This window comes from Rhinatrema bivittatum, chromosome 3 (assembly GCF_901001135.1).
Source record: "Rhinatrema bivittatum chromosome 3, aRhiBiv1.1, whole genome shotgun sequence".
NCBI lineage: Eukaryota > Metazoa > Chordata > Amphibia > Gymnophiona > Rhinatrematidae > Rhinatrema > Rhinatrema bivittatum.
In genome coordinates, this window is record NC_042617.1 from 532,466,332 (window position 1) to 532,538,420 (window position 72,089).

Here is a 72,089-nt window from a genome sequence, read left to right on the forward strand (position 1 = left end):
ACACTGATGAAGTTGTTAAAGAGGGATGGATTGCGGATATACTCGTCTCACCGCTGCCTTTTACTTGAAGCAGAATGTCTGCATGCTGTTTTATCTTTACCTTACAGTTTACAGAGAAGTGGGCCATCAAATTGAGTGTCTCTCGTGCCCCCAAATCCCCTGTTATGGCCCTGACAGCACGCATAGCAGTGACACAAGAGTTCAGCGCTGTGAACGCAGGAGCAGCAGGGATGTCCCTGCAAGGTTTCTTTCAGCTAATAGTTTGCAGGTTTGTTTCTTCATTTAAAACTCCGTTGGTTTTGTGTGGAGGAGCGGGTATCCAGCAAACAGCAGCGATTGATTAGCTTAGCACAGCAAGCAAGAGGTAAGGAAACTGGAAGGTGGTTGGCGAGGCGCTGGAAGGGGTGGGGTCCGAGATGGGGCAATGGGTGGTGCAGCAGTGTCAGGGGGCGTGATTTAAAAAAAAGCAACTCGCAGAACGTTTGCATTCGGGCTGGATAAGGGTGGACCCCACGGAAGGTCCGCTTTAAGAGATGGAGGCAAGATACTGCTGGCCAGCTGGGGAATAAGTGATGCAGCGGAGAGAGAGAAATGCTAAAAAAAAAAAAAAGGGAAGGCTTTATAGAGGGAGCCTTTCATAGATCACAAGCTGCAACAGCAGAGGCCTAACTCGAGCTGCAAGGCACGGAAGCCAGCTAGAAGGAAGCAACAGTAGGGAGGCGGAGCCATCGGCGGGCAGGGAGTGGAATGTAGTTTGGTTGATCATTACCACCTCTCTGTTAACTTGTGTAGCGCTCTTCTTCGTGGGTCCTGTAGCATGAACTTTCACCCTGCTTTGCGATATTTTATTTGTTATAGGCGTGGCTTGTGTGTGTGTGAAGCAAATCCAGGAATGCCCCGAGTTGGAAGTCCGCAGGGCTGTTCTCCTTCGTGGCTCTCCTTGTATAGGAAATGATGCATCAGCCTGTAAATCGGCGTTATCTCGGGGTCCTGTGAACGTACGGGATTTTGTTTTAAACATATATAGTTTAGATGTGAAGAGCAACCTAACAGAAATATATGAGAAAGTATAGAGACCGCCAGGCATCGAGAGGATTCCAAAGAAATGCTGAGGGGGCGCGCAGAGCCATCAGACTGACAGGCTTACTGCTGCTGTACCGAGGGCCGGTCGTGCAGAAACCAGAAACACCGCCGCTTCTGTCTGTGTTTATATGCAGTATATTTGCATATAAATAGAGAGACAGACCGGCTGTTAAGAGGCTGTCATACACTGTCATACATTCCCACTGGAAAGTTGACCTCCGGAAGGGGAAGCGTGATGGGGAAAAAGATCCTGTGTGTTGGACTTGTGTGCCTGGACATCATCAGCGTGGTGGATAAGTACCCAGAGGAGGACACGGACACCAGGTGCGTTTAGGAATCGTTTAGCAAATGCACTCCTGCTCAGTCTGCCATCATATAGTCTTAAAGCCACAAGTTCCAGCTGAATGGTGCCTTTTTTTTTTTTTTTTTTACCATATTAAGTTGTAAGGGTTCTCTTATGGCATCCCAAACTTTAAAGTCCAATCAAAGAAAATCAGGGAGAGAGCTTGTAATATTGGAATAGAGTAGTTCCCTTCCCCCCTTACCTATGTCTGACAGCGATATATTAATCTGATCCATGATGTATTCCGTAAAGTATCCACAATTGCCTTCATATCGTCTCTATCCTAGTATTTAGGAATAGACTAATGAGCTTTATTCTGTACACATTTATAAATAAAGGAGAAGCTTCAGTTTTTTGTTTTCATGAAAGAAAATTAGGCTGGCTGTTACTTGTTCATGATTATTAGAGTTGACCACTGGAATAGATTTTGTGTTAAAATCTGGGTGAGAGAAAGCTTTCGCTATATTGGGGGATTTGCCATAACAGAATATGCTATAAGAGGGGCTTCCAGCACTACCACCTTAATAGCATTTCATGAGACTTTCAGGTCCTGATTAGATTTGACCTCTTACTTGCTTGCTGCCCCATAACTGCAAAAGTGAGAAGTTGTGAGGTAAAAATAAAATAAAGTGAAGGAGAGTGCATGTATTAGGATAAAGAGACATCCCAGGCCTGTGTCATGTGCTCTGGGATTATAAGGGGTGTAAATAACAATTTCCTAAAATGTTTGCTATATCTACTTCTTTTCTGTAATTGTGACAAGTCAGTAATTTGTATGTATATCTATAGGGCTGGGGCTCCCTTCCGGGGCGATAAATGTCTTCCTGGGATTACTAGCTTTGTCATCTTCCTCACATTTCCGCTGTGTGTTTTTTGGTTTGAGCTGAATACTGAAATGATATGCGGAATGACTGCTCTTCTTCCAGATGCTTGTCTCAGCGCTGGCAACGTGGGGGCAATGCCTCCAACTCGTGCACCATCTTAGCACAGCTGGGAGCACCCTGTGCCTTCATGGGATCCCTCGCAACAGGACATATGGCAAAGTGAGTAAAAGACATTTCTGCTAAAGTTGGGAAGGCAAAGCCGAGCTCTCACCAAGGGGATCAGCTTTTCAGATACAAAGGAACTGCAGGGCCAAAGTAGAGCTCGGCTGGCTCCTCGTTTTCTGATTCCTCACGTGTTGTGTCTGGGAACGGGTATAGTTAGTGGACGAAGGTCACAGCAGGAGGGATACTGCCTAGACTAGAGAGACAAGATGACCTCGTGAACATTGAGATGATCCATGCCTTCTGTCTGACTTCCATTTCATTATTTTATTTATTTATTTTTTAGAATTCTAGGGCCTATTTTTTGATAGATTTATAAAAGCTTTGGAATTTAGAAAGTTAAAAAAAGGGCCTGGACTGTACTACTCCCACGAAAACATTTATGCAAAGAACTGTGCCCCCACCTGGCCAATCAGTAAGTGCTCGGTACTGAGTAACATCAGTAACTGACAGGAAAGCTGGTAAACTTGTAACAGTAGCTGACTGATGCTACAGTTTCCACCAATTCTGCTTGCTGTTTCCAAATGCCAGCTAAACAAATAGCGCCCCCGTCCCCCTTTCAGATTTGTGTGGAAGAACTACTGCAATCTCACCCAGTTAATTTATTTCCTTGGGGCTCTGACTTCGTCTCAGAAGGATATTGGTCACTTGCAGAGCTACACCAGACCTCTTCTGAATCTCCTGGAATCTGAATTGAAGCAGCGTAATTGTTTTGGTTTGTCCTTCTTGCTCTCCGAGGCTGATCTGCCTTTGTATGGGTGACTTGGGCACTGCATTCCTATTACACACTACTGCAATTCTTACAGTGCATTAAGGCAAGTTAGAAAAAGGAGCTGGCCTTAAGTCCGATTGCTTTCCTTAGCTTCAGTTGGGCTCAAAGTTTGCATGCCCCTGGCAGAATTTGTAAGATGTGTAGCGTTTTAAGAAAACATGAGTGATCCGACAAAACACATCTGTTATTTTTAATGTTTCAAATTAAATTATTAAGCATCACAGATTAGCACAATCATTAAACAAACCATAACAATAAGGGAAATAATAAAATGCTCCTGTTCAGAAGTTTGCATACCCTTAGTACTTAATATCATGTATTGCCCCTTTTTGCATCAGTGACAGCTTGAGTTTTTTGTGATTTGCGAATGAGGCCCTTTATTTTCTCATGTGGTAAAGCTGCCCATTCCTCTTGGCAAAAAGCCTCCAGATCCTGTAAATTCTTTGGCTGTCTCGCATGGACTGCAGGTTTGAGTTCTCAAAGTGGCTCAAAAATGTTGAGGTCAGGAGACTGTGATGGCCACTCCAGAACCTTCACTTTCTTCTGCTGCAGCCGCTGAAGGGTCAACTTGGCCTTATGCTTCTGATCATTATTATGTTGGAAAGTCCAAGTGTGCCCCATGCGCAGCTTCCCGGCTGATGAATGCAAATTCTCCTCCAATATTTTCTGATAAGGTGCATTTATCCTGCCATCAATTTTCACTAAATTCCCTGTCACTGGAGCTCACCCTTCCCCCCCCCCCCCCCCCCCTCCCCAAACAGCAGAGATCCACTTCCATGGTGTGCTTCTCTTCATAGGCCTTGTTGACTCCTATCCAAACATAGTGTTTATGGTTCTGACCATAAAGTTCAATTTTGGTCTCTTCGTTCCAGAAGTTTTGAGGCTTCTCTATGTGCTGTTTGGCATATTGTAAGTGGACTGTTTTCTGGTGTTGGTGCAGCAAAGGCTTTTTCCGGGCAACTCTTATCATGCAGCCTATTTTTGTTCAAGTATCTCCTTATTGTGCTTGCTAAAACATCCACGTCACTTTGTTTCAGAGAAGCCTGTATTTCAGTAGAAGTTGCTTGTGGGTTTTTCTTTGCATCCTGACAAATTTTCCTGGCAGTTGTGTCTGAAATCTTTCATGGTCTTCCTGACTGTAGCGTGATATTAACAGAACCTATAATTTTCCACTTCTTGATCAGCGTTTGCACAGTACTGATGGGCATTTTCAAATCTTTGGATATCATTTTTTTTTTTTTTTTTTTAATATATAATTTTCCTGGTTTATAAAGTTGAACTTCTTTTGCCTGCAGATCTTTTAACAGTTCTTTTGCTTTCCCCATTCAGTAACCACCAAAGACAGTGCAGCCCTGGATGAAATGCACAAGGGGTTCTCAAGAGCTAAGAAACTCATTGACTATTTATACACAGACACAAATTACAATCAAACACGGCACAGGTGTGGATACCTACCCTTCACTGCCATCTCAACCTATGTGTGTCAACCTGAGTGTATATTATCAGCCCAGACATTCAAGGGTATGCAAACTTTTGAGCAAGACTATTTTATTATTTCCTTTATTGCTGTGGTTTGTTTAATAATTGTGCTATTTTGTGATGCATAATAGTTTAATTTGAAACACATTAAAAATAAGACTTACTTTGATCGTTTTCTTAACATGTTACACATCTTACAAATTCTGCCAGGGGTATGTAAACTAATGAGCACAACTGTATATACTATTTTGTTAACAGAATGTAAATTTATAGTATACTTGATAAAAACAAATGTTGCGATTAGGCAGCATCATGTGACCATGCATCCAAATCCTTTGACACATAATGGAATAGCCATAAGCTGCTAACCATTGACAGGGCCTCTCTAACACTGCCTTATGATATCACAATGAACTGCAGTCTAACTGATATCTCACTGGAGACAGTTGAAAAAAGGGTTACAAGTTAATTTTAAACGCAGAAGTATGTTTGGTTTCAGAACATTTTATAACTGCAACAGTACATTCCAAGGTGTGAATTACATGATTCTGACATTAGTCCTTGTGCTGGTGCTTTTGCTGGGGTGTGTATTACAGTTTTTATTTATTTGAATTTTTATGTTCCACTTTTTGGCACTTCAAAGCAGATTACATTGAGGTACTGTAGTTTATTTAATACATCCTTCTGCTTATTCTCCATTGACAAGCAGAGCTGAATTGATCATGACACATAAGAAATGTAATCTAACTGTAGTGAATGGACCACATAAAGTGCTTGCTGTACTGAGCATGCTTGGAAATTCGCATGCTGTCTTTTGAGTTCCTCTGTCTTTTTTTTTTGTCCAAGCTTCTACCAGGGATGTGTGCCTTCTCTCTCTAATTTGTTTGGTACTTTATAACCCTTTTTTTTTTTTTTCACTCTCTAACTCACTTTGAGTTTCTTTGCTGTCTCGGCAGCCCCTCAACAGCACTCTTTAGTGCTATCACAAATAAAAAAAGAAACTATAGGAGGGAAATGTCTAGATCCTAGAAGGCCACTTCTGGTAGCTTCAAAGCTTTGTTTTTTGTGTGTGACCAAAAGACGTCTACCACCAATGGCAACAATATTTGCTACAAATGTCTGGGGCCAGACCACAACACAGCTAACTGCTATGACTGTGACTGGATGTTACTGAGGTCCCAGAGGAATAGGACCTGAAAGATGGAAGAACTCCTCAAGTTAGTGAAAAGTCAGTCATTCCCCCTCCTCTCAGAGCATCCTCACGTTCCCTCTCTGCTGAGTTGAGCAGGAGCTACTTGAGCTTCTGTGGTGCCAGTTTCTGGTTCTGCCAAAGTTGAGCAAGGCATGAAAGTTTTCCCTTTTCAGGCTGTCTGTGGCCCCAAGAGTCTTCACAAATTGCCTACCAGTAGTGACAGTGCACCTCTAACATCAGGAGATTTTGTTTCTTTCCTTACCTGGATGACTGGTTAGTGATAGGGTCTTCCAAACAGGGTGTTGGACTCTCTGCAGAAGACTTTCCAGCTTCTTCTATGGTTCTTTGCCAAGTCGAACCTTGTTCCCACCCAAAGAATTAAGTTCATTGGGGGTAGACTCCTAAAGAAAAGAGCTTTCCTCCCATCAGTGCAAACATTTTGCTTTCAAACTTGATCCAGACCCTACTACACGGAATCAAGTCCTGGCTCCAAGTTCTGGTTGTCCTGATATACATAGCAGTAGAGGTGAATGTGGTTCCCATGATCTGTCTTAATATGCGGATTCTCCACTCAGTTGGGTCAGTTGCTTCAACCCTTGCTGTTCCCAGTGAGGATCACCACAGATATGAAGAGTCCCTCCAGTGGGACATCTTGAAGATGGTAGCTCTCCTTTACCTTCCACCACATCAAATAATGCTGGGATGAGGAGCACACAGGTTCCTGAACCTAAGGGGAGTGATCATCAACAAAGTCTGTTTCAGATCAGTCTTCTGGAGTTATGAGTAACTGGACATGCATTAAAGGGTTTTTTTCACATCTCTCTGGGGAAAGAGAATTCTGATCCAAACCAACAACCAGATAACAATGTTCTACAATCTATAGGAAGAAGCAGGGTTGTGTATCCTCTGCCAGGAATTTGGAAGCGGGCTTGCAGCAATGAAGCCTTTCTAAGCAACCTACCTTCCTGGGATCTCCAACATGTTGGTAGATCACCTGTTACGACTGGGCTCCGGTTAGGAGTCGTGAACACCACCCAGAAGGGTGGCTCCAGGTTGAGAGAGACAAGAATGGCAAGTAGCAGTGTCTGGGTCCAGGCTGGGTCAGGGCAGGCGGCAGTTAGCAGTGTCTAGGTTCAGGCTGGGTCAGGGCAGGCGGCAAGTAGCCGTGTCTGGGTCCAGGCTGGGTCAGGGCAGGCGGCAAGTAGCAGGGTCTGGGTCCAGGCTGGGTCAGGGCAGGCGGCAAGTAGCAGGGTCTGGGTCCAGGCTGGGTCAGGGCAGGTGGCAAGTAGCAGGGTCTGGGTCCAGGATGGGTCAGGGCAGGTGGCAAGTAGCAGGGTCTGGGTCCAGGCTGGGTCAGGGCAGGTGGCAAGTAGCAGGGTCTGGGTCCAGGCTGGGTCAGGGCACAGTAAGCAGGACAAGACAGGTCAGAAGGCCCGTAGGCCACACACACACAGAAGGCCCGTAGGCCACACACCGTAAGTAGAGCAAGGCAGGTCAGAAGGCCCGTAGGCCACACACACACAGAGGGCCTGTAGGCCACACACCGTAAGCAGAGCAAGGCAGGTCAGAAGGCCCGTAGGCCACACATACACAGAAGGCCCGTAGGCCACGCACCGTAAGCAGGGCAAGGCAGGTCAGAAGGCCCGTAGGCCACACACCGTAAGCAGAGCAAGGCAGGTCAGAAGGCCCGTAGGCCACACACCGTAAGCGGGGCAAGGCAGGTCAGAAGGCCCGTAGGCCACACACACACAGAAGGCCCGTAGGCCAGGTATGAAAAGCAAGGAAGAAGGCCCGAAGGCCGCGCAAGGCTAGAGCAGGGAGCCCAGGTGAGCTCGATGCCGAAGCACTGAGGGAACTGTCAGGCAGGGTTATAAGGGACAGCCCAGAGCATAGAGTGGACAGGGGAGATGGACTGGGCCTGTGAGGAGAGCCAGCACTAGAGGGACCCCTGGTGGTGAGGTGGTTGCACTGCAGCCGAAACTGTAACATCACCTCAGCAGAGTATTTCATCGTGACGAGTGATCTCTGGAGTCGCCCATCATTTGATTTGTTCACATCAGAGGACAAAAGGAAAGAAGAGAAATTCTGTTTCATTTTTCAAAGCAAGTTCAGATTCCCTCCAGATGGTTTTTCTGCAGTTTGCTTTTCCACCACATCCGTTCGGGTGAGAACAGTGTAGAAGGCATTCACGGTTCGTGTGCATCTGATAACCAGACAAGTATGGTTCTCTTACCTCATTAGATTGTCAGTCAGCCCTCCGATCCCTCTGGGATCCAGTCTGACTTTGGTAACTCAGGAGGAGGAGGGCCATCTTTGTGATCAGAACCTTATCTCTCTCATCTTGATGGCATGGATTTTGAGAACTCGCTGTGCTGTCACTTTCCAAGGAGGTTGAGGATATTATGATTTCCATCAGGAAGTCTTCAACTAGAAGAGCTTATGGGTTTAAATGGAAGAGATTTTCATTTTGATGTCAGGCAAACTTCCTGGACACACTTGCCTGAAAGCCAAAGGAGTTGCTCCAGTACTCATTCTCACTCTCCTCATTGGGTCTCAGTATCTCTTTGATCAACGTGCATCTCAGTGCTATTGCAGCTTACCATGTTCAAGTGGATGGTAAACAATCATACTTCCTTTAGTGTGGAAGTATATGAAAGACTTGTGCTATATAATTAGCGGATGAAATAAACCCCACAAAAAATATTTTCGTTAAAGATCCAAAACAAATAAATCCCTGGCATAATGAACAAATAAAAAGTCAAGCGAAATCTTAGGGAAAAAGAATGGAAAAGAAACAAAACAAACGAAAACCTAACAAAATACCGAAAACTTCTGGCTCACTACAAAAAAGTAATCCTTGATGCTAAAAAAAAAAAAAAAAATTTTCAGCTCTAAAATAGAAAAATTTACAAATAACGCCAGAACCTTGTTCAATATAGTTAAAGACCTAACCAGTGATAAAACAAACACCCCTCAGAACCTACCTGAAACTCGATGCAACGAAGTAGCACAGTTCTTCAGAGAAAATAGAGGGGCGGATTTTAAAAGGCCTGCGCGCGCCGGCGCACCTATTTTGCATAGGCCGCTGACGCGCGTAAAGCCCTGGGACGCGCGTAAGTCCTGGGGTTTTTTAAAAGGGGCGGGAGGGGGCGTGTTGGAGGTGGCGTTTCGGGGGCGTGACGCGGCGTTTTGTGGGTGGTGACGTGGGCGTGGTTTCGACCCGGGGGCGTGGCCGACACCTCTGGACCAGCCCCCAGGACCGGAACACGGAGCGGGGCAGCCGGCCGACGCGCGCAGATTTACGCCTGCTTTTCGCAGGCGTAAATCGTGGAATAAAGGTAAGGGGGGGGGGGTTTAGATAGGTAGGGGGAGGGCGAAGGAAAGTTCCCTCCGAGGCTGCTCCGAAATCGGAGCGGCCTCAGAGGGCGCTCGCAGGTTGCACAAAACCTCTTTAAACAGGCTTTCTACAAAGAGAATGAAGAGACCAAATAAGAGAATAACCCGGCACCGAATACATAGTTTTTAATTTCCTGTTCTTTCCCGACCTCTAAATACACTTAAGATTATTTTATTTATATATGAACTGCAATAGTAAAATCAATACTTAACAAACAGTTTTATATTGAGAGAATCCTATTACCGCTCATATTGGCATGGTCATAATGTTTTAGCTATCCTAACTAATTTCTATTACTATATGTGCCTTTTTGTAAACCGTTGTGTTGGTTAATTTACTGAATGACGGTATAGAAAAGTTTTTAAATAAATACAAGACTTCTGCTTTTGCCAGGGAATCTCAGTGTGGTATTGCCACAACTAATGAAACCACTTGCCCCAAATTTTCTGCCAAAAGTACAGTAGTTTCAGCTTTTCATTTGAATCAAGCCATTTGTTGCTAATGTTCTTTCCAAGACTTCTTGCACGTGAAGGCGATAAGATCTTCCATTTACTGGATTGCGAAAGGACTTCAACTTTATCTGATGAGAACGCGATAATATCGTTAGGGCTCTCAACTTTTTGTCTCTTGTGATCCTAACAGATTTATTATTTATCTTATTTTAAAGCATTTGTTTTCAGCACAAATACTATAATAATAATAATAATAATAAATACTACTAATAAAATGTATCAAGGTAGATTACAGTTTACGAAGTACATAATTTTATACAAAAAAGTAGAATCAAATATAATAATACAAGGACAATATCTGTCTGTAAGCATGCTGGCAAGGAGTAGCGGTTGCCAAGCATGCATTTTCTAATTGGTTGACAGACTGTATCGCACATTTCTATGCTCTGACTAGCCTTCTGATCATAGACTCTTCCAAGGCTCATCAAGGAGGAACTATGATTACATTTACAAAGGTAAAATGTGGTTGTCTGTTCACACCTTCATGTCCGATTATTGTCTGGTTAGTTTCTCAAGAAGTGACAGTAATTTTGGGCAAGCAGTTTTGCACAGCCTGTTCACCCAGTAGTCCACTCTTCACAAAGAAGCCGGGTTGCTTTTCAGTAAGTGTTCTACTGCAACCCTCATCTTGGGACTCGCCACATGTCCTGGCCAATTCAGCCCTGTTTTGTTGACGGAGACAGCAAGTTTGCTTACTGTAAACTGGTGCTCCATAGACATTAGGATGAATTAGCTATGCTTAATACCTGCTGGCCTCCCTGGAGATTGACTGTCTAAAGCTAAGCTGTACAGTCTACTGAGAATCTCACTAAGCAGCATGCATGGGAACTCTTTTATACATGCTCAGAGCAAAAGCTCTATGATTTAGAAGAGAAGGATGTGTTCAGCACCATCAGATGATGACACCCATGTGAGAACCCCATTTATAATAAGCAAACTTGCTTCCTGCTGTGGGTTTTGTTTTTTTTCTCATACTGCTGTGTGTTTTGTTTTGGGTTTTTTTAGTCTGTGTTTATCCTTGATTCCTTACTTAGAGATGCCTTATTTCTAATAACTTTTGATGTTCAAGCACCCTCTGCACTTCCCAAATATCTGGATTTTGGGCAGTTGCAAATTTGCCCTAGCCCCATTTTCTGACGAAAGAGGAAAAGGGAGAGCAAAGCTGAAGCACCATGAAAACTCATTTGTGGCTACCAGGTGTTTGCTCTTATCCCTTTCTCTCAAACAGCTCAGAAATTGCAGAACTAAACATGTCCCCAGGGGTCATAAACCACAGCTCCTTCCTTAGCTTCCTACAGCACACCCATAAACTAGCTGACAAGACGTTGCTGTTGAAGGACCATTGATGCTCCTTCCCTGGAAATTGAGTGTATTACTAGAGAAGTCCAAACTGAGCCAAAGAGTAGCACCCAGGTCCCCTTAGTGACAGTGTTTTTGATGTCAATTAACACCTATGCAATTAATCAACTTGTAGGTTGTCTTTCTGCTCAATTTTTTAATAAGGCTGTCTAAAGCTGCTGACTAATGGGGCAGATTTTGTGCAGTCTTTATCTGTGCTGAAATTCCCAGTAAAAGCACTGATCTCACACTGAAAAATTAGAATAAATGAAGAACATCCTGTCCACTAATAAGCATGGCCTAGACTCATCATTCCACTATAAATATAGCAGAATGATGAGCTGTGGGGAAAAAAGGAGCAGGGGTAATATTGAGCAAGTGGCCGCATCGCAGCAGTACATTTTCGCCCGCCGCAGTTGCAGGTACACTGCATAATTTTGCCCCTGTCCCATCTATGGGAAAGGTGTAGTTATTTCTGGCAGTACTGCCAGCAATTCATGTGTAAAACATTATCTCCCACAGCGCTACCGGGCCTTAAATTCTTTAAACCCCTCCCCTTTTCCTCATTTAAATTTTAAAGTCGTGACGCGGTAGTTATCGCATGCGTTAGGGCATTTTATCACGTGCAATAACGCTCTAACGCACCCTCTAACGGCTATCACGATTTGATGAATGACCTGGTTTCTTAGGTATTAAGAATCAACACGATTGTATTTTATTTTTAGCTAGTCTAGATTTCTTAGAATCCAATGGGTGTTTTTTACTTAAATTTTTAGAACATGAAGCACCTTCTTTCTAAGGAGCAAGGGTCACTGGGAAACTGCAGAAAATTCAGATCTTAAGGGAACATTTTTTTGTGAATCAATATAAAGAAACTGCAGACTGCATTCATCTTAGATTTATTTTATGCTCTTATTAAAGCTATGAATTTTTTTTCACAAGTTTTAGACTTGACTTTTCCTGTTAACAAAATATTTCCAAAATGGGGAAATAGGATTTGTCTGATCATAAATCTAGTATTTTTCTATGTATTTTTCATTGAAAATCAAGCAAACACTAATCTGTAATCATAGCCACCTTCTGTAAGCTTTTGCTTTCCCTGATTTTTTTTTTTTTTTTTTTTTTGTTTTTGCTTTGCTGGAGAGAACCACCTCCCCTGTGTAATTATGAAATTATAAACACCTCTCCTCCTCCTTCCCCCCCCCCCCCTCTCTCTGTGAAACCACCAGCAGTTTTGCATTGGACAACTTCAAACTCTACAATATTGACATCAGTCATGTGATCACTCGCTCGGAATGTTCCTTCCCAGCTTCTGTAGTCATCGGCAACAAAACCAACGGCAGCCGAACCATCCTGCATTCAAACAGGTGTGTAATGAGCGATGAACGGGGAAACTGTCTGCTTAGGAAGACTCACGATGGAATGCGGATAGGTACCTGTTCTCCAAAAGGCACAGTTCTCTAGGCCGCACTCTGTTAAAATGACATGGCTATCTGTGGGCATGCCATCAGCTGTGACAGCAAGGTTTAGTAACTCTGAGGACAGGCTTATCCAGTCCGAATTTCATCCATTTGGATTCCTGATTTCCCTAAGAAGAAGAAGAGGGCTGCAAGTCTTTGCATGCATTGGGATAAAACCGGAATTGGATCAGCCTGTCCTGAGAAAATAGTTTGGTAACCTTCACAACAGCTTTGTTGATTTTTAAGAGCTGCCCCATGTTCTGTGTAATTATAACAGACTCGTGGTATTCTTGCTGAGGTACAGTGCATGAGACGTAGGTAAGTGTCTGCACAGACAGGTGAGCTGCAGCGCTGGACAGATTCCCTGCGCTATTGTGTTGGATGTCCATGAGCAGGCTGAGGTTTATTTGGTCAGTAATCCCTTGTTTACCCCTCCTATTATTCCCTTTCCTCCCTCCAACCCCCCACCCCCACCCCAAAGCTTCATCATTGATGATTTTCAGAAAAGGGGCATAGAGGTGTCGCATGTGGCATGGCAGAGCCGTGGGGACACTCCTTGCAGTTGCTGCACCGTGAATATCGTTAACGGCTCCAGGACCATCACGCTCTATGACACGTAAGAGACCTCCTGCCAATTTAATCTGACAGCCAATCAAGTCCAATTGCTCTACCATGCTTATATTTCTACCCCTACTCTTTATCCTCATCAGTGCTCCCCATGCCAGTCCTGAGATACATAGGAGAAGCCAGTGTCTGCTGTATACCTGCAGAGAGATCACTAGGGGGTTAAACATGAGTGATATTTCTTAATACTAAATGCTTTGGTCATAACAAATGTAAATATTTCCACTGTCCAACCACCCCTTCCTTTCTTTTCCAAGCATGTGTGATTGACTTGTATTCATTCATTATGTTGTTCTATAATTTAATTTCATTTTCATGGCAGATGCTCAGCACAATTATTGTTTGTTTTTATTTACAAGCTATTTCACTAATGTAACAACATTTTCAGTTCCCATCTAAAGGCTAGGTTTTAAGGACTGGTCAGATTTTCTGCAACAATCTTGGAAAGTTATAAGACTACACTTTTCCTTTTTTTAAATATGGCAGTTTCCTCTTGCATCTTTGGGTTTCCAGCTCAATTGAAACTAGTCTCCATAGGGTTGCAGTGCCATAAGGCTTCATAATTTAACAGGTTTTTACCCTATTTTATATCTTCTGTCCCCTACCCTTCAGCTCAACTCAGCCCTTGCAGTGAGTCCTCAGTCTGGGGCCACAAATCACAGCTCTTTCCAGAGCTTTGCTAACTTGGACACTAAATCTGGCCACTAGGTGTCACTGTTGTGCCAGGGATTATCTCCCCTTAGGGGCTGTGAACCCTGTGTCTGTTGCGTCCCTAGACCCGGCCAACCTGGAGGATCAAAGGCAAGTCCCTCCACAGGGCAATGCAGAGCCAGCAAGCTGTTCCCAGACCCATATTTTTAAAGCGAGTCTCAGAAATTTGAGCCTTATGGAAAAGAAAAATGTTCTTGGTTGTACAGAAAGTTATAACACTAATATCAAAATGAGCTTGCCTCAGGGTTGCAGGCCCATGGCTACATGGCCTGCAACCCTGTGGCAAGCCATGTAGCCTGCAAGCTAATTTTCAAAGGGAAACACTCTCCCTCCCTTCAGCAGGGTTGGAATGAAAATCCCCATGTGTATTTTCTTTCTTTCAACCTAACCCCACTCTTTTTTTTTTGTTTACTGCGGGTAATAGTACCAGTGCTATTAAATGTAGGCACCTCTGTCTAATAAGGGACGATGGCATTGTTCAGACACCTCATTTTCATGTGTAAAATAGCTTTGAAATTATCCTCAAAATTTGTAAAAGATGTTTTTAATTGACAACCCCTAATATGTGATGCAGGTATCACACTGATACACAAAAAGCATGAATACAGCACGGACAGCTGAAGTTGGGCTCTGGGAAGAAGAGGTTTAAAACCAGGAAGTGGGGCCATATAAAGGAGGTTTGCCTTTTTATTCCAAAAATTGTAATAATTTATTAAGTAAAATATATTATTTGAGTAAAACAATGAGGAATTGGACCAAAAGAGGAAGAAAGAGACAAATTGATATTCTGAGCAATCTGGCCAGTAGCAATTTAAAAGTAATGTTTGAATTATTTTGGAAATGTAAAATTTTTGGAGTATTGAATAAGCAGAGTACAATTTTTTATTTTTTTTGTTGTTTTAAAGAGATTTAAGCCTTTACATAAGTCAAGAGGATTGTTGGAGCACAGGCAGCATGGATTCACTAGGGGAAGGTCCTGTCAGACAAATCTGATTGATTTTTTTTGATTGGGTGACTAAAGAACTGGATTCAAGAAGAGCGCTTGATGTGATCTACTTGGATTTCAGAAAAGCTTTTGATACGGTCCTGCATTGGAGGCTTGTGAATAAAATGAGAAGCTTGGGAATGAGCGCCAAGGTGGTGGCCTGGATTACAAACTGGTTATCGGACAGACCGTGTGTGATGGTAAATGGAACCTCCTCTGAGGAGAGACTGGTGTAAAGTGGAGTGCCACAAGGATCAGTGTTGGGACCAGTTCTGTTCAGTATCTTTGTGAGCGACATTGTGGAAGGGATAATGGGTAAGGTTTGTCTATTTGCGGATGATACTAAGATCTGCAACAGAGTGGACATGCCGGAAGAAGTAGAGAGAATGAGAAGCTGGAAGAGTGGTCGAAGATATGGCAGCTGGGATTCAATGCCAAGAAGTGCAGAGTCATGCATCTGGGGTGTGGTAATCCAAAAGAGCTGTACATGTGGGGTGAAAAACTGTGCATGGAGCAAGAGAGGGACCTTGGGGTGATTGTTTTGCCTTCTTCAGATTGCTAAACACTATCTGACAAGGCAATAGCTAAAGCCAGAAGAATGCTGGGCTCCATGGGGAGAGGAATAAAAAGGAGGTGATAATCCCCTTGTACAGATCCTTGGTGAGGCCTCACCTGGAGGTACTGTGTCCAGTTCTGGAGACCATATCTCAAAAGGGACAGAGACAAGATGAAGGTGGTCCAGAGAAGGCCAACCAAAATGTTGGGGGGGGTGGGGGGCTCCATCAAATGGCTTATGAGGAGCTGTTGAAGGACCTAAATATGTGTACCCTGGAGGAAAGGAGGTGCAGGGGGAGGTATGATACAGACCTGCAGATAATTGTGCATCATTAAAAAAAAAAACCTTCCAATCGACAAACCTTTTCCATTGGAAAGAAATCATTAGAACTCTAGGGGTCACAAAATGAAACTTCAGGGAGGACGACTCAGAATCAATGTCAGGAAATATTTCTTGACTGAGAGGCTGGTGAATACCCTTCCGAAGGAGATGGTGAAAGATTTCAAAGGGGCATGGGATAAACACTGTGTGGATCCCTAGAGGATAGAAACGAAGAGATGAGTACATGGGGGGGTAACTTGCTGGTGTGGAGGTTTCTACCCTTAACAAATAAACCACAACTCCATCATTGCTCTCTACTTCAATGGCAGGGACAAAGGAGGAAAAGGGAACTAATTATGGACAGCAAATAACTAGGACATCGAATTTTGCAGTCTGGGAAAAATAAACCGAGGTAACTTGCTGATGCAGCTGTTACTACCTTTAACCAATAAGCCTGAAACTCTTGATGCAACTCCAGCATTACTCTCTGCTTCTACAGCACAACGTAACGGGGAACTGGGCTCTATAACGGCAACCAACAAGGGCCCTGACTTTGACAGGCTGGGGAACTTGTGTGGCTCAGACTGGATGGGCCATTGGTCTTTTTCTGCAGTCATTTCTATGTTTCTGTGTTACATTGTATGGAACGTTCTGTTTATGGGTTTTGCTGTCCATCGCTTCTAGTCTCAAGAAAAGAGCTTATAAATCCAATGAATAAGAGATTGCTTCCAAATTGTGCAATATTAAGGTTCTGCAGCAGGGTTAAATCTCATTGGAACACTTGTCCAGTAATATTGCAGGCACCTTTTATAGGAAATGTCCATGCATTTTTAAGATGGATCAATATTAAATGGTAACATGCATTAGAAATTTCCATAGACCTGACACCCACAAGTCTGTTTCCTTGCCCATATGTAAAGTAGCGCAATTGCCGTGTCTGCATTGACCTGAAAAAGGGGGTTTAGCATTCCAAAGCTAATAACAAAAATTAAGTTAGTCCAATAAAGAGGTAGCGTCTACAGCTTTTTTTGTTGATTATTTCTACTGGGCTAAGCGTGAAATAGAACATCTGCTGCCCAAGGCTTGCTTTTCCTGCAGGAGGAAAAAATGACTCCAAAAATAAGAGAAGAAACCTTGCACATGCACTGAGCTGATGTTGCTTGGGGCTTACGTTTGGCCCTCACAGTGATTCAGAAAAGATTTCTGGAATGGAGGTGGCATTTATTTCTTTGGAACAAGGGTGGGGGGATAGCTAGTTCGTATGTGTGGGGAATTTTGTGAAAAGGAAGGGTTTTGGCAACAGCGATAAGGAGAGATGGGATTTTTGGCATCTAAAGTGCTTTGTGAATTTACAGATCCTCATTTTATGGCATGCATGTTTTTAAATTGGAAAAAAAAAAAGCTTTAATCTGTAATTGCAGAGCTGTGTTCTCAGTTAAGGTTCTGGAAACAAATTTTGTAGCCAATGTTGAATTAAAGGAAAGCATTAGATTGCAGCCATGTCGATCCAAGGGCCCTGATTCAGTCACTTTAGAAGTGCATCCCAAGCCATGAAGAACAGGGCTCGGAAATGTAAATATTTGACTTGGATTGACTCAGGTAATCATTCTGTTTTGACATATTTCACATCTGACTCTAAAAAATTTTTTTATTGGTTCAGATTCATTCTAAACTGTGCAAAGTATTCAAAGACAGAGCAACCCTTATTCAGTTGCAAGCCTTCAAATCCTTGCATCCAGATAGGAGTCCTGGAGCGAGTGGTTCGGGTCTATCCAGATCTCTGTGGCTTGTCCTGCTTTGACTCTGATCTTCAGAGCACACCAGTCCCCTAACATACAGGACAGCAGAGAAGAGCATTTAAAACCCAAGATCTGCTGGCTGCCAAGTGTCAGGAATGCACTTCATCAGCTTCATCTTATCTTCTGCTTTTCCAACAGAAGAATTCAAAGAGTGTTGCAGCAGAATTTGAGTCTACAATAGGTGTAGGGTACATAGGTGATTTGAAAACATAAATAATGCTAAATTATATTTGCATCCGCACTTTTCAGGCACATTAGCCACTCCTGTTGCTTTACCTTTTGAGAGATGTGCAGAAGCTCAATGTTTCTGTGGAAGCTGCAACTCAAAAAGCCAAAGACTTGAGGGAGGACTCCTAATTGACCCTCTAGCTTGCAGACCTCTCTCTTTCCCTGTTTTCCAGTTATCCATTCCATGAATGTTTTAATCCTGCTGACCTTATCTGATTCTCTGCTGACAAATAAGGACTGCAGCTTCCCCTGAATGTTTTTGGGACCCTTTCAGAGTTGGGCTAGTCATGTAGGAACGATTGGTGAAAAGCCCCAGGGCAGCTCTGTTGCCTGTCTGGTTGCTATTCCCGCTGATTCAGCTTTTATTAAAAGTAGACGGAGGGGAAACGGCTAATTCCTGTCTGCGCTGCTCTGCTGCTGTTTTGCGGGCTCCCTGACTACCAGATTTTCAGCCAGGCTCATGATTTCCCCTGTGGTTTCCTTGATGATTGGGGGGGCAGTTTGCCCATGTGCCCAAGTATTGTAGCATGTAGGTGTGTTTTACATGTGCTATAATTACTTTAGGTGGATGCATCTGTACTTAATATTTGATGATCCTCAGAGGTATTTTGATATTTTAAATTCCTCTGAGGTATCTTTGTACAGGAGTCATGGAGTGAGGGTGAAAGGGGATAGACTTGAGTAATCTAAGGAAGCATTTCTTTACAGAAAGGGTGGTGGAGACAAGGTCCATATCTGAATTCAAGATAGCATGGGTTAAACACAGAGGATCTCTAAGGGAGTGGTAGGGATTGTAGTGCTGAGCACTTGTGTGGATGGACTGACTAAGTCATATTGTCGTCTTCTGCTGTCGTGTTTCTATGATCTCCTCCATATGTAATATACTACTTGCAGCACAATGTATATGAGGTTATTGTTGCATCTGTGTGGTTATTGTATTCTTTGGAGAAGGGTGACTCGGAATGCTTTTGGATTCTGTCTAGGATTTTGCCACCAAAAGTTTCCAAATTGCTTGGAATGACCATGACTGGCCATTGCAACTGAATCGGAGGCTTTGGCAGTAACGCGTTAGACCTGTAAAATTGTCCTGACTTCTGATGAGTCTTCCACTGTTAACCCAGGGTTAATGTGCAGAAGTGAAAGATGCTGATCACAGCACATGAGATGTTTAAACAAAATTCTAACCTGAAAAATGAGAATGCACTGCCACAGACTCTTAACTAATAATTAACCAAATCAAGGGGCAGATAATAAATAAGAATGAGGCTTTTACATCTCTCTGCTCTGCAGTAATCACCGTTATGTGTTGGATACTTTACTTTAAAAGAGGAAAAACAGGAGGCTGCAGTTTTGTTTTGAGGGGCAGCAAGGAGTTGCTTGTTAAGAACATAAGAAAATGCCATACTGGGCCAGACCAAGGGTCCATCAAGCCCAGCATCCTGTTTCCAACAGTGGCCAATCCAGGCCATAAGAACCTGGCAAGTACCCAGTCTTGTCTTAGTCGGTGGCTTTCATCATGCGGTGCAGTTTGTTTGTTGCAGAGTCCAGGATCCGTGTAGATAGTGCTGAATCTGCAGGTCACTGAGCAGGGCTGCTATTCAAACAGTAACACGGTGTCACCATGCATGTTGTAATACCACCATCTGGGGGTGATAAAAGTTCGACCTTCAGTCCCAAAGGTCATGCTACACTAAGATTCAAGTTGATACCAGCGGGCTGAACCGGAGCACAATATCCTAGTTGTAGGTCCTGTTCTAGTTAGTTGTTTTTTTTTCTAGTCGCATGGATTCGTGCCATCTGGACAGGCTGAGTCAGTCTTGTTTTTACCCTATTACATGAATAAACCTGTTCTTTTTCTCTTAGATATATTGAGGTTGGTATTCAAAGCTTTTGTGCGCGTAGCTTTGAGTTCTGTGCCCAAAAGCCAAGCTCTGAAATTTTACCCCCTCCAACCGCATACGTTTTGTGCAGACTAAAAGGGACGTCAGTGGAGCCATGCTGGCAGCAGGTCTATACTCTAGCTGGTGAGTGCACATATTTAAACACACTCTGGCTAAAGTTATCCACACATGTATGGTTAGAAAACTAGCTCTCTAACTTTACCCGGTTAAAGTTACACGTGTGACTTGATCAGAGTATATTTTAACAGGAGGCTCGTGCACATACATCGCACTAAATATCCGTGAGAAGTTATTTGCATAACTTATTCTGGATAAATGTGCCACTCACCAGCTTACACAATATTGACCTTATTAGAACTACTAGTCCCTGGATGCAAGACTGGCTCAGCCTGCCTTTTATGACAGGGTGCTAGTTGTTACCCTACACAATAATCATTCTAATGCTTCAAAACAAAAATGTAGTAAAGCTAAAATTCTTTCTAGTTCTGTCCCTACTTGTTTAAAAAAAAATTTGATTCTGAAGAATTCTCCACTATTGTACACCATTCACAGTTTCTTTCCCTGCATGGTGGTTCCATTCAGAATCTTAAAAATGAGATGTGTATTAGCCAATCGAATATCTTTAGCAGCTTGAAAGCCAAAAGGGAACTGGATGGCTCAGTGGATAGATCCAAGGATACTGAGCCATTCAAATCCGAGTCTGGTCACTATCTGAAAAGGGGATGGCCTTTGTGAAATGAGTTGGCGGTGTCAGACCACAGGTGTCCACATTGCTAAAAAAAAAAATATATATATATCCTCATAGCAGGAACCCTTTGTGGCAGTCTCAGCAGAAAAGACACTGCAACAATAACTTCAGTACTTGACTTGTTAACGTGCCTTGATCTCAGATTCAAAAAAGGTGCGTAATTAAATCCAAAGCCAGCCCTCCATGCCTGGAGCTGGTGCCTCCACATTCAGGCCCAGGTACATTGGCAGGGCTATATGGCAAGCTTGCGCTGTCACTTTCTGTGCTCTGCCTGCTGTGTGAATAAAAGAAGGATTTTGTTTTTCACTGCATTCAGCTCAGCACCTTTCAGCAACCCTGGCTTGACTAGATTAAAAAGAAACCCTCAAAAGAAAAGTTGCATGTCAGACATTTAATGGTACTTGAACGTAAAAACATACACCACATCCAACCAACACTCATATATAAAAATAACCAAACCATTGAGCTAGCAACTAAAGCACGAAATCTAGGAGTAATAATTGACCCTGAACTAAACATGAAACAACATATCTCCTTGAAAATAAAGGAAGGATATGCGAAACTGCTGATCCTAAGAAGACTTAAACCTCTACTTACACTAAACAATTTCCGCACAGTTTTACAGGCAATGATATTCGCAAGTACAGACTACTGCAACTCCCTACTTTTAGGATTACCACAATCCACAATTCGGCCACTACAAATATTACAAAATTCAGCTGCTAGAATTTTGACTGGCAAAAAAAAGAATGATCACATTACAGGAACGCTTGCCAATCTACACTGGCTCCCAATTGAACAAAGAATTCAATATAAGGCTTTATGCATAATACATAAACTAATCCATGATGAAAAAGCTGACTGGCTTAACACTGCTCTGCACGTACATGTCCCACAAAGAAACCTGAGATCTGCTAATAAGGCTCTAGTAACTGTTTCCTCTGTCAAAACAGCACGCCTCATGCAAGTTAGGGAGAGAGCACTATCTCTGGCTGGCCCCGTGCTATGGAACACCATGCCACTCGAAATAAGGCTGCAGAGAAACTTCAAAATATTCAAAACCAATCTGAAAACCTGGCTATTTAAACAAGCTTTTTATAAAGAGAAGGAAAAAAACAGTTGATTGATTAGGATGCACCAAACTAGACATTGTTTTTTGTAACGTACAAATGCACATTAAGGTTAAATTCTTTCCATCTAATATGCTCCATACAGACAAAATTAATGTACACACATAGTTTATTGAAGTGAATTGTTACCGCACTATGATGGCACATGATTAATTGTAATCTATACCACTTACTTTATTCATTATCATGCCTTGCTGTAAACCATTGTGATGGTTATCTAACGACGGTATAGAAGAGCTTTTAAATAAAAATAAATAAAAATACTATTGCCTAAGTCATTATTCTTAGCGGTGGGCTTATTCCTTTAGTAATTACACAAAAATTCAGCAGTCCTGAGTCAAATCTAACAAGTAGGAAAGGCTTCAAGGACATTTTCTATTACAAAACTGAATGCCAACCAGCAAAATTAAAAAAAAAATAAAATAAAATAAAATTCAAACTGTTCATTGGGTTTCTGCTTACAGCTAATGCCTTTTAAACTTGGCTGCTGCTTTGCCACAGAAATATTCTGAGATCCATATTCAGCCACTGTGCGGCTTGACTAGTTAGCCGGATAAACGTATCTGACTAAGCAAGAAACCTGTGAGGGAGTTGGTTGGACCATTAGATGACCGAGAGGTTAAAGGGGCTTTTAGGGAAGATAAGATTCATTGCAGAGAAACTAAATTAATTCTTTGCTTCTTTGTTTACTAATGAGGATGCTGGGGAGATACCAGTTCTGGAGATGGTTTTCATGGGTGATGAGTCAAACTGTACCAAATCAATGTGAATCTGGAACATGTAGTAGGCTAGATTGGCAAACTAAAGAGTAGCAAATCACCTGGACCGGATGATATGCATCCCAGTGTTCTGAAGGAACTAAAAAATGAAATTTAAGATCTATTAGTTAAAATTTGTAACCTTTTTTTAAAATTTTTATTTATTTTTATATACAGACATTCGATCTGAGATATCACATCTGTTTACATTCAGGTACGGTAGGTATTTCCCTATCCCCAGTGGGCTTACAATCTAAGTTTTGTACCTGAGGCAATGGAGGGTAAAGTGACTTGCCCAAGGTCACAAGGAGCAACAGCAGGACCTTTCATTTTAAAATCATCCATTGTACCTGAAGACTGAAGGGTGGCCAGTGTAACTCCAATATTTAAAAAGGGCTCCAGGGCCGATCCAGGAAACTAGAGACCAGTGAGCCTGACTTCAGTGCCAGGAAAAATAGTGGAAAGTGTTCTAAAGATCAAAATCACAGAGCATATAGAAAGACATGGTTAATGGAACACAGTCAACATGGATTTACCCAAGGGAAGGCTTGCCTCATAAATCTGCTTAATTTTCTTGAAGGAGTTAATAAGTGTGGATAAAGGTGAACCAGTAGATGTAGTGTATTTGGATTTTTAGAAGGCGTTTGACAAAGTCCCTCATGAGAGGCTTCTACGAAAACTAAAACGTCATGGGATAGGAGGCGATGTCCTTTCATGGATTACAAACTGGTTAAAAGACAGGAAACAGAGAGTAGGATTAAATGGTCAATTTTCACAGTGGAGTGCCTCAGGGATCTGTACTTGGACTGGTGCTTTTCAATATATTTATAAATGATCTGGAAAGGAATAAAGATGAGTGAGGTTATCAGATTTGCAGATGATACAAATTTATTCAGAGTAGCTAAATCACAAGCGGATTGTAATAAATTGCAGGAGGACCTTGCAAGACTGGAAGATTGGGCATCCAAATGGCAGATGAAATTTAATGTGGACAAGTTCAAGATGTTGCATATAGGGAAAAATAACCCATGCTGTAGTTACAAGATGTTATGTTCCATATTAGGAGTTACCACCCAGGAAAAAGATCTAGGCCTCATAATGGATAATACATTGAAATCGTTGGCTCAGTGTGCCGTGGTAGTTTAAAAAAAAAGTCAAACAATGTTAGCAATTATTAGGAAGGGAATGGTGAATAAAACGGAAAATATTATAATACCTCAGTATCGCTCCATGGTGAGACCGCACCTTGAATACTGAGTACAATTCTGGTTGCCGCATCTCAAGAAAGATATAGTTGCGATGGAGAAGTTGACCAAAATAATAAAGGGGATGGAACAGCTCCCCTATGAGGAAAGGCTAAAGAGGTTAGGGTTGATCTGCTTGGAGAAGAGAAGGCTGAGGGGGGATATGATAGAGGTCTTTAAAATCATGAGAGTCTAGTACGGGTAGATGTGAATTGGTCATTTACACTTTCGGATAATAGAAGGACTAGGGGGCACTCCATGAAGTTAGCAAGTGGCACATTTAAAACTAATTGGAGAAAATTATTTTTCACTCAACGCACAATTAAGCTCTGGAATTGTTGCCAGATGATGTAGTTAGTGTAGCTGGTTTAAAAAAGGTTTGGATATATTCTTGGATGAGAAGTCCATTAACTGCTATTAATCAAATTGACTTAGGGAATAGCTGCTGCTCTTACTGGCATCAGTAGCATGGGATCTTCTTGGTGTTTGGGTACTTGCCAGGTTTGGCCTCTGTTGGAAAGAGGATGCTGGGCTTGGTGGACCCTTGGTCTGACCCAGCATGGCAATTTCTTATGTTCTCCGGCTAAATGCGTCTGTGTATGGATTTCTCTATTTTTCTAAGGGCAAGATGCCAAACATGTTTCTTCACAATTAAGCCACCCCATAACCAGTGCCGGTGCAAGGGTATTAGGCCCCCTAGGTGAATTATCTGCACAGAATCCACTTTTCACTCTCCTCATTCACCACCCATCTCTCACTTTTCCCTTGATCAAGTCCTGCATCCCTCTCCCTGTACACCTTGTGCACAGTGTCCAGCCTCCCTTCTCTTTATCTCCCCCCTGGTCCATTATCTCTCTTCTCCCTCGCACTTGCAGCATCCTCTCTTTCTTCCTTCACTCCCTACACAGTAGCAGCATCATCCAAATTTCTTTAAGCCTCATTTTGCAGTGCCCTGCTTCTTCTCTTTCCACCTCCTAAGTGATCTGAATCCTTTCCCTCTCTCCACCCCCAGGACCCTCTTTTATTTCTCCATTTGCCCTGCTCCCTCTTTCCACAACTCCCCCCACCCTACCAGCTTCCTCTGTGTCTCCACATCTACTCGGCATCCATTTACCTTCCCTCTTGTGGTGCTTTGCCTTAAAAGTAGGTGGAACCTGGAGGGATTTGCTGTCATCCCAAAAAAAAAAAAATGTTGGTGCCCTTGGTAACCGCCTATTTCATCTAATGGAGACCGAATCGTGCCACTGACTCATTTGCATGGATTCAAAAGCCCATGTGTGCACCAGCTTCATACAATCCATAAGGAAAAAGGATCATTTAAAAAAAAAAAAAAAGTATTACCATTTTGGTTGAAAAATATTATATTTATAAGGAAGTTACAGAAAAATCTATTCAGGAGTTAAGAAAGCTTCACATGAATGTAAGTACCAAAAAAGACAAAAAAAATAGTCTTGTTCATATCGCATACCTTGACTTGATGTCATGTCCTTAGTTGTGAAACTTGCTGTTCTCAAACAATACATAATGGGCCGGATTTTAAAAGCTCTACGCATGTAAATCGCCTTACGTGCACCAGGCCTATTTTATAAAGGCCTGGCGACGCGCGTAAAGCCCTGTGACGCGTCTAAGTCGTGGGGCTTGCAAAAAGGGGCGGTCCAGGGGCGGGGCCAGAGGCCTCCATCACAGCGACCATTTGCCGCTGTGCTTGGAGGATCGCATGCTGGCAGGCGCAAAAGGTTTGATAAGAATTTAGGAGGGGGTTAGAGTAGGGCTGGGGGGGGAAGATTAGGTTAGGGGGGAGAGAATGGGAGAAGCCCACGGGCGTCGGTACACACAAGGTGCACTAGTGTGCACCCCCCTTGTGCACACCAACCCCCGATTTTATAACTTTCACGCGCAAGCTAATTAAAGGAGAGAGGGTTTGGGTAGGTCACAGGCATCCTTGGGCTCGCATCATATAGAGGACATGAGCTATCAAATAGATACACAGTGGTACCTCTTCTATGTACAGTGCAACTAGACTGGATGTACTGGAAGTAAGGTGACCATGTCATCCACACCACAGTTGAGTTCATTCAGAGGATAGATAAGGGCTAGGCAATGTTGGTCCTGGAGGGCCACAACCAGGTCAGGTTTTCAGGATATCCATAATAAATATGCATGAGGTATATTAGCATGTACTGTCTTCATTGTATGCAAATATATCTCATGCATTTTCATTATGGATGTCCTGAAAACCTGGCCTGTTTGTGGTACTCCAGGACTGGAGCTGCCTACCCCTGGGATAGACTAATGGGGGGGGTGTGTGCCATGTCAACCTTTGGTAAGAGCCACTAGAAGTACATGGTTTCAAAATCATCACTTATACATGTCCTGTGGCACTACACATAGTCCTTCCTTAATAGTAGGCATTAACAAAAGTGGTTATAAAAGAGGAGGGCCACTTGCTTAATCACACACATGTATATCTAACACAATTCCATGTTAGATAGATCAAGGACATCAGCTCACATTTCTAGCCTTCTGTTTTGGCAATCCTTTATCAGAATCCTGTGAAAGTTATGGGACAAGGTCCCTTAAATTCCTCTGCAGCACCCCACTGTGTGTTCTTGTACAGAGCTGTTATGCCATGCCTCCATTGGCTGACTAACAAAACAGTAGCATATGGATGAGAGATTTGCATGCACTGCCTCCATTGTATGCAGATCTATCCTATGCATATTCCTTCTGGCTATCCTTAAAACCAGACCTGTTTGTGGCTCTTGAGGACTGGAGTATTCTACCTCTGCAGGATACACTCACGTGTACCAGTGCGATGTAAAAATGTATGTGCTCGCACACGCTAATACGTGACAGGTATATACACACACACATGCAGCATATTACTGTGTTCAGCATGTGCCAGATTTGTAATTCCCTCTGTTCTTTCTCTCCTTTTCAGTAACCTGCCAGATGTGACTGCACAGGATTTCCAAAAAGTGGACCTTTCACAGTACAAGTGGATCCACTGGGAGGTGAGCTTCTATAATTACATGAGTAAGGGTGGGCTTACATGTACTGCAGGAGAACAGAATTGGGCCTTTATGAAAGGTTATTGCACTGTGATATAGCTAGTGTAACTTACAGCTATCCAATTAGTGTACAATAAATGCATAATTGTGGGTGGGGTGTGCATTCGTGTGTCCATGTGTTTCATTCATTTGGAGACCTATCGCGTATCTAATGAATGAACGAATGTATGCACGAGTGGTGTGTACCTAATGGATGCATTTTAGATGGGTGTACATACCATTTGTTTTGTACGTACATTCATCTGTTCATAAGAACATAAGTTGCCATACTGGGTCAGGCCAAGGGCCCATAAAGCCCAGCATCCTGTTTCCACCAGAGGCCAATCCATGCTGCAAGTACCCAAAACATTAAGTAGATCCCATGCTTCTAATGCCAGTAATAACAGTGGCTATTTCCTAAGTCAACTTGATTAATAGCAGTTTGTTATATACATGTGAAACGAATGAATCAAATGGACGTCCAAAAACTAACGAATGCACATCCCTAGTTATGGGACATCTGTAAACACTGATTTCAGGACCTTGGACACAAACAGAGCAAATGATTGTGTTTATTGATGTCCATGAGATCATCTCAACACCATCCAGTGCCTGCACAAGTACGTTTCACTCCAGTTTCTTTCTGTAGTTGTAGCTGTGCCGTAATATGATTGCCATAAGCAGATGGTTTGGTTAAAATGAATCACGTGATGATAGTGTCACAGAGTACTTTTAGGGCTGTGAAATTCAGAAAGTTTGATTCCCACACCAGTTGTACCTTTCATTTTTGGCATCAAGTTAGGAAGAACATATGCTGGACATAATTGAAAAACCCTTTCCATTCGGGGGCAAGCCCAGTAGTTGGATTGCTTTATTTATATGATTTTTCCAAACAGCTTATGTTTAGTACTAAAGACATCTTGCTTGTCTGGACAAGTACATCCCTCCTGGTATCTTGCATATCATTTCATTTCTGTACCACAGACATTTGCTTGCTGTTTTGGACTGACCAGCTTCTGCTTGTACTATTGTATTCTTTCTCCTGACTAGGGAGTCAGGAGAATGACTTGGTGACGAGGGAATTCAAATATTGTGTCCTCTAGACACATTCTAGCAAAAGCTCAAAAGACTTGTGCTAGTATAATGGCTTCTTTTGAGATATGTGATCCATCCTTTATCCATCCAAAAAATGGGGGAAACTTTCAGTGTATGGTCCTACTGGTGAGATTATTACATGGTACTTCCACTGCCCTGGAATAAGTTTCAGCAACATAGGCAAATGTTGTTCCCAGATTCTTCTTTTTGTTTTTGTTTTTTTAAATAATGATCTGCAGAAAGATCTTCTACAGAAGGTGGAAAAATGTACAAGTTATGTACAGTCCATCCAATGCATTATTGGTTGAACGAACAGCCCTTCCCTCCCCAGCATAACCTATACTGTGTAACTTCAGGGGAGGGGAGGGTGTGCTTAGAAACCCAGGCCCTGAGGTGCTTCAGCTGCTGCTTGACCGTGAAAGAGAAATGGGGAGGGTCTCCCTTTTGTCTGTAGTGTACAGCTGTTAATGGCAGCCCTTACAAGAGCTTGGGGAAACAACATGAGAGAGTTGCTCATGCTCCACCTATGGTGGACACATTTTTTTTTTTTTTTTAAGACTGCTCATGGAGGGAGGTGGAACAGTGCACAGAACTCCTTTCTTGTGGCCCTTCCTGCTGTTGCTTCAGGCGCTGTATTCCAGGGCAGTGCGGTTGCGCTGGATCTGTTCAGCCCCACACTGCTATAAGGGGATGTGAACGTACCCTGCCCTCTGCCCTTGATCATGCCCACATTACTCAAGGCCATGTCGAATGGGTAAGGGCCAGTCCCCTACTGCTAACTGCTCCATCTGGGTTTGGCCCATTGTAAGTGCGACATTGTCAGGCTAACTTTTTTTTTTTTTTATGAAATTGGAACTAAATTTCCCTACCGATGATGGGGGTCAGCTCATGATTGATCCAGCTTGTCCCTTATCACTTAATCATCTGGCAGTCCTACTGGTGTTTATATGTATAATGCAGCTCACTGGTCCTGCCCCTTCTAACTATTGCCATGCCTTACTTTTGATCTGCAGCCATGTCTTGCATGCTCTCTGCTGGCACTAAACCCAGTCAGAGTTTATAATTCGGCTACTTGGTCCTTATTCCCACTAGCGATGTCCCGTGTTACGCTCCATTGCTGTCCAGCTTGCTTTTTTTTTCTTTTTCGCTCTGACTAGTTCTCTCCTGGGTTTAGGGGAGGAATGCAGCTGAGCAGGTAAAGATGATTCAGATTGTGGAAGAATATAACCAGACTTTACAAGCGGACCAAAAAATCACCATCTCTGTAGAGATTGAAAAAACCAGAGAAGATCTGCACCAGCTGTTTGCTCATGGAGATATAGTAAGTGTTTAAACATAAGAGGGGCCTCCGTGCGTGCATTTCCAGTGTGACACGATTCACTAAGATGAACGTTGTCCTCTGGCATGAGCGATCAGCAAAACAAATCTGGTATCTTGTAACAGCCCCGCATAAATTAGATGGCAAATATGCGCATAAGTTGCTCCAGTTTTTAAAGAGAAAGTCCACGTATGTCAGAATTCTTTCCTTGTTGGAAAATTATCCCACCGGCACTACCCACGCACAATTGCACCTGCTACATTGCGCGCAGAAATGTTTTTGAGAAATTTTATGCACATCCTTTTGGAAATGCAAAAGTGTAAGTATGAAAGCCCGCCCACCCCCTATCCCAGGAGCAACCTCTACTCAGTCCTGGTAAAATTAAGTGCGAACAGGACATATCCGTATAAGTTTTAGCAGCATATCAGGCAGGTACTTTTCTAAAAGGCCATTTCTGCATAAAAACGTTGCTTTACTCACAGAAAACCTTTTTTGAAAATTACCCTCCCTTTCAGCTAGTTTAGGTAAAGCAAGGTGTGGCCTGGTCATAGCAGTCTGTATGGCCTGTGCTACCTGCATGGGCACTGTTTTGCTCCGTAACTTGCAATCGTAGCGCCTGCTGCAGGTCAGTTTGCGTTTGTAGGGCATTCTGCAATTGCTGCTGCCCTGTAGCCAGGAACTGGATCGCATGCTCCACCTTTCCTGCTTTCCAAGTTGCCTCCAAACTGGATATCTCTCCGGGGAAAGGGGAGGGGAAAAAAACCTGCTGGCCTGTTCAGGCCCTTGACCTGTTGTAGCTTCAGCTAGGTGAGTGGAATTGGGAGGTCCCAGGGAAAAGAAAAAAACTTGCAAGAGTTTTTTTTTTTTTGTTTGTTTTTGGTTTTTTTCCTTCTGATCCTGTGGCTGTGGGCTCCTGCCGTGCTTCCCGCTTAGGCAGGATATCCCACTGCTTCCACCATATGTGGTAACTTGTGTGACAATAGCTTGATAAACAGCCAGGAGGAATAAGGAGGCAGACTCTGGCTGTTTCCTTTGGGGTAGATTTTTAAAGTTATGCTCGGGCGTAGATTTGTTCGTGCAACCCGAGTTTAAAAAGCATTTACATACTTAAAATTGGGTTTCACACATGTAAATGCACTGCACTTATGTAAGTGGGCTTTTGAAAATTTGCTACAGTGTATGCCACTGAATTGTCCATAGGATTTACCCACACAAGTGCACGTAACGCGGGTAAATGGCTTTTGAAAATTGCTACAATAGTAGCAATTTACCCCATAAAGGTAAATTTTAAGACCCGCACATGGACACGCCGATTTTATAACATGCGCACGCCAACTCATAAATATTATAAAATCCACTACCCATGCACACCCGATTTTTATATTGGCGCACGTGCGTAAGGGGGTGGCGATGGACTAGGCCTTTTCCCAGTTCCCTTCCAGTCTGCTCCAATAAAGGAGCACTTTCCCTTCCAGAAGAGCAGGAAATAAAATTCATGGGCAAATGAGGCACTATTACAAAACTGTGCAAGAAAACCGACTTGCAGAGTATTTTTGCTCCCCCTCGTTTCCCCCAGTCCTTCAAACTAGGCCCTGTGTATTTTAGAGCTTGCTGAAACGTCATGTGGCTCCTGTTCCTGGACTTGGACCCCTTGTGACAGCTCTAGAAGGACATCAGTTGTGAAGGCTGTCTTTGGACATTACAGCACAAGTAGTATTCCGCTTTTGGAATAATCGGGGAGATTTTGACCTGTATTAGAATCCAGTGGCATTTACTGTTCTCTCATTTGTTAAAAAAAAAAAATATTGTAAAAGTGAATGGGCAGAAATTTGGAGGAATGTTGCTTCATAATAAATTTCGATGTGGATTGTTTAATAGGGAGCAGTTGTTTACACTTTTGAATAATTCTAAGACTAGAAGACATGCCATGAAACTAACAGGAAGGGGAGTGAAAACAAGGGAGGAGGAATAGCCTAGTGGTTAGAGCAGTGGGCTACAAACCAGGAGACCAGGGGTCAAGTCCTGCTGTTTCTCCTTGTGACCTTGGGCAAGTCACTTTACCCTCCATTGCCTCCCCTCTGGGGATAGAGAAATACCTACAGTACCTGAATGTAAACTGATCTGATATCTCTGATCGAATGTTGGTATATAAAAATAATTAAGTTTAAGAAAGCCTTTTATCAGCCAACACACAATTCAGATGTGGAATTTATTGCCCTTCTGGGAGGGATCAACAGGAAATTGATCTCCCTCTTAGGATCTGCTGGGTGCTACCAGTGACATGAAATGGCCACTGTTGGAGACTGGATGCTGGGATCAGTGGCTCTTCTTACATTCTTATGTAATTCACTTTTCCCCTCACACTTCACTTTTCTCTCCTGAAAGGTGTTTGTCAGCAAGGATTTGGCACAGCATTTTGGGTTTGATTCTGCACCAGAGACATTGAAAGGACTCTATAGCCGCGTACGAAACGGGTAAGGCACTATCTAGAAAACTTTTAGATACAGAGCAAGGACGTGAAAGATTTTCAGAATGGTGAGATTGCTGTGTGTGAAAGATGCTTGAAAATACAAGTGACTCATACAATGCATTCCAGCAGAAGTGTGAAAGAGAAAGGAGAGAAGGTTGATGTGTTAGAGTGATCACCAGATGTGAGGTGTTGCGCTTGGAGGTGGACCCTTGTCCTGGAGCAGTGGAGAACGGCTCCCTGGTAGGGACCAGGAAGCACCTGTCCCCAGGGGGCGGAGCACAGGAAGAGACGGAGGCTAGGATGAGCTTCACCACTAAGCTAAGGTCAGCAGAGAGTACCTGTTTTTTTTGAGTTTTTTTTAATAATCCTTTGGGTATGATATTTATGTCAGTTATGCAAGCATTTATCCCTGATTGTACTGTAATAGAAATAATGATCACTGAAATTCCAGTATAGCATGATACATAGAACCTTTCACATTTACATATAATATTTTCAGTGCTTATTAATTAAAGCTAAATATGTAACTTATTTCTTTATAAAATATTCTACATACTCTCAACAGTACATTGAATTTTCACAGTCAAAAATAGAGGCTTTTTAAAAATCTAAGTCTTATATTTATTCCAGAAAGACCTTTCCATTCACCTTTGCTTGGAGAGTGACATCCTCATTTTAATGGTCACTCTCTTGCTCATCTTATGCCTCCAAAAATATTAGTGATATGTTTGCCATGAGCATCACAATTTCAGTTGTTTTAATAGAATAATCTCATATTTGTATGCTTTGCAATGTGAAGAATGTTGAAAAGAATTAGGCATAATAACGCTCCAAAAAAGGAATAGAAACTAACCTAATTTGGCATGCAGGAAGAAAATGTGAATATTTCAGATAAGTCAGAAACATTAGAGCCTCCAAAACCATGCACCCATTGCTTTCTGTGGGAAGCTATTTCACACAGTTTGCACTATTAGAATATTGAACAGCACTTCATTCCAAACACCCTCTCCCTACCCTACCAAAACATGGCCGCAGAGAGAGACAGAGAAAATACTGGCAGCAGCTGGCAAAGGTTGGCCCAGAAAGGCACTTCTGAAGTACACACGCATCCACCACAGACAGGGAAAATAAATGATGCAGCTTCTCAATTCATCCCTCTATGCACACACAATTACCCTAACTACACCCCCCCCAACCACATTCCCCACCTACAAATACACATACAGACACCCCAGAGCTTCCTTTACAAACACGATTCTGCCTCATATAACCGACCCACCCACCCACCACACACAAATCTTTCCAAATGTACACCATCCCTTCACGCACATCCAACTTCTACGTAACCCTCACAACCCTGTTCATTACCTACAAACACAGCCATGCTCCCCAAAACACATTTCTCACCCACCATACACACCCGGCCATCATCACCCCTTCCCCCAATATATGTTGGAAATTATTTCTGAAGTCACACCTCTACATGCATTCCCTACTTGTTTTGAAAGACATAATCGCCCATAGTTGAGAAGCAGCGGGTTAAAAGTCTGTCCTGATCACTGGTGCAAAAATCTACATGCCTGATATAGAAGTATTAACTACCAATAGTATCTCTTTGATGCAGACAAAGGATGTCCTAGTTAAGGGCATTTTGAATTCAGCTGGGACATTTTAATACATTTTCAGGAGAAGTGTTAGGCTGTCCAAATGTATTCTGTCAAATTTTGCTTATCCTTCTGTGTACCAACAGCTTACTTATCCCTCAGGCTTCTTGTATGAGCATCCTGAATGTAGAAAATGTAATGAAATAGTTATGTTCTCATTGTTAAGTGTGGCACTGACTGACAGAGAGGTTTTTATATTATTTTAATTGTTATGGAGCTAACCAATGGCAAAGCTGCCTGTGGCACTTTTTTTTGTCAACATCCTTGCAGTGCAGTTGGAGTTGAATTGGGCTTTTGGTTAATTCCTTTCTTGTAAACCTAGTGATTCAGTATCTATAACTGGGAACATATGTGCAAAAAAAGCAGACCATCAGTTATCAATAAATGGCAGCTGTAAGACTCTCCAGTTAATACCTGCCATGCCTTCTCTTTGTAGAAGAGGGGTGAGCAGCATTGTGTTCCTGAAATGCTAGGTTCTGGGTGACAGTGTAATAATCCCAAGAAGAAAGGCAGGGGAGATATAAGACATTTAAATATCTGAAAGGCTTCCATGTACAGGAGCTGAACCTCTTTCAACAGAAATGGGATGAGATGAAAGGGGGTAGACTCGGGAGTAATCTTTACAGACAGAGTAGTGGATTCAGGAAACAGCTTCCCAGTGGAGGTGGTGGAGACAAAAACGAGATCTGAATTCAAGAAAGCATGGGATAAACACAGGAGACCTCTGAGGGGGTGATGGGAATTGTAAAGCTAAATTAGTTGGGAGGATGAACAGTCTGGACAGGCCATACGGTCTCTTTCTGCCGGCATGTTTCTGTGAGCAGCTCTCAAGGCAGTTTGTGGGGCACGTAAAGCTTACTAATAAGAGCGATGTAGATAGAGGGACTGAGCAGATGGCATCCTGGGGTGGTTCACTTGTGGTCCTTCGTCTCTCTCCTGATGTCTGTCTTTCCTCTCCTCCATACTGACTTTTCCTCCCCTCTCTTTTTTAGCCCGTATCATAGTTTCTATAGCTGTCGCTCTATATTCTCTCCCCTGTAACCGCTCCATTCGCTGTCTCTCATCAGGATGTGAGGAAATGCCTCAGCCAAGCTGAGAGCCAGCAACTTTCTGGTTAAGAAAGTAAAAGGGGGTCTCGGGGGGGGGGGGGGGAGGAGGAAGATTTTTCCTTCTGGTTAAGCTAGAAAGATCTTGTGTATTTCCTTACCTCTCGAAGGCATTCATTTCTTTGCTACCTCTGATCCACAGAATTTATTTATTTCTTCTATGAAACCACCTGAGGCAATGTACAGCACAATGCAAACAATTAAAACCCCATAAAACAGCATAAACCATCTCACCTCCAACCAATCTACTCAACTATATGCCCCTCACTCCATCTGCAATGCAGCACAAAATCAGCTCGCGATTGATTGTCTTTCTAAACGTAAACCCAATCCTTTATAGCATGGAAGTTTATACAGAGTCACAGGAGCAATTATTGAAAAAGCCTTCCCCCTCTCGTTCTCTGAAGATGAGCTTCCCTTAGTGAGGGAACACCAAGTAACACAGAGAGGTATAACGTTGGCTCATTGGTGGCACCACCACTGAAAATAACCAGGTTTCGGTGAATTACCATAAATACCAGAGCTTTACAATTGAGCTGCATGGGATGGTGATCTAAACTAGGTTGCAAGTTATGTTGTACCACCCCCAAGTTGCTGTGAGCCTGGTGTGATAGGAAAGGCCTCTTCATACTTATGACCCAGGTGTATGAGCAGCCTCACTCTTGTACTCTTGAGGCAAAATTATCCTTTGTTATAGGAGATGCTGCCGGACACAAACTGCCCTCTGCAAATGCAGTAAAAAATCAAGCAACATAATAACTTGACTACTTACAGCCCAAGTCTTATAGGTAGCTACTGAATCCCACATGATATCTGTTCCCTGCTGAGGCTATTGCCCTGCTTATTAGATATTCATGCTCTTGGGGCATATGCAAGCCCATTGTCTACTTTTGGTAAAGTAGATTCCAGTTTTCTTGTGAGGCTGTGTAGTTTAGAAAGAATGTTGACTGAATACTTGCACTGTGTCCATAGGGCTTACTTGATCTGTGCATGGGCAGAGAAAGGGGCAGATGCAATGGGTCCAGATGGGGTAGTGATTCATTCAGATGCCTTTCCCCCGGACACCATCGTGGACACGCTGGGAGCCGGAGACACTTTTAATGCATCTGTAATTTATGCCCTGTCTACAGGTAAGAGACCGAATGGTATGCTCTAGGGCTGTTTATCAACCATCCTGTCCCAATCTCTCCTGCCATGGTGCTGCCGTAGAAGATTGATTTCTCACACTCTCACCAAGCGCTGCCTTCTCTATGAAATGGTTTAGTAAGGACTGATTTGGCATAGAGGATGACAGTGAATGAGGGGTAAGCGCACAGCTACTTCTCGAATGAGTTAGAGGCATTGGTTGTGAGGGAGCTCAGAGCCAATTCTTATAATGAACAAGGTTTATTGTTGGAGAGTGCACACTCCCCTTCTTCCCTTTTATTCTTCACACTGAGTGTTATGTTATTCTTTTTGTGACAGGTAAGACCATGCAGGAGGCACTGACCTTTGGCTGTCAGATTGCTGGAAGGAAATGTGGGGTCCAAGGCTTTGATGGGTTTATCTGAGGACATCAGGAAGCCACCAGGATTATCTGTATTGCAGCATGGAACAACTACAAGCGAACCTGAATGAAATCTATCTGAGGCCCAGGGAAGAATCTGTGGAATCCTGTGAAGCTATTACTCACCTGCCTGGTTCCAGTTTAATAAAACAGTGGAAAATGTCTCTCAGATGAATTCTGACATCTTCCCTAATGCTAATGGAAAAGTACCCACTACACTAACAAAGACTTTGCAAAAATCTACCACAAAGTAATATCAAAGAGCCATGCATTTTTGCTATGCAGTGAATTCCTTCCTGGATGCATACCTTGTGCGAGCTGGTAAAATATGCTGCTACTTTGTTGTCTACTGATACATGCACATATTGCAGTTTACAAAAGGGACCATGGAAAGTATTGGCAGATAATTTAATTTGAAAAATGAGCACTTTGATTAGGTGATGACTAGTTCTAGTCATAGCTTAGCCGTAGAGCTACATGGGTGTAACCTTTATAAGCCTATACTATAATTTGTACTAGTTTTTAGGAGGAATTACGTGTAAAATAATAAAGGGTATCAAGGTTGCACAAACAGCAAGCTAGATCAAGCTACAACAGTCCACACCAAGATTATCATTCCCCAGTCGCATAGGAAAAAGTATGTTTATATGGTGTTCCAGCAGAATAGAATGTGAAGTAAAAGAGCAAAACTGTAATCACCAAAATTGTTTCTAAAAGGATCTGTCAGTCCATAAACCAAGTACAAAATGTTTTTGGGTTTTGGTTTTTTTTTTATTCATGGATGTCCTTAATGTAAATTTTTTCACTTCATCATTTTTTCTTTTTATAGTGTTCAAACAAATAGGGATTAGCCAATGATTACCAACAGGTCTCAATACTGCTGTTTTAGAAGGCTGCAAAGAAGAGCTAATGTCATCAGACTGATACATCCATTTTAAAGCTATTGTTGAAACCACTCCCGCCCATGGGATCTTAAAGGACAAATCACAAACCATAAAATATGAAAAGAAATAGACCCTGCATAAATATTAGAAGAACACAGTCCAATCTGTCTCAAGATTCTTGCCAGTGGGGGCCACAGAATGTAATCTGTAGATCCAGGGCTGTTCTAGTTGTAACAAACACTTGTTTCATGTCACACCTACTTAGCCATGGTACAATAATATCCACGATGCCCCAAAGATCACGTTTAATTAGTACCCATGCTAATCACAGGTGCTGCCACATGCAGATTGCAGACACGGTGCCAGTATTCTGCCATGTGAGTTCTATAAGTGTCTTGTTTTTTTGTGGTTTTTTTTGCAGGGTTTTCTCTTTGGCAGCACAGCACTGCTTGTAACTATAATATACATGCTGTTGTGATATTTTTACATTAGAAAATTGAACTTTGGATGTCCTTTTTCATGTAAAATTGTTGTAAATGAATTGTATGGGGGAAGGATGTGACTGGGTGGAAGGATAGGGGTGGCCACAAGGCTTTACTGTTCACCTTGGGTGCCTAATACTCTTTCTATTGGCCCTGCATCTCCTCAACTCTTGCCATCCAAATCTCTATGGGAGGCATGCTCTTAGCTCCCAATATTTATTTAGTTACTTAAAAATGTTTATAGCCCACAGATCCATAAACACACAAGATTCAAAATGAGAAGCAAAATTAAGTAATAGACGAAGGGAAGGCTTGTTCAAACAAGAAAGCATTCACTACCTGCCGAAAAGTTAGATAGCAATTTGATAAGTGAATCTCAGCAGGAACTGTGGTTTTAGAGTGTGGGGCCGCCACTGCCCCTGCTTTTTGATCGAGTCGACGTCAAACAAATTGTTTGAATGGGAGGTACAGTCAAGAGCATCAGCCCTGGAGATCTCTAGGCGGCACTGAGTATAAACAGAGATGGAAGTTCAAATGGTTTCAGGTACAGCTTTGACTTTTGAGTAATGCCTTGAAAACTAATACAAGGATCTTAAATGTGATTTACCAGCATAGTGGAAGCCAGTGAAGATTAGAAAGGATAAGGGGATATATGCTCAAAATATGGAAGACTAACATTCTCCACGCCGTGGCATATTGTACTAACTGAAGAACATTCAGAAAGTATTTAGGAAGTCCTAATCATAATGAGATGCTGTAATCCACATGAGTACACAGGCTTGCAAGCCTGATCACAAATTCCTAGGATGTAACATAGCTTTTAAGCATTTAAGAACCTACAGGGCCGATGCAATAAGCCTCACCTGAAAACATGCGTCCATTTTTTTAATGCGCACAGTCAGGTCTCTTGGACCTCCAATCCGGTATGGAAATGAGGTGCCACGCTAAAATGGACACGCTAGGGATCAATTGTGCGTCCCTAGTGTGTCCTTGGCATCAGGAACCCAGGAGCCATGGCTGTGAGCACAGCAATGGGTTAGGAAAAGGAACGCTTAATTTATGAGTGTCCATGTTCCTAACCGCACACAGCCATGGGTTAGGAAAACGGATGCTGGTATGTTGAGCTTCCGTTTTCTGAAGCTGGTTGCCGTCAAGAATTTTTTCATGTTGCTACTTTCTGTGGTTCCTCCTACTTAGTATCACAACAATACTAAAAGTAGAAAGAACCACAGAAAGCAGGATTTTTTTGTTTTTTAGTGAACACGTGACGCCTGCCAAGACTTAACACCGGCTAATTTGCCGTGCTCAAAAGTGTGCGTTGGGCACATGGCAATTTTTTGCATCAGGATAATAGCTATTAGCCTCATCAACAAGACATTTACATGTGATGAGTGCTATTAGCGAAGCGCGAGTTTGGACGCATGTTTTAGATGTGCTAATCCTCTTATTATATCAAGTGTTAGCCTAATGCATCCAAAACGCACGTCCAATCACTAGTTAAGCTATGCGCTAGCCTGCGTGCACGATATTGCATCGGCCAGTAAGTTTGTAAAAGGAAGTTTTATCAAGAGCATTTATGAATACCCAGATATTTTATCTCAGAGGGTTGGTCCTCAGTCTGGTTCTGTTCCACATTTTCATAAGCAATAGTGGGGAAGAGCTATCAGCAAATGTTTTTTGCGGAAAAAGGTAGATAACCTGGAAGGAGTGGGAAAGGTGAGTGATTTAACCATACTTGAGGAATGATCTAGAGCAGGGGGGAACCCCAAACATTTCGACAGAACGGCCACCTCGAACATTTCAAATATCCAAATGTGTACTGAGCTGGAGATGGGATAGGGAGAGATGAAGACCCTTGGAGTTTTATTTATTGTAGAATTTTATATTCTGCTTTTCAGCACTTCAAAGCAGATTACATTCAGGTACTGCAGGTATTTCCCTAGCCCCACAGGGCTTACAATCTAATTTTGTACCTGAGGCAATGGAGGGTAAAGTGACTTGCCCAAGGTCACAATGAGGTCAGTGGGATTTGAGCCCTGGTTTGTAGCCCACTGCCCTAAACACTAGGTTACGCCGCCACGTTGCTGCAAAATAATTTTTTGGTGGGGGGAGAAGGGAACCATGTCTGACTTTTTCAGTGACTTGAAATGCTGGGGAGGGGTTTCTACAAGTGTCAGCGTGTGGCAGATATTCTATTGATACTCTTTCTAGATTTCTCCAAAATTGGCAACCTTACCACACCCCAAGCAAACTTGCCCCATCTTTCCCGGTTCCCCAATATCTGCCTAGCTAGAGAAGTGTTGGGTGGAAGGGGGATCGGGTGTATTTGTGTGATGTGCTCTCTCTCTCTCTCATACAAACATCCTAATGCCCTCTTGCTTCCCTTTCTTCTTCCTTCCTCTTTCTTATTCCTTTTTGCCACTTCTTCTTTCCCCTTCTCTCACTCCCTTTTAACTTGCACTTAAAGCGGGTAAATAAGTTTTTGAAAAGTGCTGCGACAGCATGTTATATTTACATTTCCCTTTGAAAATTATTCTGGGTGTACGTTCCATCCTGGCCCCCTCACCTTCCATGCTCCCATGCGACTCCAACTAAAACCACTCACTCAGAGTCCAATCCTATTGTTTATTTACTTGCACACGAATAATACAGAAAGTGCAGGTTCCACCTTGATGTATTTAGTAGAGCTCCAAAACTACCAGCACATATGTAGATGTAAAAACGTCGGATGCCATTTAATAATCCAATATCGGGCACTGCTGCTCATAATTCTGAGAATTCATTATCGGTGGAACTAGCATAGCCCCATGCTACTCGCACAGGATCGTTGCCGCATGCCTCAGCAGGAGGAGTCCCAGTAAAATGTTGGCATTTTCTTCCCTGCAGCTTAGAAGTACTCTATGGGGAGCTGAATCCTCAGAGTTGCTGGGTGGAGAAGTCGCTTATTCCAGTGCTCTCCAAGGAATTGCCTCACTAACACTGGAGCATGCTCGGATAAAGCAGAACAGAATGTTAATTCCACAAGAAGCCGCTTTAGTACCATGTTAGCCAGTAACCATGGGCTACTCTAGGAACCCAACGGGTTCTTCTGGGTTGACAGAAAGCAAACCATCTATTCCAATACTTAGTAATCACTTTGCACACCAAACAATCTTCCACCACTCAATAGGAGTATGTTTCTATGAGATAAATGCACAGACCCTTTATCCCCTCCAATTATGCTCTAAACCCCATGGTTCTCAACCTTTTTCCTGTTGTCACATCTGATGGCCAATGCTCACGTGTGCGACACACTATTCACAACAATCCACAGATACACTTAAAAATAAAGCCTCAGTATTACTTTTATTGTTAAGAATGACACATAAGATAAGAGTACTCTCTCTGAACAGAAACAACATAAAGATTTGTACAAGCTGCATTCTCTATCCTCTGAGAGGGCTAGCACCCTTTTTTCTTCTGCTGTCATTTTTGGACCCAGTGGAGAAGATAGAAAATCAGTTATCACTGGCCCAGAAGAGAAAGAGAATTGATATTTCTTGCTTGGCTCCAGCAGGCATGGAGGACAAAGAGCTGTGTCTTACTGGGCCCAGTGGATGAAGTCTGCCTTGTAAACTGTACAGCCTTGCATATCCTCTTCTTCCCACACAATTAAAAAGTATGCATTTATAATAGATTTTATATGAAAAATGGCATTAAAAGTACAGTCAGGGAAAAGAAAATCACAACGTGTATGTGATAGAAAGCCTCAAGACTGCCTTAACGGACCGGCTCCAGCTATCTGGCCCGGTCCACCTTAAGACAGACAGGAAAGGGATCCACGGGTGGGGGCATTTCCCTGAGGTAAGGGATACAAAAGTGAGGCCCTGAGAAAGTTAGAGGCCCCAGGAAGGAGAAGGAAGCTGCAATCCAATGTTGTGTTTGTTCTGGACATTTTGCTTTGCATGTCAGTCTGCTGAGGTAAGCAGCCATTTGCTTCTGTTCTGTTATGTGATTTTTAAAATAAACTGATGAAAAGCAGACCATTCTCCAGCCTGGTCTGTTTTGCGGCCTACTCCAACCATAGACTGCTCCAAGGGCATCACATATGGTGTTAGCAGTGGGATAGAAAAGTATAATTATTCCCAAGGTTTAGAGGCAGTCGTGGAGTTAGAGGGGGCTCCCCAACATATAGAAGTTCCCTCAGACTGGATAGGTGAGGGAAACCCCGGGAATTTTAGGCGGGCTCAATAAGAAGATGGAACACTAAAAGGGGCCCAGGAGAATATACAGATGATAGATGGGGAATTAGTCTCTGGGGTGGAGGGTCAAAAGCCAGCCCCCCCCCCCTTTTTTTTGTACTCAAGAAAAATCTAGTATACAGAGTAGCAAAGGGGAATCTGGAGGGTGAAACAGTTGAGCAGCTTTTGGTTCCCCAGCAGTCTCATCAGCAAGTGTTGCAGCTCGCCCAGAGTCATCAATGGGGGGCCACCTAGGGGAAGATAAAACACGAGAAAAGATTTTAGCCCAGTTCTATTGGCCTGGCTTGTATCGACATGTTCAGGACTACTGTCAGTCCTGCCCTACCTGTCAGCTGACCAGACCAGCAGCAACGCACTTAGCTCCCCTGGTGCCCATGCCAATTATAGATACACCTTTTGAGAGGGTCGCTATGGACTTGGTAGGCCCCTTAGAGAGGTCTAGCCACTGAAACAAATATATCCTGGTCATTCTTGACTATGCAACCAGGTATCCCGAAGCTATTCCCCTACGAGATATGAAGACTCAAACAATAGCCACGGCCTTGGTGGAGGTGATTTCCCGAGTGGGGTTATCCAAAGAGATAACCGACCAAGGGACCCCATTTGTCTCTAAAGTGATGAAACAAGTTTGCACATTATTGCAGGTAAAAACCCTGAGGATGTCAGTTTACCATCCACAACCTGATGGGCTTGTGGAGCGTTTTAACAAAACTCTCAAGCAGATATTGAGGAAGTTCATTGCGGAAGATGGCAAGAATTGGGACTTACTCTTGCCATATATATTGATCGCCATTCGGGAAGTCCCTAAAAGTTCAACCGGGTTTTCCCCGTTCGAATTATTGTATGGTAGAAGACCACGGGGAATCCTGGATGTAGTACAAGAGACCTGGGAGGAGGAACCCAACTCTGAACAGAATTTGGCCGACTATGTGATCCAGATGCAGGACCGACTGGGGAGGGCAGGGGAGGCTGCCCGACTATGCCTACAAAAAGGCCCAGGCTACCTAAGCCCAGCAATATAACCAGTCTGCTGTTCATCAGGTCTTCCAGCCAGGAGACCACGTACTAGTGTTACTACCAACTTCAGAAAGTAAATTGCTGTCCCATTGGCAAGGTCCGTATAAGGTACTGGAGAAGATGGGCCCGGTGGATTATAAAGTGACTCAACCCGACAAACAGAAGAAGGCCCAGATCTTCCATGTGAATCTACTAAAAAAATGCTCCGACTTACAGTCTGGTCCAAGAAGAAGACTTTGGTCCAGACATTTCACAAACTTTGGGGTGTTGTGTCTGTCGGTTCCCGACGCCCTCTCTCCGCCCTCCTCACCTCTTTGGCGCCTCCCTCTTCGCCCGCGGGAAGATGGCTGCCGTGGCGTTTCTCTGCCGAGGTCCTCCGGCGTCCCCGGACCGGCGCCACGCTGCTAACCGCCATGTTTCCTGGAGGCCTAGGGGCAAGCACGTGGCGCAGCCCCAACTGAAATACCGGTGATGACGCAAACCTCAGGGGCGTCCCCCGAAGAAGATGTCACCCGCGACGGATATTTAAGGTCTTAGAATTTGCTAACACATCGAGTTAGCAAGGATATGGATTCGTTCTATCTACGCTACTCTGCCTCCTCAGACTAACCAGGGGTACCCGCTCCTTGGGGGCCTCACCCTCTCTCTCTTACTTTGTAGATTGCAGTCTGGAACCAGTACTCGTTCCTCGAGGGCCCTTGTTCCCGGACTTCTTCAAATTCACTTCTGCCAGGAAGTCAGCACTGCCTAGTACATCTGTGAGTTACCATCGCTCTCTCAGAGCTTTCCCTGGAATCAGGTACTCGCTCCTCGAGGGCCTATACATTCCAGCTCCTGGGCTTCTATGAGACATTGTGTGAGTCTTATCATCAGGTTCGGTACATGAACTCTGCTTACCCTGCCTACTCACTAATTTTCAGTTTCTCTTCAGCTCAGCCTCCAGGGATCGCTGTTCCAGCTTCTGAGGGGCTACAGCCCAGCCAGGCATTCCAGCTCACTACTGCCACCTCTGGTGGTTCAGTATACTGTCTAATAAAAGATCTAGTGTGTGTCTGTCTCCATACTCTGAGCCTGACCCTGGTGGTCCCTCTTGGGGTCTTCCCCGGGGGCATGGTCATCTGCCACTCGTCCAAGGATCCACCCACAACTCTCCTAAATACTATAGATTGCTGACTCCTATCTGATTGCTCCTCCCATCAGATAGCAGTTTCATTACAGATTGCTAACTCCAAGCAGACTGTTATCTTTGATTCACTACACCGGGCCCCAGATGATCCCATATGGGGACCAACTCTCCGCAACGCAGAAAGTGGACCTAGATAAACTGGTGACTCGGAATAAAGAGGTCTTCTCAACTATGCCCGGGACAACTCACTTAACTTGTCACGACATTATTACAAACCCAGGAGTAATAGTTAAACAATGGACCTTCCAGATTCCCGAAGCCAGGAGGCAGGTTGTAGAAGCTGAGGTGAAAGAAATGCTTCGACTTGGAGTAATAGAGGAATCTAATAGCGATTGGTCCTTGCCCATTGTACTGGTACCTAAACCGGATGGTAATATCCGGTTCTGTATTGACTTCCGGAAGGTCAATGAGGCTTCGAAGCTGGACGCATACCCGATGCCCCGCATGAATGAACTTATTGAATGCTTGGGAACTGCCCAGTTCATCTCCACACTTGATTTGACAAAGGGATACTGGCAAGTTCCCCTGGCGCCAACTGCGAAGGAGAAGACGACTTTCTCAACACCGGAAGGACACTTCCAATTTACGGTCCTGCAGTTCGGACTTCATGGGGCTCCAGCTGCCTTCCAGCGCTTGGTAGACCACTTGCTATGCCCACATCAGGGTTATGCAGCGGCCTATCTTGACGACATCGTCATTTACAGTGGAGACTGGGAGACACATCTAAGGCAATCACAGGCAGTACTTACAAGTCTACAAAGGGCTGGACTGACTGCCAACCCCAAGAAATGTAAATTAGGTGGTCAAGAAGTACAATATCTGGGATACTCCCTTGGGAGAGGAAAAGTCCACCCGCAGGCGCAGAAAATAGAAGCAATTACCTGAGTCCCGGTTCCACAGACAAAGAGTAAGGTGAGAGCCTTTTTAGGTCTCATCGGTTACTATCGACGGTTCATACCAAACTTTTCAGAAAAAACAGAGCCACTCACATGCTTATTCCAAAAGAAAGCCCCAGAGAAGGTTAGATGGTCTGCAGAGGCGGAGGAAGCCTTCCAGGGTTTAAAGAAAGACATATGCTCGGAACCTGTTCTGCTAAGTCCAGACTTTACTAAGCCCTTTATAGTACAGACAGACGCATCAGAGGTGGGGCTAGGAGCCGTCCTCACACATGAGAAAGAAGACGAAGAACACCCAGTAGTCTTCATTAGCAGGAAGCTACTACCCCGAGAGAGATGCTATTCAACGATAGAGAAAGAGGCCTTAGCTGTCAAATGGGCCTTGGAGGCTTTTCGTTATTATCTACTGGGCTGCAAGTTCATGCTGGTAACAGATCACCAACCCCTTGTCTGGGTCGCTTGGAATAAGGAGTCCAATGGACGAGTAATGAAGTGGTTTCTGGCACTCCAACCATTTGATTTTACAGTTCGACACAGAGCAGGGAAGTCGAATATAAATGCAGACTTCCTTTCTAGAGAAGTCTCCCTGGTACAGGCAGGCACTCAACTAAGGAAGATTGAACTGAGGGGGAGGGAATGTGATAGAGTATGTGATAGAAAGCCTCAGACTGCCTTAACGGACCAGCTCCAGCTATCTGGCCCAGTCCACCTTCAGACAGACAGGAAAGGGATCCTCGGGTGGGGGCATTTCCCTGAGGTAAGGGATACCAGGGTGAGGACCTGAGAGAGTTAGAGAGGCCCCAGGAAGGAGAAGGAAGCTGCAATCCAATGCTGTGTTTGTTCTGGACATTTTACTTTGCATTTCAGTCTGCTGAGGTAAGCAGCTATTTGCTTCTTTTCTGTTATGTGATTTTTAAAATAAACTGATGAAAAGCAGACCATTCTCCAGCCTGGTCTGTTTTGCGGCCTACTCCAGTCATAGACCGCGCCAAGGGCATCACAGTGTATTCTATTTGCATGCACTATTGTGGTACCAACCAGAAAACCCTGCAAAAAAGTAAAAAAAAACCCAAAACACTGAACCCATATGGCATTAGTGCTATTGATACGTGTACAGTGTGGGCTTAGCACCAGAAAGTCACGAATAAAAGAATTATAACAATAATATAGTAAAACCTCCATACAAAAACAACACTGCTAGCATGCAAACAGTAACAGCCCTACTTATGAAAAGGTAGAAGTGCTAATATTACACCAGGCCCTAAAATACCAATACACCTCATATTAGGAAAATAAAGCAAGCCAGGCTGCTATAGATCCCTACACAAAAACTACATGCTGGCAGAATATCTCACCTCAGTCATATATGCAGAATACAGCAGACCCTCACCAAATATAGAACAGAAATATACAGACAAAAACCGAACTGGAAACAACAACAGTACAACAATAGAAAAACAGAATCCCCATTCCTCATAAAATATCAAAAAATATAAAATCAATAGTAATAAAATCATACTAATAAAAAACATATTTCATAACAGCTGAAGAATAGAATAATATCCAACAATTAAAAACTCATAAAAATGTTCCAAACACCAATAAAAAATTTTTAACAGCAGACACATCCAATAATTAAAACTAATAAGGATTTAAAAAAAAAAAACAAAAAAAAACCCTTGCTTTCCGTACCTGGGAACATTTGATTTCATGGTGCTCTGAGATTGTCTTGGATTAACAAGAGGAGATGAGGGGGGTTGTTGCTCAAACTTTCTCCTCCCCCTCTCTCATATATTGTTTTTATATAACTACAAAGATTTTTTATAAACTACAAATATTGTTTTTATAAACTACAAGTTTTGAGAAGGCTCAAACCCCTCCTTCATTTCCATGATTTTAGAACAGTCCTTCAAACCATGCTCTTTGCCAAAATAGACTACTGCAACGCTCTCCTCCTTGGACTCCCCATCTCCACCACCAAACCACTACAGATGCTCCAGAACGCCGCGGCTAGAATCTTGACTAACACCAACCGCGGAGATCACATCACACCCATCCTCCGGAACTTACACTGGCTTCCAGTAAATTACAGAATCCTACACAAGGCCCTCACCATAATACACAAAACCATCCACAAACAACTACAGCTCGACCTTGAAATCCCATTCAGACTCCACACCTCTACTAGACCCATCAGAGAAACGTACAAAGGAACTCTGCAAGCCCCCCCAACCAACGCCATACAACGAGTAAAGACCGGGCATTCTCGACAGCAGGCCCTGCCATTTGGAATAATGTGCCCACAGACCTCAGACTGGAGCCCTGCCATCTAACATTTCGGAAAAAACTCAAGACCTGGCTATTCCTTCAAGCCTTCCCGTAAACTTTCTGAAACATGCAAATGGTCCTTTAGCCATACTTCGCTATATATACAGCTAGGAACCCCATCTACTAAGTATTTTTAATACGTTTAATTTTTTAATTTTACTTGTTAACTGTCTGCCTCTGTCCTATGTTTTTCCGGCTATCTTAGCCCCCAAGTTTATTCCACCTTGTTGATTGTAACTTTGCTTCTTGTTTAAATGGTTTGTTAAAGTTATTACCCGTTGTTCTGTGTAAACCGATGTGATATGGTAATGATCATGAATGTCGGTATAGAAAAGAGTTAAATAAACAAATAAATAAATAGATAAATATATGCACATACTGTCTCCCTCGCTCACATGCTCAGTCTCACACAAACACAGGCTGTCTCTCACTCGCTCTTTCTGAGTCATGTGCAAACAAAGACACATGCAGGCTGTCTCTCACTCTCATGTGCTCAGTCACACAGGCATGCGCACACAGGCTGTCTCTCACGCTCACATGCTCAATCTTAGACCCACACTGGCTGTTTCTCACTCCTACATGCTAAGTCTCAAGCAGGCATATGCACACACACACACACTGTCTCTCACTCTCACATGCTCAGCCTCACACAGGCAAACACACCCACAGGCTCTCTCTCACTCTCACATGCTCAGTCTCATATGGGCTATCTCTCATGTGCTCATTCTGACACAGACACACAGGCAATCTCTTACACTCACATACTCAGTCACACACAGGCGTGCATGCACACAGGCTATCTCTCACATGCTCAGGCTTACCCAGGCAAACCCACCCACAGGCTTTCTCACATGCTCAGACTCACACATGCACACAAACACACACACATACAGGCTGTCTCTGCTACATAGGCATGCCAACACACAGGCTGTCTCTCACATGCTCAGTCTCTCACAGGCACACACACACACACACAATGTTTCTCTCCTCTCAGAAGCACAAGTAACAGCAGCAGCAGCAGCCTGTCCTCCAGCCCCTATGGCCAACGGGAATCATTCTCTTTCTTGGGGCTGTGGGGGCTGACACTGTGCATCTTCAATATAGGACCCATCTTTAGATCAGTGATTCTCAACTGGTGTGTCGTGACACACCGGTGTGTCGCCAAGCACCGGCAGGTGTGTCATGGCTCCCGGTGTCCCACTGCCCCACTTGTGTATCCCTTCTCCCCAGGGGCAGAGCCGAAGAGCAGAGAGATGCTGCGCGCTGCTGCCAGAGGCTGGCGGGGCGAAGAGCAGAGAGGCCCTGTGTGCAGCTGGAGGCCAGGCCAGCGGCAGCTGATAAGTGGAGGCCAGGCTTATCGGGCCAAACAATGAGAAGAGGCTCCATGTGAGCTTGTGTGTGTATGAGTGGTAGCTTTGTGTGCTTGTGGTAGAATGGGTGCATGAGTAGCAGCTTTGTGTGTGTGTGGTAGAATGGGTGCCTGAGTGGCAGCTTTGTGTGTGTGTGTGTGTGTGGTAGAATGGGTGCCTGGGTGTGTGCGTGAGTGAGTGCTACCAATCTGTTAAGTAATATGTATCCCACTGTTGGTGAAAACTAATAAAAAACGTAAATTTAAAAAAAAAAAAAAAAGAATGGGTGCTTGAGTGTGTGAGTGGCAGCTTTGTGTGTGTGTGTGGTAGAATGGGTGCATGAACAGCAGCTTTGTGTGTGTGTGTGTGTGTGGTAGAATGGGTGCCTGGGTGTGTGCGTGAGTGAGAACTTGTGTGTGTGGTACAATGGGTGATTGAGTGGTTGAAAGGGTGCCTGTGTGCGTGAGTGGCAGCTTTGTGTGTGTATGTGTATGTGTGGTAGAATGGATGACTGGATGTGTGAGTGTCAGCTTTGTGTTTGTGAGGTAGAATGGTGCCTGGGTGTGTGAGTGTCAGCTTTGTATGTGTGTGTGTGTGTGTGGTAGAATGGGTGCCTGGGTGGCAGCTTTGTGTGTGTGTGTTAGAATGGGTGCCTGGGTGCGTGAGTGGCAGCTTTGTTTGTGTGTGGTAGAATGGGTGCCTGGGTGCATGAGTGGCAGCTTCGAGTGTGTGTGTGGTAGAATGGGTGCCTGGGTGCATGAGTGGCAGCTTTGTGTGTGTGTGTGTGTATGTGTGTGTGTGTGTGGTAGAATGGGTGCCTGGGTGCGTGAGTGGCAGCTTTGGGTGTGTGTGGTAGAATGGGTGCATGAGAGGCATTTTTGTGTTTGTGGTAGAATGGGTGCCTGGGAGCATGAGCATTTGTGTGAGATTGAGAGCTTGTATGTAAGTGACAGAGCATGTGTGTGATTGAGAGAGACTGGTCAGAGGTGATGTGTTTCTGTGAGAGAAAGACAGACTAGTCAGGAAGATGACTGGTGTGTGTGTGTGTGTGAGAGAGAGACAGAGACTAGTCAGGGAGATGACTGGTATGTGTGAGAGAGACGGAGACTGATCAGCGAGGTGACTGGTGTGTGAGAGAGAGACGGAGACTGGTCAGTGAGATGACTGATGTGTCAGAGAGAGACAAAGACTGGTCAGCGAGGTGACTGGTGTCTGTGTGAGAGAGACAGAGTGGTCAGAGAAGTGACTGGTGTGTGTGTGTGTGTGTGTGTGTGTGAGAGACAGATGGTCTGTCTGGTCTGTCCGGTGACTGGTGTGTGTGTGCGTAAGAGAGACAGAGACTGGATAGGGAGGTGACTGGTGTGTGTGTGTGAGGAAGAGGGACTAGTTAGGGAGGTTACTGGTCTGTGTGTGACAGAAACTGTGTGTGAGTGACTGGTTGTGGGCCCTAAGGAAGAGGTCTGTGAGGACAGAGCTTCAGCATCCTTTGCTGCTTCTGATGAGTGCTATTGGCCTGCAAGGGAAAGGAGTAGGAGAGTTGCTGGAGGGGGTAAGTAAAGGTGGCTTTTTAAGTTTATTTTTCTTGATTCACTGCCTTTTTAATTATTAGGTATTATGTGATGTGTCTGCTGTTTTGAAATATTTTATTGATATTTGGACGTTTTAATAATGTTTATGAGTTTTTAATTGTTGGATGTTATTCTGTTCATCAGATGTTTTGTAACATTTATTAGTATAGCTTTACAATTGTTTCTGTGTAAGGATCTATAGCAGCTTGGCTTATTCTGTTTTCCTAATACAGGTGTATTGGTGTTTAGGGCCTGGTCAAATATTAGTAGCGTTGCCTTTTCATAGATTGGGTTGATACTGTTTGAGTGTGTTCCATAATGCAGGTGTAACTTTGTGCGGGTTAGTTTGTGTGCATTATTGCAGATCCTAGGACTATGTTAGGTGCTATATTTCTCTTTCCATTTCTCCAGGTTTGCACTGCATGCTGAGTGGCTGTTTTGGTTTTCCATTCCAGTTTCTGTCTCCATATTTATAATTTGTGGTCTTTCTGTACTTGGTGAAGGTCAGTTCTGTGTATGTGACCGAGGTGAGGTATTTTTCTAGCATGGAGGCATTTGTATCAATCTTATTTGTTGTGTTTTCTCAATAGGACATGCATTAGTGGTAAATTACTGTCTTTTCATAAGGAGGGGTATTGTGCCTGCCAGTAAAGGGAGTTTGTTTTGCTTTTACTGAGATGTCATCAGAACCAGAATATCTTTTTTTGTATGGTGAGTTGTACGGGTAATGCCCTAGTTCTGCTCTGCACCCATTGGTGGCGGTCGAGGGGGTTCCTGAGGATGCAGAATGTATATTTACATTTAGCCCCGTGACGGTCACATGTTCAGTGTGTCACACACGTGAGAACCATCTGTCAGGTGTGTCCTGGCCGGAAAAAGTTTGAGAACCACTGCTTTAGATATTATCTTTGATTTGACATCTGAAGAAGGGGTCTATGTAGTTTTAAAAGCTCTTGTACAATATTTTTAAGTAAAGTTATTTATTTTGCAGGTATTTTTAGGCAGCCTGGCTTGTTCTGTTTACCTAATAGGTGGTGTATTTTGTGTTCTAGGGCCTGAAGTAATATTTACATTGTTGCCTTTTTACACGTAAGTAGGACGATGCAATATTGGCGCTCATTAAACGGAAGCTCATGACTGAGCACCTGCTCCCTTAATGCATGCCAATCCACCTCTTCCGGGCACCCGATTTAATTATTATTAAATCGGGTGCCACGGTAAAAAGGAGGCGCTAGGGGAAATTGCGTGCCCCTAGTGACTCCTCGGCAGCAGGCACCCAGGAAAAGTGACTGTCAGCCAGTTAGGAAAACGGACTCTCAGTTTTAGAGTGTCCGTTTTTCTTACTGTGCACAGCCACAGGTTAGGTAAAAGGATGCTCATTAATTGAGCATCTCTTTTCCTAACCTGAATGCTGGCACCCCTTTTTTTTTTTCTCGGGACATTCTAATTTTTTTAGTTCCTCGACTTAATATTAATTAAGTCGGAGGAAGTACAGAAAAGCAGTATTTTCTGCTTTTTTGTACACCTTTTGGGCTCCTGCTTGGGGCAGGCATTAATTTTGGCGAGTAAAAATGGTGTGATGGGCGCGCATTTTTTTTGGCATCGGAGGGAATAGATAATAGCCTCGTCAACATGCATTTGCATGTGATGAGCGCTATTTCCTATGCACACAATTGGATGCACGTTTTGGACCCACTAACTCCCGTTTTGCATTGGGGGTTATGGAGGCGCATCCAATCACGGGTTGAGTTGTGAGCTAGAGCCAGCGCACGGTATTGCATCGTCTGAAGGGTTTTACTATTTGCATACTGGCAGTTAGTGTTGTTTCGGTATGGGAGATTTACATTTTTTTGTAATTGTTTATTCATGGCTTTCTGAGGACCAAGCCCACACCCAATGCATATTATAAAAAGCCTAATGCCATATGGGTTCCAATAGCCTTTTGTATGTTGGGGAAAGGAGAAAGGGGACAGAGGGAGCGAAACTGCTGAAGGGTTGGGGAGGAGGGGGTGGGAGGGTAGAAGGAATCAAGGGAGCAAGATTGGTGGTTCAGTTGTTGGGGGGGGAGGGTGTTGGAAGTGGAAAGGGGGCTGAGAGAGAGAGACTGAATCCCCTACTATAAATGTCACCGCTCACCACTGGGAGACAGTGAGTGTCCTGAAGAGTGGGAAGGGAAAGAGGAAATGTAAAAGTGGCTACTGCAGGCTGGGTGAGGGCTGGCAGCAAGTGCAAGAACTTTACGTGATAATGCTGAAGTGCCCTTGGTTAGCTAGTCCAGGAGAGGGGACACTTGCTTAAGTGAGCACATGGGCAGCAGTAGAAGCATATGTGTGTGTGTGTGTGTGTGTGTGTGTGCTTGATTCTTTGTATGTGTGTCACTGTCTGGGAGACTGCAAGAGTGTGTGTTAGTGTGTAAGCGTGTTTGAAAAAGTGTGTGTGTGCTTGAGAGAACATGTGTGTGTGTGTGTGTGTGTCAGTTTATGAGAGCAAGAGAGTGTACATGAGTGTGAACCACCCCTCTTTCCCCATCCCTCCAATCCGCACCAATCTTAGGAAGACCAGCTATGCCAATGGCACTGTGCAAGAACATGGGTTTAACTACTTTTCACCCAATCTGGAGACCTTTCACAGGGGATCTAGTGACTCTCTTCAAGTAGGAGTTGGCATCCCTGTTCTCTAATCTTGGCTGGGAGTACAGAGACAGCGAATCTCTGTGCTGAGACCCTGCTCCAACTTTGGTGGACGGCACTGGAACTCTTCAGGCACTGATAAGTAATGAAAACAGTTTGGCAAACTTTTATTGTTTAACCCTTGTTATTTTATCTGTTTCTGGTTGCAAATTGAATCTCTTTCCATTCATGGTTCCCACTTTTTGTTAATTAAATTAATACATTGTGGCCGATGCAAAAAACTTGCGCTGAAAGCAGGCACTGTCTATTCAGCGCCCACTTTTGTAATTCGCCCCCAGGCACCTCTCCTAGGGGCGCGATGCAATATATAAATTAGGGGTTGCGTTTTCGAGGAGGCGCTAGGGGCGATTGCGTGCCCCTAGCGCCTCATTGACAGCGCAAGCCAGAAAGAGGTAAGCTGTGGTGGCTGTCCGCCGGTTAAGAAAACGGACGCTGAATTTATCAGCATCCCGTTTTCCTAACCAGCACACATGCAGGGGTTAGTTCTCCCAACCTGACTACCGGCACCAGAAGGAGATATAAAATCAATATTAAAGTGTTGGGCACTTAATATTAATGTATTCACTCCTTCACTTATTGCGGATTGGTCCCTTTACTGTCACATGTCAGTGAAAGGACCAATCACCTTTCAGAAGGCTGTCCTGAAAGGGGATTGGTCCTTTCACTGACAAATGTCAGGGAAAAGGACCAATGGGCAATAAGTGAAGGAGTGAATAAATTAATATTAAGTGCCCAACACTTTAATATTGATTTTATACACTGCTTCTGGTGCCAGTAGTCAGGTTCAGAGAATGGACGCTGAATTAACCAGCATCCATTTTCCAAACCCCTGCCAGTGCTTTTTTAATACTATTTTTTAAATCATTTTTTTTAAAGAGTTCCTCCCACTTAATATCCCAAGGATATTAAGTAGGAGGCAGTAGAGAAAAGCAATTTTTTCTGCTTTTCTGTACTAGTTTTAGTAGTGCTCAGCAATTAACGCCTGCTCCAGGCAGGCATTAATTTCTGATCGCTAAAATGTGCGTCTTAGACACACATTTTTTTTTTTTGCATAGGGAGTGAATAGCTAATAGCCTATTTCACATGCATTTACATGTGATGAGCGCTTTAAGTTTCACTCCGCGTTGGACGTGTGTTGTAGAGGCGCTAATCCCCTTATTGCATAAAGGGATTAGTTAGCGCCTCTACAACCCACATCCAACTGCAGGTAGGCTCAGCGCACTGTATTGCACCGGCCTCTCTATTAGCTCTGCCTGTCACAGACTGATTAATGTTCCCAATATTTTCTGTATTTGGTCTGTAGGTGTATTTCTAGGAATTGTGTGACTCTCGGGTTGTGTGGGGTGTCAGTGTTCCTAGAAACCACCAAGGTACTTGCTCAGAGGCAGGCAGGATCCAGTTGGTGAGTGTGAGTTTGCCAGTGTAGGAGAATGTGCACAGGTGTAAGTGGGCCTGGGCAGTGCTCAACAGGACCCTCTGAGGGTCCACAGGGTTCTCACTGACGGGCGTCCCTAGCGCCTCTTTTCGGACAGGAGCAGCGGCTGTACTGTATCGGCCTGTGAGTAGGGGTTGGGAGGTGGGGCTGAGTCATTATGAGACAGTGATTTGCTGCCTCCTGCTGTTCAGCCTTAGCCCTACAGGGCCAAAAAGTGCAGTGACTTGTGCCATCCCACTTTCAATGTGTTAGGGGGCTGGTTTCCCTCAGAGCTCGCAGCCCTTCCAGCGAAGCAGAAACTAAGCTAGGAAATCCAACACAGGTCTCCTTCTTGTAGGGATGTGCAGAGCAAAATTTTATGTTCATATTTCTTATGTCCGAAAGTGGGTCCCACTTGCGGCCAATATGGACATAAAAAAAATCTAATGAGTTGGGTATATGTACATATGTCGCCCATTAAAGTCAATGGGGGAAGGATTTCCAGCCTATTTTTGGCTGCAGAATTGTGGTTTTCTTATCAATTGGCCCAGGAGAGAGTTCCCTTTCCTTTGTGCAGGGAAGTACTCCCTGGAAAGGGTCCACCCCTAGAGTTGTGTGTACCCGGTGTTTACATTGGCGTCCAGTGAATATCGTTGGCGTCTAGTGAATTCCGTTGGCGTCTAGTGAATTCAGACGGTACTTACGCACTTCAGCAGATGACAAAGGAATTGGAGGATCTCTCAGAAATAAGAATACGTGTGGGAATACAAGGTCTGGATGAACAGGCAGGCACAGCAATGGAGTTAAAACAGCAGTAGGAACACAAGGCCTGGATGAACAGGCACTTCATTCGAGGACAGAGGTCAATCCCAGCTAGGGACACAAGGCCTGCATGAACAGGCACAGGAACTAGGTTAAAACACTGGTAGCTCGCCAGCATCTTTCTGATGCATGCTAGAATATTGGCAGCGGTATGGGCATGGTCCGTCAGGTGGGTGTGCAGTAAAGCCCACCTCCACCCTCATGCTTGTTCAGGGAAGGACTCCCTGGAACGGGTCCACCCCTAGAGTTGTGTGTACCCGGTGTTTACATTGGCGTCCAGTGAATATCGTTGGCGTCTAGTGAATTCCGTTGGCGTCTAGTGAATTCAGACTGTACTTACGCACTTCAGCTGATGACAAACGAATTGGAGCCTAGGATCTCTCACAAATAAGAATACGTGTGGGAACACAAGGCCTGGATGAACAGGTACATCATTCGAGGACAGAGGTCAATTCCAGCTAGGGACACAAGGCCTGCATGAACAGGCACAGCAACCAGGTTAAAACACTTGTGGGAACACAAGGCCTGGATGAACAGGCACAGCCACTGAGTTAAAACACCTGTGGGAACACAAGGCCTGGATGAACAGGCACCGCCACTGAGTTAAAACACCTGTGGGAACACAAGGCCCGGAAGAATGGGTACAGCAACTGAGTTAAAACACCTGTGGGAACACAAGGCCGGGATGAAGAGGCGCAGCAGTCGAGCACAGAGGTCGATCCCAGCTAGGGACACAAGGCCTGGATGAAGAGGCACATCATTCAAGGACAGAGTTCAATCACAGCTAGGGACACAAGCCGCGGAGGAAAAGACACTAACCAGGATCCTCCAAGCCCTCATTTTCTCCAAATTAGACTACTGCAACTCTACATTTCTTGGACTCCCTTCCTCATACACAAAACCACTCCAAATGGTTCAAAACGCAGCAGCCCGTCTACTAACAAACACTAGGAAAAGAGACCACATTTCCCCAGTCCTAAAAGACCTCCACTGGTTACCAATTCAGTTCAGAGTCATTTACAAATCCATCACCTTGATATACAAAATCTTTCACCAACACACCATAATCGACCTACAAATTCCTCTCCGTTTATACAAATGCACAAGACCGACCAGGGAAGCCTACAGAGGATGCCTCCTTGTTCCACCCTCCAAAACCACTTATCACAGCACCTTTAGAGATTGAGCCCTTTCCACAGCAGGTCCACCGTTATGGAACTCCATCCCCCCAGATCTCAGAAATGAACCTTGCCTCCTAACCTTTCGGAAAAGACTCAAGACATGGCTTTTCAGGCAAGCCTTCCCGAACTGCACCTAACACACACCATCAATAAATTCTCAGCTCAGAAGCTGTATATATTGGACGCCATATTTGTAATGTACTCTTGTATATTTTTATATTCTACACATGTATATAATTAACCTCCTCTATCCCTCTTTATTTCTTACACTCCCAGTTCATAGCCCAGTTAATTGTAACTGCATCTCTTCACCACGTGTATTTATGTTATAGGTTGTTTTCTTTGCACCCCTGTTTTCTGTAAAGCGACATCATGTGAACGATTTCATGAATGCCGGTATAAAAAAACCTTAAATAAATAAAATAAATAAGTAAGTACCGCAAGGGAAAGTTGAAAACAACTTTGAAGAGGGAGTTCAAGAGGGCGTGAAATTGTAAAGAGGTAAATGGGTGGGGTCCGTGCAGTCCGCCCGCAGGATTCAACCCGGCGGGTTCGGTCGGACCGGGGTTTCGGCGGATCCCCCACCCCCACCCCTTTCGCGGGGGGTGGGGGAGGGGCGGGGAACGCCTCCCGGACGGCCCCGGCCCCCGCAGGGCGCATTTCCTCTGCGGCGGTGCGCCGCGACCGGCTACGGTTCGGCTGGGAAGGCCCAGGGGGGGCAGGTGGCCCGCTGCTCCAGCGGCGCGTGTTATAGCCCCCCCTCCCGGCGTTTCCTCCTTCCCCTTTGGCAACTGTTAACTTGTCTTAACCTCATTCACTACATCTATGCAGACGATGTTCAGATTCTTATTCCCATAACAGAATCTATTAACAAACTTGGCTATTCTTACAAGCCTTCCCTGATCCTTCAAACTTTCACTAGATAAGTAAAGCTACTCAGCTTTCAATATGGAACTTCGCCCCTCCAATATTCTCCTCATTTAGCTACCCTACTTATGCACTTCAGAAAATGACAAAGGAATTGGAAGATCTCTCAGAAATAATAATACGTGTGGGAACACAAGGTCTGGATGAACAGGCAGGCACAGCAATGGACTTAAAACACCAGTAGGAACACTAGGCCTGGATGAAGAGGCACATCATTCTAGGACAGAGGTCAATCCCACCTATGGACACAAGCCGCGGAGGAAAAGAAACTAACCAGGATTCCCTCCGTAACCGGCGAGTGAAGAGGGAAGAGCCCAGCGCCGAATCCCCGCTCGTCCGGCGGGCGCGGGAAATGTGGCGTACGGAAGATCGCCTCTCTGGCGCCGCTCGGGGCCCCAAGTCCTTCTCATCAAGCCTCAGCCCGCGGACGGTGTTAGGCCGGTAGCGGCCCCCGGCGCTCCGGGACCGGGTTTTCTCGTAGTCTGTTTGTTTGGGAATGCAGGCCAAAGTGGGTGGTAAACTCCATCTAAGGTTAAATACCATTTCCGGCGCGTGTTATTGCCCCCCCCCCCCCCCCCCGGCAGCAGCTTCGCCGTTTCCCCCGCCGTTTCCTCCTTCCCCTTTGCCAACTGTTAAGTAGTCAACCTCATTCACTACATCTATGCAGACGATGTTCAGATTCTTATTCCCATAACAGAATCTATTAACAAAGCCATCGCACTTTGGAACAACAGCTTACAAGCCATCACTAATCTCCTCAACAGTCAAAGCATGAGATCTTATTAAGAAACTGACATTATCCTCAACAAATTCTTACTCCTAGCAAAACCTATACCAAGTAAGTACACAGGGGTCTGTATTTTCATACCCCATTGCTTGCTGTTTGAATACCGCTCTTGCCGTACCGACCCGCAGGGTCCACCTAGGGACACAAGCTGTGGAGGAAAAGAAACTAACCAGGATTCCCTCAGTAATGGCGAGTGAAGAGGGAAGAGCCCAGCGCCGAATCCCCGCCTGTCCGGCGGGCGCGGGAAATGTGGCATACGGAAGACCGGCTCCCCAGCGCCGCTCGGGGGCCCAAGTCCTTCTGATGGAGGATCAGCCGGCGGACGGTGTTAGGCCGGTAGTGGCCCCCCAATAAAACCACCAAAGACTGCTTCTATAAACTGCAAGTTTAAAAAAGGATAAGACCACTCTTCCACGCCAAACACTTCAGAACCATCCTCCAAGCCCTCATTTTCTACTACTGCAACTCTACATTACTTGGACTCCCTTCCTCATACACGAAACCACTCCAAATGGTTGAAAACGCAGCAGCCCGTCTACTAACAAACACTAGGAAAGGAGGCCACATTTCCCCAGTCCTAAAAGACCTCCACTGGTTACCAATTCAGTTCAGAGTCATTTACAAATCCATCACCTTGATATAAAAAATCATTCACCAACACACCATTATCGACCTACAAATTCCTCTCCGTTTATTCAAATGCACAAGACCGACCAGGGAAGCCTACAGCGGATGCAATGCCGGTATAAATAAATAAAATAAATAAATAAAATCAATAAGTACGTAAGGGAAAGTTGAAAATAACTTTCAAGAGCGAGTTCAAAAGGGCGGGAAACCGTTAAGACTTAAACGGGTGGGGTGCGTGCAGTCCGCCTGGAGGATTCAACCCGGCGGCGGGTTCGGTGGGACCGGGGGGGGGTTTCGGCGCATCCCCCACCCCTTTCGCGGGGGGGCGGGGAACGCCTCCCGGACGGCCCCGGCCCCGTCCAGGAATAAAAAAATAAAGTAAATCAATAAAATCAATAAGTACGTAAGGGAAAGTTGAAAACAACTTTCAAGAGCGAGTTCAAAAGGGCGGGAAACCGTTAAGAGTTAAACGGGTGAGGTGCGTGCAGTCCGCCTGGAGGATTGAACCCGGCGGGTTCGGTGGGACTGGGGGTGGTTTAGGCGCATCCCCCAACCCTTTCGCGGGGGGGCGGGGAACGCCTCCCGGACGGCCCCGGCCCCGTCCAGGAATAAAAAAAATAAAGTAAATATATAAAATCAATAAGTACGTAAGGGAAAGTTGAAAACAACTTTCAAGAGCGAGTTCAAAAGGGCGGGAAACCGTTAAGAGTTAAACGGGTGAGGTGCGTGCAGTCCGCCTGGAGGATTGAACCCGGCGGGTTCGGTGGGACCGGGGGTGGTTTAGGCGCATCCCCCACCCCTTTCGCGGGGGGGCGGGGAACGCCTCCCGGACGGCCCCGGCCCCGTCCAGGAATAAAAAAAATAAAGTAAAGCAATAAAATCAATAAGTACGTAAGGGAAAGTTGAAAACAACTTTCAAGAGCGAGTTCAAAAGGGCGGGAAACCGTTAAGAGTTAAACGGGTGGGGTGCGTGCAGTCCGCCTGGAGGATTCAACCCGGCGGCGGGTTCGGTGGGACCGGGGGGGGTTTCGGCGCATCCCCCACCCCTTTCGCGGGGGGGCGGGGAACGCCTCCCGGACGGCCCCGGCCCCGTCCAGGAATAAAAAAATAAAGTAAATCAATAAAATCAATAAGTACGTAAGGGAAAGTTGAAAACAACTTTCAAGAGCGAGTTCAAAAGGGCGGGAAACCGTTAAGAGTTAAATGGGTGAGGTGCGTGCAGTCCGCCTGGAGGATTGAACCCGGCGGGTTCGGTGGGACCGGGGGTGGTTTCGGCGCATCCCCCACCCCTTTCGCGGGGGGGCGGGGAACGCCTCCCGGACGGCCCCGGCCCCGTCCAGGAATAAAAAAAATAAAGTAAAGCAATAAAATCAATAAGTACGTAAGGGAAAGTTGAAAACAACTTTCAAGAGCGAGTTCAAAAGGGCGGGAAACCGTTAAGAGTTAAACGGGTGGGGTGCGTGCAGTCCGCCTGGAGGATTCAACCCGGCGGCGGGTTCGGTGGGACCGGGGGGGGTTTCGGCGCATCCCCCACCCCTTTCGCGGGGGGGGCGGGGAACGCCTCCCGGACGGCCCCGGCCCCGTCCAGGAATAAAAAAATAAAGTAAATCAATAAAATCAATAAGTACGTAAGGGAAAGTTGAAAACAACTTTCAAGAGCGAGTTCAAAAGGGCGGGAAACCGTTAAGAGTTAAACGGGTGAGGTGCGTGCAGTCCGCCTGGAGGATTGAACCCGGCGGGTTCGGTGGGACTGGGGGTGGTTTAGGCGCATCCCCCACCCCTTTCGCGGGGGGGCGGGGAACGCCTCCCGGACGGCCCCGGCCCCGTCCAGGAATAAAAAAAATAAAGTAAAGCAATAAAATCAATAAGTACGTAAGGGAAAGTTGAAAACAACTTTCAAGAGCGAGTTCAAAAGGGCGTGAAACCGTTAAGAGTTAAACGGGTGAGGTGCGTGCAGTCCGCCTGGAGGATTGAACCCGGCGGGTTCGGTGGGACTGGGGGTGGTTTAGGCGCATCCCCCACCCCTTTCGCGGGGGGGCGGGGAACGCCTCCCGGACGGCCCCGGCCCCGTCCAGGAATAAAAAAAATAAAGTAAAGCAATAAAATCAATAAGTACGTAAGGGAAAGTTGAAAACAACTTTCAAGAGCGAGTTCAAAAGGGCGGGAAACCGTTAAGAGTTAAACGGGTGGGGTGCGTGCAGTCCGCCTGGAGGATTCAACCCGGCGGCGGGTTCGGTGGGACCGGGGGGGGTTTCGGCGCATCCCCCACCCCTTTCGCGGGGGGGCGGGGAACGCCTCCCGGACGGCCCCGGCCCCGTCCAGGAATAAAAAAAATAAAGTAAATATATAAAATTAATAAGTACGTAAGGGAAAGTTGAAAACAACTTTCAAGAGCGAGTTCAAAAGGGCGGGAAACCGTTAAGAGTTAAACGGGTGAGGTGCGTGCAGTCCGCCTGGAGGATTCAACCCGGCGGGTTCGGTGGGACCGGGGGGGGGTTTCGGCGCATCCCCCACCCCTTTCGCGGGGGGGCGGGGAACGCCTCCCGGACGGCCGCAGGGCGCATTTCCTCCGCGGCGGAGCGCCGCAACCGGCTCCGTGTCGGCTGGGAAGGCCCAGGGGGGGCAGGTGGCCCGCCGCTCCGGCGGCGCGTGTTATAGCCCCCCCTGGCAGCAGCTTTGCCGTTTCCCCCGTCGTTTCCTCCTTCCCCTTTGCCAACTGTTAAGTAGTCTTAACCTCATTCACTACATCTATGCAGACGATGTTCAGATTCTTATTCCCATAACAGAATCTATTAAGAAAGCCATTGCACTTTGGAACAACAGCTTACAAGCCGAAGCCACCACTAATCTCCTCAACAGTCTAAACCTGGTCCTCAATGCCTCTAAAACTAAACTCCTCTTCATTTCCTACAAGCAAGAAAACCTCCCATCTCAGATCCATCACAAACACCTTCTCACCCACAATCATGTGAGAGACCTGGGAGTAATTATAGACAACCGTCTTCACCTAAAGAATATGATCCAAACCACAACTGTAAGATATAATATTATATCTTAATGGGCCTCGACAAAGGAAACTCTTTCCTATTGATCTTGTTAGACCTTTCCGCAGCGTTCGACACGGTCAACCACGCCATCCTCCTAAACCAGCTTTCGTCCATAGGAATCAGCGGCACCGTCCGATCCTGGTTCAAAACGTTTCTCAATAACAGAGGTTACAAAGTTAAACTCCAAAACAAGGAATCCTCAAGATTTGACTCTGTCATAGGAGTCCCTCAAGGTTCTTGATTATCTCCGACCCTATTTAATATCTATCTTCTTCCTCTCTGCCAACTTCTTACCGACCTCAATCTAAAGTACTTCCTTTACGCAGATGATATTGAAATCATCATCCATATCAAAGACACATACTCTAAAACTCTTGACTACTGGGAAACATGCCACCAGAAAATCAAACAAGTAGTAAACAACCTACACCTCATCTTAAACTCATCCAAGACAGAAATCCTACTCATCTCTCCTGAAAACAATATCTCCAACACTACTCTTCCCACCAACCTACCTACCACACAAGTTACAGACTTAGGAGTGATAATAGACAACCGGCTAAACTTCAAGGCACATATCAACAAAACAACCAAAGACTGCTTCTATAAACTCCAGGTTCGGAAGAGGATAAGACCTCTTTTCCATGCTCAAGACTTCAGAACGATCATCCAAGCAGTCATTTTTGCGAAATTAGACTACTGCAGTTCCCTATTGCTAGGTCTGCCCTCATCCTATTCCAAACCACTACAGATGGTTCAAAATTCAGCAGCCCGATTACTAACAGGCGCAAGAAAGAGAGACCACATATCTCCCATTCTGAAAGAGTTACATTGGCTACCCGTCCACTTCCGTATCATCTATAAAGCCATATGTGTCATCTTCAAAACTATTCATCAACGCATCTTATGCACTTTAGCTGATGACAAAGGAATCGGAAAATCTCTCAGAAATAAGAATACGCGTGGGAACACAAGGTCTGGATGAACAGGCACATCATTTGAGGACAGATGTCAATCCCAGCTAGGGACACAAGCAGCGTAGGAAAAGAAACTAACCAGGATTCCCTCAGTAACGGCGAGTGAAGAGGGAAGAGCCCAGTGCCGAATCTCCGCCACTCCGGGTTCGGGGATCTGAACCCGACTCCCTTTCGATCGGCCGAGGACGACGGAGGCCATCGCCCGTCCCTTCCGAACGGCGCTCGCCTATCTGTTAGGACCGGCTGACCCATGTTGAACTGCTGTTCACATGGAACCCTTCTCCACTTCGGCCTTGAAGAAGAATGCTCAGTCTGTTTAAAAGAACAAAATTAACGGACCCACTCAAGGACTATGCTCAGTCTGTTTAAAAGAACACAATTAACGGACCCACTCTGAAGGTCAATGCTCAGTCTGTTTAAAATAGCAATATCAACAGACCCACTCTGAAGGACAATGCTCAGTCTGTTTAAAATAACCAAATGGAACTGCCCAGCTAGGAACACAATGCCTGGAGGTACAGGCAGGAACAGCAACGGAGTTAAAACACTTGTGGGAACACTAGGGCTGCACAGTAGATGCCAGTCAGACACAGCGATTCATGTCAAGAACATGTGCTGCAGTGCTTACTGCTTACATTATCTTGAGCATAAGAGGCAATTGGAACTGCTGCAAGGCTCCTTTCAATAGCTTTTATTCATCTTGCCATTCACAAGGAAAATCGGGAAAGCCAAGCAATGGCAGGTTTACTTTCAAAAACACTAGCATTTCCATCAAGACCGGTGAAAGCCTTGAGCGGTGAGGGCTCATGATATCCCCTGTCATTGAAAAAACACGTTCACTGGGCACACTTGTTGGTGGACATGACAGATATCCTTCAGCCACTTTGGCTAGGTGTGGCCAGACAGTGGACTTGTGTGCCCAATATGCCAGCGGATCTGTCTGCGTATTCTCTATCGGCTCTGAGAGATACCGTTTCACTGACAGCTCTGCTGCTGTCTCCTCCTGTGCTTGGGAGGGCTGAGAGTCACTCAATCCAGTTACTTTCTCTCTCGCCTGTTGCACTACTGATGTATCTTTATGGCCAACATGCCTTGGGCGTTCTGACGTTGAGGTGGAGGCACTAGTAATAGTATCTGTCACTGACACAGTCCTTCTCCTGCCAGGGCTAGCAGCAGCACAACTCTGTGACGTGCCTGCTGTTTCCACCTGTGCTTCAAGCCTAATCTGTCTCCGCCTATGGTGCTCCTGTTCACGGACCTGTGCTAACAACAGCTCCTTCACAAATGACAGACAATTGGTCTGTAGGGCGATTTTACCTTTCACACGGGGATCACAGACAGAGGCGAGCATGTATGTGCTGTCCTCTGTTAAAGGCCTTAATCTGTCTTTCACCTGCTGCTGCAAAACGTCCACACACTGCAGCACCTCAGCAGTCATTCCCTCTTGCCGTTTAATGCCTTCCAAATGGTCATCCAGGAATTTCACTATAGGGATGATGTCAGCCAAGGTGGAACTTCTGGAACTCAGCTCCTCCGTGACATCCTTGAAGGGCTGCAGGATTTTTAACAGCTGACTCATGACTAACCAATCGTGATGCCCTAGGGGATTCTGTACACCTATGTCTATTGTACCAGAAAGTTCATGAAGGGGTGTCTGCAGCTCCAATAACCTCTCCAGCATCATAAAGGTGGAATTCCACCGGGTGGGAACGTCTTGAATGAGACGCTTCTCGGGCATATCCAAAGCAGTCTGATTTTCTCGGAGAACCTGCCCCGCCCTGACACTTCTGTGGAAGTGTGCTGCTATGTTCCTGCACTTGTGTATTAACCGACGCAGGTATTCAGTCTCCTTGTCCTTGGACTCCAAGCCCAAACCTGACTTCACTACCAGATGCAGAGTGTGTGCAAAACATCGGATGTTCTTAAACCGCCCATCGCTTATTGCCTTAACCATGTTTGCACCGTTGTCTGTGACAAAAAAGCCTGCCCGCATTTTACTGTCTCGCTGGTGTACTTTCCAGCTCGCCAGCATCTTTCTGATGCATGCTAGAATATTGGCAGCGGTATGGGAATGGTCCGTCAGGTGGGTGTTCAGTAAAGCCCACCTCCACCCTGATGCTTGTTCAGTAATAGAGCTGCTGGCTGCCCCTGCCTCTGCCATGTCCCACCAGTGTGCTGTCAGAGAGAGGTAAGAGTGTGCAGCATTCATGGCGGTCCAGATATCGCAGGTGAAATGCACTCTTCCGTCTGCCTTACCTAGCAGTGCTTGCACGCGACTGACACAGTGCTTGTACAGGCTGGGGATGACCTTTCTACTAAATGTGGTTCTGGAGGGGACTTTGTAATTTGGAAGTACGACCTTCAAGAAACGTTTGAAACCCACATTCTCAACTAACTGCAGGGGCTGGTCATCAAGGGCAATCATTTCCCCAATGCTCCTGGTTACTACTTTTGCGGCTGCCTGCCTCCTACCCCGGGATAGCGTTACCGCACTCCACCCCATTTCCTCCATGGTGCATTGTCGCTTCTCCCACATGTCAGTGGGTTTCTGGCCTGCCGCCTGACTGCTAGAAGGGTATGAGGGCGTGGGCTGACTCTGCTGCTTTCCTACCACTGCACCCTGGTTGGAAGGGGAAGGGGTCCCCTGACGGAAAATGCTACCATCCCCAGATGGCAGTAATCTTGTTGGGTGTTGCCTCTTAACATGATACTCCATGCCAAAATTTGACAGATGTCCCAGTTGCTTGCCTCTGCTAATATCCCTGGCACAGTAATTACACCGAGCATAACGCGGGTCTTCTGTCACTTTAAAATGTGCCCAGATCGCAGATTTCTTTTGTGATCCTCCTCTCTTTCCCGCCCTGGGGGTGGATGGTGGCACTGGAGTTGAGGTACTACTGGGTGTGGGTGGTGCACCCACTGCACCCGGCGAAGCAATGCCAGCGGGGGCAACAGTCACCCTCTGTCTCCCTTCTGACAGCTCTTCCTCCTCCTCGATATCAGTGGAATGTCTCCCCTGCCGCAGATTTCTGGAGGTGGAGGCTAAAACGGGACTAACTGACAATTCTACCGAAGATTGCTCAGGTATTACATCTTCCGTTTCTGATGAGAATCCCATCCAAGAAGATTCTTCTTCTGAATCAGAAGCTAACAGTGCCAGCGCTACCTTGTCACCGCAAAGTTTTGCAGGACACTTCTGTCCCCTGGCTGCTCTTGGGTGTGTAACTTTTGTCTGGCTAGACTCTGCCTCCTCTTCACTCTCCTCCAAAACTACAGTGCCAGAAACAGGTGCTGGCGATTGCAAAGTTTCATGGTCTGATTTCTTTTTTTTTGCCATGGAACTGCCATCCCCTACAAAGACGTTTGATTGCGACAGTTGCCTTTTTACCTGTACTGGTGGTGTTGCGCTGGTGTCTTTTGCGGTGCCTCCGCTGCCATTCCCACTAAGTCGCTTGCATCTCCCTTTCCCTGACATTATGGATTTAATGTCAATGAGTACTAGTGGTAACACTGCCCACTGTCCCACAATAATAATGTTCGGTCAGTTTAAAATAACTAAATTAACAGACCCACTCAAGAAGAATGCTCAGTCTGTTTAAAATAACAAAATGAACGGACCAAGTCAAGGAGAATGCGGTTAAGTCTGTTTAAAAATAGCAGATTGAACAGACTCGCTGAAGGCCAATCTTCACTCTGTGTATGCCCACTGCCTGCCTGGCAATGCACGGAATGTGTCTGTCTGTGTGTGTGCAGTGAGTGCACAGAGAACAAGCTTCCTTTTCAGTAGATATGAGGCAGGGTACTCCCAGCCCTGGAACTGCTGCCCAGCCAGCACTGAACCACTCAAGGAGAATGCTTTTAAGTCTGTTTAAAAATAGCAAATGTAACAGACTCGCTGAAGGGCAATGTTCACTCTGTTTACAATGCCCACTGCCTCACTGTCTGCCTGGCAATGCACGGAATGTGTCTGTCTGTGTGTGTGTGTGCAGTGAGTGCACAGAGAACAAGCTTCCTTTTCAGTAGATATGAGGCAGGGTACTCCCAGCCCTGGAACTGCTGCCCACCCAGCACTGAACCACTCAAGGAGAATGCTTTTAAGTCTGTTTAAAAATAGCAGATTGAACAGACTCGCTGAAGGCCAATCTTCACTCTGTTTACAATGCCCACTGCCTCACTGCCTGCCTGGCAATGCACGGAATGTGTCTGTCTGTGTGTGTGCAGTGAGTGCACAGAGAACAAGCTTCCTTTTCAGTAGATATGAGGCAGGGTACTCCCAGCCCTGGAACTGCTGCCCACCCAGCACTGAACCACTCAAGGACAATGCGGTTAAGTCTGTTTAAAAATAGCAAATGTAACAGACTCGCTGAAGGGCAATGTTCACTCTGTTTACAATGCCCACTGCCTCACTGCCTGCCTGGCAATGCACGGAATGTGTCTGTTTGTGTGCACTGCAGTGCACATAGAACTAAAGTATATATGAGGCAGGGTATTCCCAGCCCTGGAACTGCTGCCCAGTGCCCACCCAGCACTGAACCACTCAAGGACAATGCGGTTAAGTCTGTTTAAAAATAGCAAATGTAACAGACTCGCTGAAGGGCAATGTTCACTCTGTTTACAATGCCCACTGCCTCACTGTCTGCCTGGCAATGCACGGAATGTGTCTGTCTGTGTGCACTGCAGTGCACATAGAACTAAAGTAGATATGAGGCAGAGTACTCCCAGCCCTGGAACTGCTGCCCAGCCAGCACTGAACCACTCAAGGAGAATGCTTTTAAGTCTGTTTAAAAATAGCAGATTGAACAGACTCGCTGAAGGCCAATCTTCACTCTGTTTACAATGCCCACTGCCTCACTGCCTGCCTGGCAATGCACGGAATGTGTCTGTCTGTGTGTGTGCAGTGAGTGCACAGAGAACAAGCTTCCTTTTCAGTAGATATGAGGCAGGGTACTCCCAGCCCTGGAACTGCTGCCCACCCAGCACTGAACCACTCAAGGACAATGCGGTTAAGTCTGTTTAAAAATAACAAATTGAACAGACTCGCTTAAGGCCAATCTTCACTCTGTTTACAATGCCCACTGCCTCACTGCCTGCCTGGCAATGCACGGAATGTGTCTGTCTGTGTGCACTGCAGTGCACATAGAACTAAAGTATATATGAGGCAGGGTATTCCCAGCCCTGGAACTGCTGCCCAGTGCCCACCCAGCACTGAACCACTCAAGGACAATGCGGTTAAGTCTGTTTAAAAATAGCAAATGTAACAGACTCGCTGAAGGGCAATGTTCACTCTGTTTACAATGCCCACTGCCTCACTGTCTGCCTGGCAATGCACGGAATGTGTCTGTCTGTGTGCACTGCAGGGCACATAGAACTAAAGTAGATATGAGGCAGAGTACTCCCAGCCCTGGAACTGCTGCCCAGCCAGCACTGAACCACTCAAGGAGAATGCTTTTAAGTCTGTTTAAAAATAGCAGATTGAACAGACTCGCTGAAGGCCAATCTTCACTCTGTTTACAATGCCCACTGCCTCACTGCCTGCCTGGCAATGCACGGAATGTGTCTGTCTGTGTGTGTGCAGTGAGTGCACAGAGAACAAGCTTCCTTTTCAGTAGATATGAGGCAGGGTACTCCCAGCCCTGGAACTGCTGCCCACCCAGCACTGAACCACTCAAGGACAATGCGGTTAAGTCTGTTTAAAAATAACAAATTGAACAGACTCGCTTAAGGCCAATCTTCACTCTGTTTATGCCCACTGCCTGCCTGGCAATGCACGGAATGTGTCTGTCTGTGTGTGTGTGTGTGTGCAGTGAGTGCACAGAGAACAAGCTTCCTTTTCAGTAGATATGAGGCAGGGTACTCCCAGCCCTGGAACTGCTGCCCACCCAGCACTGAACCACTCAAGGAGAATGCTTTTAAGTCTGTTTAAAAATAGCAGATTGAACAGACTCGCTGAAGGCCAATCTTCACTCTGTTTACAATGCCCACTGCCTCACTGCCTGCCTGGCAATGCACGGAATGTGTCTGTCTGTGTGTGTGCAGTGAGTGCACAGAGAACAAGCTTCCTTTTCAGTAGATATGAGGCAGGGTACTCCCAGCCCTGGAACTGCTGCCCACCCAGCACTGAACCACTCAAGGACAATGCGGTTAAGTCTGTTTAAAAATAGCAAATGTAACAGACTCGCTGAAGGGCAATGTTCACTCTGTTTACAATGCCCACTGTCTGCCTGGCAATGCACGGAATGTGTCTGTCTGTGTGCACTGCAGTGCACATAGAACTAAAGTATATATGAGGCAGGGTACTCCCAGCCCTGGAACTGCTGCCCAGTGCCCACCCAGCACTGAACCACTCAAGGAGAATGCTTTTAAGTCTGTTTAAAAATAGCAAATGTAACAGACTCGCTGAAGGGCAATGTTCACTCTGTTTACAATGCCCACTGCCTCACTGTCTGCCTGGCAATGCACAGAATGTGTCTGTCTGTGTGCACTGCAGTGCACATAGAACTAAAGTATATATGAGGCAGGGTATTCCCAGCCTTGGAACTGCTGCCCAGTGCCCACCCAGCACTGAACCACTCAAGGAGAATGCTTTTAAGTCTGTGTAAAAATAGCAAATGTAACAGACTCGCTGAAGGGCAATGTTCACTCTGTTTACAATGCCCACTGCCTCACTGTCTGCCTGGCAATGCACGGAATGTGTCTGTCTGTGTGCACTGCAGTGCACATAGAACTAAAGTAGATATGAGGCAGAGTACTCCCAGCCCTGGAACTGCTGCCCAGCCAGCACTGAACCACTCAAGGAGAATGCTTTTAAGTCTGTTTAAAAATAGCAAATATGAGGCAGAGTACTGCCAGCCCTGCCTGGCACTGCCCAGGATAAAATGTACAGACTCACTCAATAAGAATGTTCTTTTTTTTTTTTCCCTAACAAAGAATCTGTTCTGTGTTGTCTATCAAATCTGGTTCTGTTCTGTGTTGTCTATCAAATCGGGTTCTGCTATCTTCTCTGCCTCAGCCTGCCTAAGCCCACCCTGCACGATCCCGATCCCACCTCCCCACTGAATCGCTGACAATGTCCGTCAGTCCTCGTGCTGCTGCTGCTTTTATAGTGCTGCTGGCTCGTCAGGAAATCCTCAGAGAAGCACGGAATGACAGCGCGATTCGCTGCATTCAGTGCTTCTCTGAAAAGGTGAACGCAGATTCGCTGCGTTCCGGTATCCATGCCGACCTGTCCCACCCTTTCCTGTGAGTCACTGAGACTCACAGGACAGGGTCAGACAGGTTGGCATGGTTACCGCAGGGGCGCCGCCATTTTCAGGTAATCCGGGGCTCCGAGCTCGAGTCGCAGGTAATGGCGGCGAGAAAGCGCGCGCATGGCGATTCGCCGTATCCGACATATCTATGTTCATTTATGTCGGAAATCTGCTCGTATACGCCCCATCTTTTTTTTAAGTAAAAAAAAAAAATTGAGTTGCGTTTTCCATATGCGGTCAATCCGAATGCACATCCCTACCTTCTTGGCAGTGGACAGAACTGATGCTTAGTCACTGAGCTGGCTTGGGGAACAGCTTAATATTTTTTCTAAATATATATAATAAAGTTGTCAGATTGGCAGTGGTAGAAACTGATGCCTCCATTTATCCACAGAAGTACAACACAAGCAGTGTCAGTGCAAGCTTCCCCACACTACTTCTGTCATCTTCCCACAATGTATTTCAACTCTTCTCTGGAGGGACCACCTTTAAGGGTCAGATGATAGCTCAGTCCTCATGCTCACCTACAGGCCGTTACAGTAAAGTTCGCGGGAGAGCGGGCAAGCGCCCGCTCTCCCAGCGCGTGCACAGGCCACTCTCCTGTATGCCCGATTCACTAAAATAAATTATTCAAATTAGGGCCTGCAGTAAATTGAGGCACTAGGGTCACTAGCGCGTCCCTAGCACCTCTATTTTGACAGCAGCGGCGGCTGTCAGCGAGTTTGACAGCCGACGCTCAATTTGGCAGCATCGGTTCTCAAACCCGCTGACAGCCACAGGTTCGGAAACCGGACGCTGGCAAAATTGAGCCTCAGGTTTTCAACCCGCGAGCCGCGGGCCGATTAAAAAAATTTTTTTTAATTATTTTTAATTAATTTTAACTTTTGAAACCTCTGACTTAATATCGCCATGATATAAAGTCGGAGGGTGTACAGAAAATCCGTTTTTACTGCTTTTCTGTGCACTTTCCCGGTGCCGGCAGAAATTAACGGCTACCTTTGGGTAGGCACTAATTTCTGAAAGTAAAATGTGTGGCTTGGCTGCACATTTTACTTTCTGTATCGCGTGGGAATAACTAATAGGGCCATCAACATGCATTTGCATGTTGCGGGCGCTATTAGTTTCGGGGGGGGGGGGGGGGGGTTGGACGCGCGTTTTGGATGCGCTATTAATCCTTACTGAATAAGGGGTAAAGCTAGCGTGTCAAACGCACGCCCAAACACAGGTTAACTGTATCGGCCTGCTAATCATTGACCCTCAGCTAAGACTCTGATGGGTGCCAATTAGCTTAATTTGTGATGGAGTTTTAGTGGCGTGGTCACCACTCTTTTGTGCACTAATAGAAGATGGTCAGCTCATTTGTATATTGCCACATAACAACTTCTGGTCACTACCAAATCTGGAACTGAATGTGAATCTAAATGTTTAAAGGTTCTGTATTCCTGTGTCAATCCACTGAGCCATCTACTGTTAACTGGGAAGGTACTTACAGAATTTCAGAAAGGCTGATTGTTGTCCCCATATCTAGAGCTGGTTACTCTACAAAACAATCTGTAAAGCATGCACTACCTGGAATTCTATTCATTTATTATTTAGAACTCCATTTAGATTTTAAAGCAGCGAAGATTCTACGTGGCAGGAAGAGCTTCTCATAGCTTCCTCTGCAGTAGTCAGCAGCATGGGTGTAACTTGAAGCCTTTGTAAAGTAAATAGAATGTGCAAGCCCTGCTGCGGTTACTCCCTGATGTTTACTCAGTAATTAAAGACTTGGGGCTTATGCGGATCCTTATTTCTAGTGCTAGTAATTGTCAGATTGACAGCACTAGAGACAGTGAAATCGTCCAAGTGTGCCCATAAGCGGTACAGCAAAGGCAGTGGCATTGCAAGTTTTTCCCAGGGTTACCACCTCTAAGTGGAGAGGTGGGGGGATTCACTTTCGATTCTTTCTCTGTTCAGGCTGCTACCAGGATGGAAGTAAGAGTCAGTTGTGATGGTAAATTCTGTGATAAAAGGGATCTGTACCTAGACCGGTGCGCTTCAATATATTTATAAATGACCTGGAAATGAATACGACGAGTGAGGTTATCAAATTTGTGGATGTTACAAAATTATTCATAGTAGTTAAATCTCAAGCGGATTGTGATACATTACAGGAGGATCTTGCAAGACTGGAAGATTGGGCATCCAAATGGCAGATGAAATTTAATGTGGACAAGTGCAAGGTGATGCATAGGGGGAAAAATAACCCTTGCTGTAGTTACACGATGTTAGGTTCCATATTAGGAGCTACCAGTGTTACCACCCAGGAAAAAGATCTAGGCATCATAGTGGATAATCCTTTAAAATCGTCGGCTCAGTGTGCTGCAGCAGTCAAAAAAGCAAACAGAATGTTAGGAATTATTAGGAAGGGAATGGTTAATAAAACAGAAAATGTCATAATGCCTCTGTTTCGCTCCATGGTGAGACCGCATCTTGAATACTGTGTACAATTCTGGTTGCTGCATCTCAAAAAAGATATAGTTGCGATGGAGAAGGTATAGAGA

General features: G+C 45.0%; 1 protein-coding gene across 9 annotated transcripts; it reads left to right on the plus strand.

Annotated features, from left to right (window-relative positions):
* Positions 1–468: 468 nt before the first annotated feature.
* On the plus strand, positions 469–41,262 carry KHK (ketohexokinase). 9 transcript variants are annotated; one of them, XM_029596306.1, is made up of 9 exons: positions 474–1,407; positions 2,353–2,469; positions 12,392–12,529; positions 13,104–13,238; positions 26,569–26,641; positions 28,947–29,093; positions 31,476–31,564; positions 35,303–35,460; positions 35,795–41,262. In XM_029596306.1, exons 1-9 carry the CDS (start codon positions 1,319–1,321, stop codon positions 35,878–35,880), a joined length of 1,032 nt encoding a protein of 343 aa, XP_029452166.1. In that variant the 5' UTR covers positions 474–1,318; the 3' UTR covers positions 35,881–41,262. The 9 variants fall into 9 exon arrangements, with proteins under 9 accessions (XP_029452172.1, XP_029452171.1, XP_029452166.1 ...); XM_029596307.1 differs by having other exon boundaries at positions 12,395–12,529; XM_029596312.1 differs by lacking the exon at positions 35,303–35,460 and having other exon boundaries at positions 469–1,407.
* The last annotated feature ends 30,827 nt before the right edge of the window (positions 41,263–72,089 follow it).

What these genes read in the sequence shown, in the direction of transcription:
- KHK (XM_029596306.1), top strand. Translation starts at nt 1,319, where the DNA reads ATGGGGAAAAAGATCCTGTGTGTTGGACTTGTGTGCCTGGACATCATC. An exon ending in GAGGAGGACACGGACACCAG is followed by an intron (nt 1,408 to 2,352) that starts GTGCGTTTAGGA and finishes CTCTTCTTCCAG; the next exon opens with ATGCTTGTCTCAGCGCTGGC. An exon ending in ACCATCCTGCATTCAAACAG is followed by an intron (nt 12,530 to 13,103) that starts GTGTGTAATGAG and finishes CCCACCCCAAAG; the next exon opens with CTTCATCATTGATGATTTTC.